This window comes from Cajanus cajan, chromosome 2 (assembly GCF_000230855.2).
Source record: "Cajanus cajan strain Asha chromosome 2, NIPB_CcT2T_4, whole genome shotgun sequence".
In the NCBI taxonomy this organism is placed as follows: Eukaryota; Viridiplantae; Streptophyta; class Magnoliopsida; order Fabales; family Fabaceae; genus Cajanus; species Cajanus cajan.
In genome coordinates, this window is record NC_138518.1 from 3,486,892 (window position 1) to 3,558,980 (window position 72,089).

The following is a 72,089-nucleotide window of genomic DNA, read 5'->3' on the forward strand; positions in this document are numbered from 1 at the left end:
GCACAACAACTCATCACAAATTGTTTAACCACACATTTTAACAACACAACATCGATCTCATTTCAACTTTAAACAACACAATAAACTCAACAACTTATTAGCTCAACTCATAATTTACAACTCAATCATCATATAATAATATATTTTCAACACATGGCACAACATACAACTTTATAGCAACATACAACTCTATACTCAACATGCATCTCTTCATTTCACTTTCTACTCATCATACATCTCAATGTAATTATACCACTTCTTATTCAATTATACATCTATGCAACTTTAATAATTTTAACAACATGCAAACAACTAGATTAAACAACTATAGTCATTACAATATCAACTTAATGCAACTTAAAAACTTTATAAACAACTTCAACAATATACAACATATTTAAAATTCATCCATCACTACAAAAAAATAGGTAATTACTGGCGGTTTTTTTTACGGTTTCTAAAAACCGCCAAAAAATGTTACATTTGTGGTAAGGATGGTAAGCGCTACAAATTATTGACACTTTCTGGCAGTTTTAAACCGCAAGAATGATAATGTTACAAGTGTTGGCAGTTTCTAGCGGTTTTAAACCGCCAGAACGTTAAATAATTTTTTTTATTAAAATTAAACTTAAAAAAAACATTTTTAAAACGAAGTCCGAAAATCTAACGATAAGTACGCATGGGTATTTTGGGAAAAGATGAAAATGGAGGCAAATTGCTTAAATAGTTAATTTTTTGGCGATTTCAAACCGCCACAATATTTAAGCACCTCATTTTTAACGTTGCCAACTTTTTGACATGTGACCAGCTCAATTAAAATATTTTTTTTAAAGAATAAAATAAAAAAAATTTACAATTTTAGTTCAAAATAATCAACCTAAACGACTGCAATATTACTGTTCAAGCTCCTTTTGTTTGCTCTTTCATCTCTATCATTACTGTTCGTGAGGAACTTATCTTTTCTACTCAATTAATCCATTCATGGTGAGTTTTTGATCATCCAAGTGCATTAAAATCTGTTCTTTTTTCTTCGACTCATACTCACAATTTGCCATTCTCTAATGAGAATCAAAACCTAGGTTACGAAACCTGCACGCGGGAAATGTATGCATTCAATTGATCTTAGGGTAGGATTTCATATACAATTTGTTTCTGTCTAAGTCAATTTGTTTCTGTCTAAGCTATCATTTCCTATTCTCCTAAATTTTGCAGATGGTTGTGTTGTCCTTGTAGCTTTGAATCGGACAGCAAAATTTGCTAGGAGAGTTTCAATTTCAAATCCTGTCGGGGATTCATTTGGTATTGCACTCACGTTTCTCTTTCTCTATTTTCGTCGTAAATTATGGTTTTACATTTCTAGAGGGGTGGTTTTTATGCATAAGTCAATTATGGGTTCCTAACTGATAAATAGAAGAAATGAATTGAATAGATAGATATTGTTGTGGGGGGGTGATTTACTTTGCATGCCTAGAAAAAAAAATGCGAGATTCACTGATGTCTAGGTGGATTTTATCTTGACTTAGTCAGCAAATTAGGCTGTTGTAGACTTGAGACTGTAGTGAGTCATCTTTTAGCCCACATAATGTTTCTACGATTGTGTGTTCATCTTGTGTTTCCCCTCTTGCTTTGTAACTAGTAAAATGCAAAAGTTTTTAAGTTTTTCAAAATCTTGGATCCTGATTTGCAATCTGGATGGTATTTACAGATTAAAATACATAGGAGCTGTTCAGTGGCTGTCGGTCAGATCGGTTGAACGGTGATTATATTCAAGCCCAGTCTCTCCAAATTGAAGGTAGAAGAAAAGAAGAAACAAGCTCGTAACCTTATTCTGAAAAAACAACTAAAACCAAGACTTATCAGAAAATAAAAATCTGAGAAAGGAAGAATGCACCAACGTTGAGGAAAAAGGATATTTCTTTCTCACTGCAATATTACAGAAAAGGTGTCCTATATATACAAGACTTGCCTAACTGAATTCGTTAAAGGAATACAGCTGTACAAGGGAATCTCAGTAAAGGAAGATTACAAAAGATAGCAAAATCAAATAACAGAAAAGGTAGAAAATGTTGCAACGGATTGATGATTAGGATTCTAACAACATCATCATTTTTCTTTCATACCCCCCCGCAAGCTGGGAGGCAAATATTTTTTAGACCCAGCTTGTGACAAATAGATTGAAAAGAATGTGGACTCAAGGCTTTCGTGTATATGTCTGCTAATTGTTCAGATGATGAAATTGGAAGCAAGTGAATCAAGCCTTTCTTAAGTTTCTCTCTGACAATGTGACAGTCCATTTCTATGTGTTTTGTACGTTCATGGAAGACTGGGTTGGCTGCAATATGTCGGGCAGAATTATTATCGCAATACAGAAGAGCTGGTTGCTCAAATTGGACCTTGAAATCTTGTAAGAGATAAGTTAACCACTGAACCTCACAAGTGACACTGGCCATAGCTCTATATTCAGCTTCACAAGAACTTCTAGATATAGTATTTTGTTTTTTTGATTTCCAGGAAATGAGAGAGTTGCCAAGGTAAACACTAAAACCAGTCACTGATTGTCTTGATTCTTCACATGTTCCCTAGTCACTATCACAGTAAGCCTTGAGTTGAGGAATTGAATTGCTTGGGAAGAACAAACCAAGGCTTGGTGCCCCTTTTATATATCTTAAAATTCTGATTGCAGCATTGTAATGAGTCACTGATGGCTTGGAAAGGAATTGGGACAATTGCTGTACAAAAAATGCTATGTCTGGCCAAGTGTTAACGAGATACATCAATCTCCCTATCAATCTCCTATATGCAAGAACATCTGAAAAATCTTCATTTTTCATGGATGAGAGTTTTTTGACATTGTCAATTGGTGTCGTTACTGGTTTGCATGCTAAAAGTCCTGCTTCTGACAATAATTCTATAGCATACTTCCTTTGATTTACCAATATCCCTTGCTTGTTTCTGTCCACTTCTAATCCGAGAAAGTATCTCAAGTTTCCCAAATCTTTAATTTTAAAAACACTGTCTAGAGCATGCTTGATACAATTAATCTCTTCTCTGTCATTCCCAGCGACAATAATGTCATCTACATAGACCAAAATGGCTGTCAAAGAGCCTTCAGAGCAATTAATGAATAACGAGTAATCATTTTGAGACTGAGTGTAACTAGTAGAGAGAAGGAAAGAAGACAAACGAGCAAACCATTCCCTTCCAGCTTGCTTGAGTCCATATAGAGCCCTTTTTAATTTGCATACTTGTCCAGGCTAATAGAGTGTAATCCCGGAGGAGCAACCATATAAACATTTTCCTTTAACTCCCCATGTAAAAACGCATTATTAATGTCCAGTTGTTGTAGCTCCCAACTGAAGATAGAAGCTAGAGACAACAATAATCTTATTGTGGTCATCTTTGCTACTGGAGAAAAAGTATCCAGATAATCTATCCCCTCTATTTGAGTATATCCTTTTGCCACCAGCCTTGCTTTATACCTCTCAATAGTCCCATCAGCTTTGTATTTTATTTTGAACACCCATTTGCATCCTATAGAAACTTTGTCCTTAGGCAGATATGTAGTACTCCAAGTTTGATTTGCTTCCAAAGCAGTTATCTCGGACTGTATAGCCTTCTTCCAGCAGTCATGCTTTATTGCCTCTAAGTAGGAACTCGGTTCAATTTGTGAGGATAATGACATGACAAAAGAAGAGTAGTTAGTGGACAGATTATTATAACACATGACAGAAGAAAGAGGATATTTAATATGAGGAGAATTATTAGCAAAACTAAGATTACAATGATAATCCTTTAGATAACTAGGGGGCACTTTATTCTGTTACTTCTACGGTTGGATTGGATGTCAATTTGGTCTATGTGATCATGGATTTCTTGTGAAGTTTCTGTATCAACAGAGTGGTTGTTGTCTTGTGTGGAAGGTGGTGGTGTATCCAAATGAGAAGGACCAGGTGTGGTTAAAAGGTCAAGATCATAATTGAAGGTGTTTTCCTCATGAGTGTTAGAACTGTCAGTTTTGTTCCTATTGTCTTGATCCTTTTCTTGATAAGGGAAAATATGTTCATGAAATATGACATCTCTAGAAATAAAGAGTTCTCTAGTCTGAATGTTTAATAGAATATAACCCTTTGTTCCAACTTTAAAACCAAGAAAAACACATTTGGATCAAGTTTCTTTCTATTTATCGAAGAGGTGCTGGCAAAACACAATGATCCAAAAACTCTTAATTGTGAAAAATTTGGTTGAGCTTTGAAAAGGATTTGATGTGGAGATGAGTAGTTTAGTACTGGTGTGGGAAGCATGTTTATGATGTGTGCAGCATGTAACACAGCATATGACCAATAAATCTTTGGTAAACTAGATTGTAACATGAGAGCTCTTGTTACATTCAACAAGTGGCCATGTTTCCTTTCTACTATGTTATTTTGTTGAGGGGTATTAACACAAGAAGTTTGGTGCAATATCCCTTTGTTGGCATAAAATTCAGTCATAAAAAACTCAGTCCCATTATCACTCTTAATGATTTTTATGTTGGTTTCAAACTGTGTTTTTATCAAATTAACAAAATTCTGGATTATTTTTGTTGTTTCTGATTTTTGTTTTAAGGGAAAAACCCAAGTGTACCTAGAATGATCATCTACAATGGTTAAGAAGTACTTATGACCATGAATGGATGATATGGAGTATGGCCCCCAAAGATCAACGTGTATAAGATGAAAACATTTGACAGATTTGGAAATACTAATAGGGAAAGCAAGCCTTTTTTGTTTTGCATAATGACAAATATCACTAACATAGGATTTGTCATACTTAACAAAGGGAAAATTTGTTTTGATTACATCAACACATTTATTTGAAGTATGTCCTAAACGGAAGTGCCAAAGAGTCTCAAGATCAGTAGAAACAAAATTAACAGCTTTCACAACATGAGTAGATGGCTTGATGTATTGAGAGTTTTGGTAAGAGGGCACCCTAAATATATAAAGGCTATCATGCATCTTAGCTGAACCAATCATCTTCAATGAAATCTTGTCCTGAATATGACAATGAGTAGAATCAAAGGTGAGGATGCAAGACAAATAATCAATTAATTTTGCTACTGACAAGAGATTAAAAGAGAAGGAAGGAATGTAGAGAACATTGTGTATGACATGATTCTTGCTCAGGAAAACACTACCAGAATAATTGTCTATCACTTTATTTCCATTTGGTAGCCTAACATGTATAGGTTTGATTTTGTGAAATGAAGTAAAATTAGAAAGAGATGAGCATATATGATCTGTAGCTCCACTATCAAGTATCCATGAACTAAAAGATGGAGACGGATTATTACCACTACATGAAGACTCATTGTGATCAGTGGATGTTGAAGGAATAACAGAAACCTGATTTGAAACACTATTCCTGACTTGCGACTGCTGTAAGAGGGTTAATAGTCCTTGATACTACTCTGCTGTGAAACCAAACTGTTGTGACTGCATATCTGCCTTTGGTCCTGCAACATCCTGTTCATCATCATCAGGATTATCAACTTGGGATACAACATTAGCAAGACTCAGATCATGGTTCTGGTTCTTGAACTTGAAATGTGGTGGAAATCCATGTTTTCTATAGCATGTGTCAATTGTATGCCCGACTTTGCCACAATGACTACAAACTTTCGTGTTATTCCCTCGACCATAACTGCCTTTGTTTTGAGTTATGTTACCCTTTCCAGAAGCACCAAAAGCAACCACTACAAGAAAAATGCTAAATAGCGACCGAAATTAGCGACCGAAATTTTTCGGTCGCTATTTTGCGACCGAATTAGCGACCGAAATTTTTTGGTCGCTATTTTGCGACCGAATTAGCGACTGATTAAAATAGCGACCGATTTAGCGACCGAAAATTTTCGGTCGCTATTTTGCGACTGAATTAGCGACGGATTTGGGTGGTAGCGAGAAAATCGGTTGCTAAATCGGTCGCTATTTAATTGTGTTTTATGAAAGCATGATCTGCGACGGAATTAGCGATCGATTTTGAATAAATATCAAAAAAAATTGCGACCGATTTTATTTCGGTCGCTAATCCTAAACTTTTGAATATTTTAGCGACTGAATTAAAATCAGTAGCTAAAACTTTTTTTTTTTTTTTTATCATTCAAATGTCAATTGATGTGGCAATTTTTATTAAAATGTCAAAGCTAGGATTCGAACTATGGACATGGAGATTATGGGCCACGCATGGTACCGCTGTGCCACTTTAATTTCTTTGTAAAATATTAAAAGTAATATATATACATAATATAATATCTTTTCTAAACTTTGAAAAATCCTCAACATTATATTAGATATCTTTTAATTTAATATTAAATATCTTTTAATTATAAAATATAATAAATGAAATCTAAAATCTGTAATAATTTATTTGATACAAATATTTAATATGAAATTATTTATTATAAATTTAGTTATGATTTTTATAATCTTTTAATTTAATACTGGATTTCTTTTGATTATAATATTTTAATATATTTTATTTGAAATATCAATTAAAATATTTTATTACCTTTTCATTTTAATTTATTGTAAAAGAATAAGAATATTTAATTTAGCAGTAATAAAATATAACTATTATAAGATTTAATTTGTTTAATTTTATTATTTATTATAATATTTTTAGTCGCTATATTGATAAAAAAAATATTTTTAATTAAAATATATTTTAAAATTTTAATTAATTTATTTCATTCACTCTCTTTATTAAAAAGTGATAAAATATAATTTATATTCAATTAATTTAATAAAATAAAAAATTAAAAATATGTATTTAAAATCTATAACAATTTCTTAAATACAAATATTTAAAATTTTAAAATAAATGTTTATTTATTTATTTATTTTAAATAAATTAAGCACAAATTAAATGTTGTGATTTTTTTTAGAGTATTCATCCTTAAAGTTGCAAGCTCAGTTACTTGCTGTAGAGAAGGAGAAACATAAATATTAAATAATTCATCTTTTGAGAACCATGAAGGATCTCAGATCAAAGTTAGAGCAAGTGAGTATAGCTGATTTGTTTTTAAATTTTTATTGAAATAAATGATCAAAATATATTGCCTCTTTTAATGTGTTGCTTCAAGTCAAAATTAGCCAATCTGATTACAAAATAAATTAAAGGCAAAAAAATCACGTAACAATTCATATCATAATCAAATTTGATTATAAAAGAAAAATGAAAGATCATATCTGGTTCCGTGAAACATCAGTGTTTTAGCGACCGAAATAGCGACCGATTTTATTCGTAGCTACATCAGTGTTTTAGGAGTATTTTTTTTTTCAACAGGGAAAAATTTATAAGAAATCTTTTAACTTCCTATTTAATTTGATTTCTACTTGTCATAATTATTTATGAACTAGATTTTAATATTTTAAAATAAATTATCATCAAATGAAAATAATTTTATACCAACTTGATTTCTTTGGGAAAGTAATATATATATATATATATATATATATATATATATATAAAATACAGAAGCTTATAATTTTTATTATCTTATAATTTAATATTGGATTTCTTTTGATTATAAAACATAGTAAATAAAATCTAAAATCTGTATTAGTTTCTTTGATAAAAATATTTAATTAATTTTAATATATAATAAATTTAATATCAAAATATTTATCTGGATTTGAATTATAATTATTATAATCTATTTGATTTAATATTAGATATCTTTTGATTATAAAATATAATAAATAAAATCTAAAATCTGTAGCAATATCTTTATACAAATATTTAATATCAAAATATTTATTATAATTTTAATTATGATTTTTATAATCTTTGGATTTAATACTGGATTTCTTTTGATTATAATATTTTAATGTGTTTTATTTGAAATACCAGTTAAAATATTTTATTATCTTTTTATTTTAATTTATTATAAAATAATTAGAATATTTAATTTAGTATTATTAAAAAATAATCATTATAAGATTTAATTTATTTAATTTCATTATTTATTATAATACTTTTAGTCATTGTATTGATAAAATTTTTTTTAATTAAAATATATTTAAAAATTTATTTAATTTATTATCATTCACTTACTTTATTAAAAAGTGATAAAATATAATTTATTTTCAATTAATTTAATAAAATAAAAACTTTAAAATATATATTTAAAATCTGTAACAATTTCTTAAATATAGATATTGAATTAATTTTAATATATACTAAATTTAATATTAGAAAATTTATTATGATTTTAGTTATATTTTTTTATTATCTTTTAATTTAATATTGAATTTTTTTATATTATAAAATATAGTAAATAAAATATAAAATCTGTATCAGTTTCTTGGATAAAAATATTTAATTAATTTTAATATATAATAAATTTAATATCAAATTATTTATTATGATTTGAGTTATAATTATTATAATCTTTTGAATTAATATTAGATATCTTTTGATTATAAAACATAATAAATAAAATTTAAAATCTGTAATAATTTCTTTAATACAAATATTTAATATCAGAATATTTATTATAATTTTAGTTATGATTTTTATACTCTTTTGATTTAATACTATATTTCTTTTAATTATAATATTTTAATGTATTTAATACTTTTGATTTCTTTTGATTTGAATTATAATTTTTATAATATTTTAATTTATTATAATTAATTAATTTCCATTTTCTTATTTTTTAGGTTAGTAGTAAGTAGTTTTGCCAGGAGAAAAGCAAAAAAGAAGGGGGAAAGAGTGAGTGAGTGAGCTAGTATTCCTTTTCCCTCCAATTCTAGGGTTTTTCTCACCGCTAGGGTTCCCAATTCTCTGGTCCCCCCTCCCCCATCCATGGCCACCGAAATCCTAGAAGACTCCAAGCCTCCGCTCCACGAAGCCAAATCGCCACCGGCCTCCAAGATTCCGGAGAAGGATGCTTCCGCGGAGGCCGCTAAATCCGAGGACAATCAAGCGCCCTGTTCCGCCGTCGCCCTGTTTCGCCGTCGCCCCCATCAAGCGCCGCTCCCCCTCTTCCTCCGCCCAGCCCAGCGCCAAGAAGCTCTTCTGCGACCAAGAGGACCTCTCCCTCCACGGCTTCTCCGCCGTCCACGTCCCCCTCAACCTCCACTCCCTCCTCACCAAGGGCCGTTCCTCCCCCGTCCTCCGCCGCTGCGTCTCCGACCCCTGCTGCCCGCCCAGACCCTCCGCCCTCCCGCCCCTCCCGCCCACCTTCCGGAGGAGCGTGTCCGACCTCTCTCCCTTGCCTCTGCCTTGTATCAACTGCGAAGAAAATACTGCACCCGACTCCCTGGTATGGACGGTTCTTGAAAAAGTTTTGATCTTTCTTGGATTTGGAATCGTGGGTTTTGTTTCTTTTTTGATGGGTGTGTGTGTGCAGAGGCTGAGAAGGATGAAAGATTTGCTTATTGGTCAAAGGTTTGCTTATTATGAAAAGTGGTTCACTACTTCTACAGGGATACTGCTAAAGATCCTACTTATTGGTCAAAGGTTTGCTTGTATAATATGGCCAAATTGGCAAAGGAAGCTTCAACTGTGTGGCGTGTCCTTGAACCACTTTTCATAATTTTGATATTGATAACCACTGGTCTTCTGAAAAGGGAGTTGCTTCTTGTGTTTTGATTTATTTGCAATCCCTTCTAGCAGAATCAGGTAGCCTTGTAAAAAATTCACTATTATAAATTTTCTTTAAGTATGCAGTTTTATCTAATTTTCTATATAATTAATTGATTATCACTTTTTGAACACCAGGAGATAACTCCCATCTTCTACTATCCATTTTGGTCAAGCACTTGGATCACAAGAATGTTGCCAAGCAGCCTATCCGTCAGATTGATATTATTAACACCACCACGCAGCTTGCACAAAATGTGAAGCAGCATACTTCAGTTGCAATCGTTGGTGCAATATCTGACCTCATTAAGCATTTAAGGAGATGCCTCCAAAATTTAACTGAAGCATCCAGCATTGGAAATGATGCAGATAGGTTGAATTCTGAACTTCAGTCTGCCTTAGAAATATGTATATTACAACTTTAAAGCAAGGTATTTGTGCTAACATCATGTCTCACTTTTTTGTTTGGCTTTCAAACTTTATATTATGCGACACTTGATATCATTCTGAGGCCTCAGGTTTGATTTTTGAATAAAGTTTCTTAGATTCATCATAATTTATAGATCCAATTTGTTATCTATTATGTTTTTTTACCAGATGTTAGCTAGTGTTTATAATAATACTCAGGAAACCAATACACAACCATAGAGCATAACTACCAAAACAGAGGAAGGCAATGCAGAAAAAATGCTTAAGGTACTTTTGCTTCAATTTTGATGAAAAATATGTACTTTTAAATTTGGTTCCTTTGACTGATCATATACTTTTTACTATACATCGGCAAATGTTGATAATAAAGTTCTGGAAACCAATATAAAACCGCAGTCCGTGGCTACTGTAAAGGAAGATGAAGCTGACAAAATGCAGAAGGTACTTTTGCTTCAATTTTGATTATAAATATGCACTTTTATGAATTTGGTTACTTTGACTGATTATTATATATTATTTTACTAGGTGTCAGCAATTGTTGATGATAAAGTTTTGGAAACCAATATAAAACCAATATAAAGTTTTGCACTTAAAACCTTTTGTTTTAAATATAAATCGGATTTTCTTTTTATAGCTGAATCGTTAATTTCAATTTCTAAAATTAATGAGCTTGAAAAGGTAATCCACAAAACACACATTTGTCCTTTTTTATTCTTTTTTACCTTAGTTGTGAGCCTTTTTTTTGCCAATAATTAGTATAGTATAGTATAACACTATAGCTTTTGTTTACTGGTTGTTTTGGTTTAAGTACTCCACAAGTAAAAACTTGTAAAAATGGTTAATTTTATTTTATATAATTAATTATTAATATAAACCTTTCCTTGCAGGTGGTAGCCATCAGTTTGTAACCATTAAAAACTTTCCACGGAAAGAAAATAACTTACAAGAAAAGGTGAAATAACTTTTGTTTTCATTTTATTGTTAAGTCACCTTTATCCAACTCTTTTGTTTTTTAAAAAATTTCAGAAACACCTAAACCATACTATACAGCCATATCAATGAAATTATTTTTGACTACCTTTCTTCATTTTTCATTTAGTTAATAATCCATTAATAATAAATTAAAAATTTTGTTTAGCAATGTTTTTGTTGATGTGAACAGGTGGGTATAAATAAATTCCTTTTACTATTTATTTACCCTTGCACTGCCATCATGAACAGGTACAGAGCAACTTGTAAGAATGTCACATGAGTTCTCAAGTTAAGCAAAAAAACCAGCAGAGCATAGAATATGTGCCCTCTTGCATCTTGAATTTCACCCTTAATTTCATTGTTATGCTTTCTTGAGGATATAAATTGAAGAATATAATTCAATTCCTTGATTTCTTAGTTATAAGTGAGATTTATTTTTGTTGTTGTTTTTGTTAAATTCTTGGTCTAATTTTATGGACAAACATTGGTATGTGTTAAGAGTTGTGTGATTGATACCTTTACTACTATGTTTTTGGGTTACAGATAACACTTTATATGGAGGTGCATATTATGGCTCTCACGTGATGCAGTACGGTGATGTAGGGTTCCACAATGATATTCTTTTCCTATATATGGCTACATCTTATTTTGTATTGTTATTGAAACTTGAGAGGTTGCTAGTAAACCTTTTTTCCCCTTGAATGTTTGGCCCTGAATGTTAAAACTATAAGAAAATAAAGCTTGTAATTTGATGGCGCATTTTATTTTGATTGACAATATTTGTCCATTATATATACAAAAAAAAAAAAAATCCAAAAACAAGCATATTTTTTTTATAAAAAAAATGCAATCTACATCGGTTTTCCAGAACCGATGTAAAAATATATACACTTTTTACGTCGCTCTATTCTACATCAGTTTTAGAACCAACGTAAATGACTTTAAAGAACCGATGTAAAATATGCTTCTTGTAGTAGTGTCATATTCGTTAACAGGTATAAATTTATAATTAAAAAAGAATTTAAAAATACTGGTATATTTTAGTGACTGAATTAGCGATCGAAATTATTTGTAGCTAATTCAAGTTATTAGCGACTGAAATAGTGACCAAAATAATTGGTTTTCAAATTTTTAGCGACCGAAATAGCGACCGATTTTATCCGAATCTATTTTAGATTTTTAGCGACCGAAATAGCGACCGATTTTATTCGTATCTATTTCAGTTTTTTTAGTGACCGAAATAGCGACCGATTTTATCCGTATCTATTTTAGTTTTTTAGCGACCGATTTAGCGACTGATTTATAAAATATTTTTATTAAATAAATATAAAAATTAGCGACGGAAATTGTTACCAAAAAATTCGGTCGCAAAATTGGTCTCAGAAGTTAGGAGACCAAAATTTTAGCGACGGATTTTTATTGGCTAGCGACTGATTTTTCGGTCGCTAAATTGCGACGGAAAAAATTTCGGTCGCTATTTCAAATAGCGACCAGGGTTTTAGCGACGGATTTTTTCGGTCGCTATTTCGGTCGCTGAATGAAATAGCGACTGAATTTACCTAAATAGCGACCGATTTTGGTGGTCGCTAAAACTTGATTTTTTTGTAGTGAACACCTTGACCATTGTTGTTTCTGAAATTTCCTCCTCTCCCAGCAACAACCAAGGCCTTTGATTCACCAAAAACTTGTCTCTCTTCCTGAACAATAAGAGAAAAAACACGATTGAGAGGTGGAAGAGGGTCCATGAGAGGAATCTGAGTCTTCACAGTAGAATAATTGTCACTTAATCCCCTAAGGAACTTAATGACTTGATCCTGAGATTTGTATTTTCCAATGCTAATTGAAGCAGCACAAGTGCATTTAATGGCACATGTGCAAGGTGACAAAGGGCGAAAAACATCCAGCTCATCCCAGAGAATTTTTAGTTCAGTGAAATAATCAGTCACAGCTAATTCTCCTTGCTTGAAAGTGGAAATCAAGTCTTGCAAATCTGCAATCCTGAGCATATCTCCTTGAGAGAACCTCTCTTTGAGATCATTCCATATTGCAAAGGCAGTATCCATCCATATGACACTCTGATACACTACAAGGAAAATGATAAATTGCGATAGACAAATTGCGATGGTTATCTAGAAACTGTCGTCGCTTTGATATTGTGACCCTTCATACGACAGTTTTTCAAAACCGTCGCAAAATTGTTCAACATTGCGACGGTTTATCGTAAACCGTCGCAAAATTTGTAGAACATTGCGACGGTTTATATAAACCGTCGCAAAATTTGTTTAACATTGTGACGATTTATCAAAAGTCGTCGCAAAATTATTCAACATTGCGACGGTTTATCGTAAACCGTCGCAAAATTTGTTGAACATTGCGACAGTTTATCATAAACCATCGCAAAATTTGTTGAAGATTGCAACAGTTAATCATAAACTGTCACAAATTTTTTTTAACATTGCGACAGTTAGTTATAAACCGTCGCAAAATTTTCAGCATTGCGACGGTTTACGATAAACCGTCGCAATCTACAAGACAATTTTTTTTATTAAAATTAAATTTTTTTTAAGTATTATGTATATTATCTTAATAAACTTATATTTTATTAACAATTTTATATATACTTCCTTTAACATGAGGTACACGATTTTTTTTTCTTTATATAATTTCAAAATCATGACTAGAATATAAATTTATCTTTCAACAAACTTATGAATTTATCTTGTATGTAAGATGTGTTAGAGTATATAAATAAATATAATTATCATTTTATAACTTAATTTTTGAGTTATCAGATCACATATTATTGAATAATTTACAATGTTAAATTTTATAAATTTTATTTTAAATTCCATCTTTATAACACTATTAAAAATATAAAAATAAATATGTTAAATTTTATAAAAATCCAGTTTAATTTATTTATGATATAAATATGTTTTTAATATCTAATATATATTTTTAGATGATAATTTATTTTAAAATATATCTTATAATAACAATTCTCAATGGAACATAAATCTTCAGATTTTTCTTATTTTGATTTTTTAATTAATATATACAATTTTACTATTTTGATTTTTTCAATCAACGTATACAATAAATAAAAAACACAAAAGATAAACATGCATGGACAAATTTTATTTTATCAAAAAATTATTTATTTTAATATATTACATTATATATGTGAATATTAAGACATATATATATATATATATATATATATATATATATATCAATATATATATTATAATTAAACTTTTTTAAAAATTAATTCATTATTAAGAAAAAAATTTTATCACCTGAGAATTAATTTCTTTCAAAAATTTGACAGATATCAAATAAATAAATATTTTTTTCAGAATCTATATTTTATTTTATTAAATATAATTTTTATTTTTTAAAATATATTATTTTTTAGATAAAAAATTATGTATATGTCAAATAGTAGTGGGGCAAGTGCCCCACTATTCAAACGTGCATCCGACCCTGTATATATATATATATATATATATATATATATATATATATATATATATATATATATATATATATATATATATATATAATATAGGGGGTTATAATTATACCGGTGTAACTTTCACTAAGTATTATGACGCTCAATAACTTTATATTAAATGTGAATTTTGTAAATCCAATCGTTAAATTGAAAGTTCATATCACTTTATAAGTGTATATCAAATTTTGTTAAAATTGAACAACTAGAAGGTAATCAAAGTGTTTATATTTTAGTGTATTTTGAAATGAATATATTACATCAATTTTGTTTTATAAAAATAAAGTATCAAATCATCTTGGATTAATATAAAGTTTTGTATATATAATCTATGAGAGATATGAACTTTCAATCTAACAGTTGGATATACCAAATTTACATTTAATATAAAGTTATTGAGCGGTGTAATACTTAGTAAAATTTACACCGATGTAATTATAAACCCTCATATATATATATATATATATATATATATATATATATATATATATATATATATATATATATATAGAGGAGGGTTCAAACGACACCGGTGTAACTTTTGCTAAGTGTTACACTGCTCAATAACTTTATATTAAATGTGAATTTTGAAAATCCAACCGTTAGATTGAAAGTTTATGTCTCTTAGATCATATATGTCAAATTTTGTTAAAATTGAACAACAACTTGAAGGTAATCAAAGTGTTCATATTTTAGTATATTTTAAAATGTATATATTACGTCAATTTTATTTTATGAGAATGAAGTATCAAATCATCTTAGATTAATATAAAATTTGATATATATGATCTAAGAGATATGAACTTTCAATCTAACGGTTGGATTTTCAAAATTCACATTTAATATAAAGTTATTGAGCGGTGCAACACTTAGTAAAAGTTACACCGGTGTCGTTTGAACCCTCCTCATATATATATATATATATATATATATATATATATATATATATGAGGGGGGTTATAATTACATCGGTGTAAATTTTACTAAGTGTTACACCGCTCAATAACTTTATATTAAATGTGAATTTTGTAAATTCAACCGTTAAATTGAAAATCTTTTACTCTTAAATCATATATACAAAATGTTATATTAATCGAAGATGATTTCTTATAAAATTAAATCCAATCTGTCGAAAAATTTATATTTTCGATGAGAAATTTTTTGTAGGAAAAACTATATTATTGATGGAATATTTCAGAAAAATTTATATTTGTCGAAAATGTAAGAATTGGTTTTAAATTTGATATGAAAATAATTATGATATAATTAGATAAGATTTTAAGTTAATATTTTATTAATGGTTGATAATTAAAAAATAAAACAAGGATAAATACATTTTTTGAATATTATATGTTTGATTTAAGATAACTTACAAAATAACTCTTGGTAAAGTTATTCCGCTCAATAAATCATGGTGTGTGTTGAATTTCATCGATCCAATTAATTGTTAATTTAAAAGTTATTAAATTTTACTAATAATTAATATAAAAAATTTAATTAGTTTTGGAATAAATTATTTGCTAAATAACAATATAATTGAAACATTAATTATTTTAAATTATTTAACTAAAATCTTATTGACAATTTACTATATGATCTTAATATTTTTGTATAACTAATATCTACTTTTAAATTTGATATGAGAATATTATATATAATTAGATAAGATTTTAAGTTAGTATTTTATTAATAGTTGATAATTAGAAAATAAAACAAGGATAAATACATTTTTTTGAATTTTATATGTTTGATTTAAGGTAAATAAATATATTAAATTAATTAATAATTATTTAAAATATTAAAATTTAATTTATAAGTATGTAATAAATAAATATTTATAATTTTATAAATTATATTATCATTATAAATTATAAAATTAAATAATTTAAGTTATAATTTTAAATAGAAATAAGTAGATGTTAATTATAAAAGTAAGTACATATAAATAAAGAATAACTAAATATATTATTATTATTATTATTACTATTATTATTATTATTATTATTCATTATATAAAATTATTATATATTATTATTATAGTAAAAATATGTGATTGTATATTTGAGGTTAACTTAAATGAATTAATTTGTATAAGTTATACTGACAACATACATATACATTTCGGTAGCCTACTCATCATAACTTCACAGTTAAGCGTGCTTGACCTGGAGTAGTACAGGGATGGGTGACCTTCTGGGAAGTTTTCCAGAAATTGCACAAGTAAGGATAAAACACGCTAAATATTGAAATATTGTGAAATAGAACCCTTGAGAGGCCAAATATGAGGATTGTTACATTAATAAATTTATTAAAATTAAAAAAAAATTATAATTTTCGATAAGTAAAAAAAGATTCGTAATATTAATTTAGAGACAGTTGGTGCGACAGTTGATGAAAGGGTCGCAATATTAATATAGAGGCAATTAGTGCAACAGTTGATGAAAGGGTCGCAATGTTAATATAGAGGCAGTTGGTGCGACAGTTGATGAAAGGGTCGCAATTCCAAGTTTGCGACGGTTTGTGCAACGGTTCTGATAATCGTCGCAAAATTGCCTGGTGACGGACAATTCTGCGACGGTTTGATGTTGTCTTTGCGGCAGTTCTAACCGTCGCAATGTAGGCCATATAACCGTCGCAAAATCGTCATTTTCTTGTAGTGATAGATGGTGGGTGAAAGAGATTTGTGAAGCCAGGAAACAACCATCATGTTATTCCTTTCCCAAGCTGAGTAGAGAGCATTTGTACGGGCTGGAGCTTGAATACTTCCATCGATAAAACCAATTTTGTTCTTAGATATAAGGCTCATTCGAACCGAACGGGACCATTGGTGATAGTTTTGCCCTTCAAGGATATTGGGGGTAATGGTGAGACTTGGGGTTTCTGAGGGATGTAGGTAGTATGGAGAAGATGCATCTTGAGCAGGGTCAGTCATTGCTCAATGTAGCAACCAGAGCTCTGAATTTCAGAGCTCTGATACCATATCAGAAAATAAAAATCTGAGAAAGGAAGAATGCACCAACCTTGAGGAAAAATGATATTTCTTTCTCACTGCAATATTACAGAAAAGGTGTCCTTATATATACAAGACTTGCCTAACTGAATTTGTTAAAGGAATACAACTGTACAAGGGAATCTCAGAAAAGGAAGATTACAAAAGATAGCAAAATCAAATAACAGAAAAGGTAAAAAATGCTGCAACGGATTGATGATTAGGATTCTAACAGCATCATCATTTTTCTTTCATAAGACTGGTAAACAAGGTAAAGGTTGTGCATTTATGTTGTGCATAAGCTATCCTGCTCTATTGCTACTTTTCCCTAATGCTCTCGTGAAACTGCAGAGTAAGGAACAAGTACCCAAATTATCGCGGCCTGGTTCATCATGGAAAGGAAGAAATCGTAGGTCATAAACTTCTTGTAATAGTGTCGAGTTTTGTCCTGGTGCTTGGTCTGAGCGAGCTTGAGGCTTTCCTTGTATAAAAGAAAGTTCAGTTAAATTAAAGCTCATTTTGGATCAAAGAACGCTTGCATACGGTGATAGGATGTGTTTGTGACCACAGCCGGAGAATGCTACAGATCATTAACCAAGTTTGGTTAGGATTGTGGAAAGACAAAATCAGTAGATTCTATTATGATAAACATATTGTATTGGCAAATATTATAATCCCTTGATTAATGAACCACATTTGCTTGCAAAATTATTCTTTTGGTCGAAACAACAGAATTAACATCTCTCTCGGGGTACTAGAGACTTCTCCTTCTTGATTAGCATGCTAAAATAATTTAATTGCATTCTTGTTCAGCTTACAAGCATTCTGAACAACATTAAAATACACGAGAAAAGATCGAGACTGGCTGCAACTTAGTTGCAGTGCATTGTCTTGCAATGCAAAAGTAATGTAATGTGTGTTGAATAGAAATGTATGCCTATTTTATAATTCTAATTTGCGAGCAAAAGACAATATTCTTCTATAAAGAAAACAAAACAAAGGTCACTAACTAATTTGTCCTTAGCTTTTCCTTTTGGTTGATGTTATAGATGTACCGTTTTGGATGTACTTCATTTTTCTTTGTTTTATTCATCTTCCTTTATTAAAAAAAATATTATTAAATGTTACATTAAACTTCCTTTTCAAAAGTTGAACTTATAGCTTGCTTATTTCACTTCCTATGTTATCTCTCCAGGGAGACTTCGCCTCATCAAGAGTGGAGAGAGCATTGATCAAACTTCCTTGGATGAATTGCGTAAGTTCCTTTAACTATGATTGCAAATAATGACATATTTTAGCAGTGGTTTGTTTCCACTTTCCACACGTTTCGAAGTTAATTGTGGAGCATAGCCTTACTTAAGATCGAAGTTTGTTCATGAACTAGTATTATGCCTGACAATAATAAATATGTGCTGGCAGGAGAAGGGTTGTTTTAGAAGGAATCTGACCATCTAAAGGAAGCATCTTTTTTCTGTAAGAATCTTAGACTTGATGCGAAATAGCATTTATAATGAACACTATGATGAATACTTTGGTTGTTTGATTTTATTTTTCATATGCATTTGGGGAATGGACAAACGAAGATGAATCTCATGACATAGAATAAGATTGAGTGTATTGTATATACTTCCAACATATTATAACAAGTTTTGATGAGTATTGTACCAAAATCTGTTATGATGTGAAGGACCAGATCAGAATGAGTCATGTCCATACCTGATGACTTATAGAATCCTTTCATCTATTGGAGTTGGAGCTTTTGCTGAGCATGGTCCTTTCAGACCAAGTGACAACAATGTTCTTTAGAAAAATGATTATAGTTGGAACAAAGGTGAACCTTAAACCCAAGACTTCATAACTCCAATGGTTTATTTTTGTTGGAGATCAAAATATCAAATATGGTCTTAAGATAAATTGCTTACTTATTTCATCCTTACCACAGAGGCAAATGTACTATACTTGGAGTCACCAGCTGGTGTTGGATTCTCTTTCTCGAGCAATAAATCATTTTATGCCTTAGTTACAGATGAAATTATAGGTTCTTTTTCACTTCATTTTTTCCAGTGGCCTTTAAATAGTAACAGAAGAATCACAGTCTAATAAATGCTTATGATTTTATCCACCTCTTGTCTTCATGGTCTTATCCTTGTACAGCTAGGGATAATCTTGTTTTCCTAGAGCGCTGGTTCGTTAAATTCCCTGAGTACTCAAATAACGAATTCTTCATTACAGGGGAGAGCTATAGAGGTAAGAATCTAATAATATTGTTGGAATTCAAAAAGAATTAGAAGGCTTAAACTCATATATTTTATTCATACTTGTAACCTTTTAAATACATAATTGAAAGTTGATACAAATTCTGCTTATAAACATAAAATTAAATGACAAATATAAATACTCATAAAAGTGTAACAATACCTATAATTCCTATAATTAAAAAATCATAACCGTAGGAATTCTAATAATGCTCCATTAATATAAAATAAACTCAAATAATAGATGCTGATTCAGATTCTCAACACTCTTCCTTGAATCAGTAGCTATTAACTCGAAGTTTCCCTCTCAAGTTCTCAAACTTTCCTTTTGGAAGTGCCTTTGTGAAGATGTCTGCCAATTGATCTTCTGTTATTCAATCTAACTCTTCCTGTATTTGAATACCATTTATTGGAATTTGTCATATCAAATACATCTTGCTTAAAAGTGTGACCAAATCTTTCATGCCAAACATTACTCTTATCAATTTTAGCAATAAAATCATGATCTTCAATCAAATCAAATTTCAAATAAAAACCGTTTTTGGTCATCTCAATCTTTGCAATCTCTAAACCATGTTCATCCATGATAAAATAATAATTCTCTTTAAAAGAGACTCCATAACCATTCCTTAGCATTTGTGGAACACTAAGAACATTTTGATCCAATTTTGGAATGTAGAGAACATCTTTAACAATTATCATACCTTTCTTGGTTGCAATAGAAATTGTACCTTTTCCATTGGCTTGTACAATTTCACCATTTCCCATCTTGACTTTTGGCTTAATTGATTTGTCAATGGAGGTAAAAAATGATAAATATTTAGTCATGTGACTAGTGCAACCACTGTCAAGGAGCCAAGTATTCAATTCATGTGAATTGAATTCTTGAGATGCCATAAATAAATACTCATCTTCATCATCATTTTTTTCTTCAACCACATTTGCCTGTTTTTCTAGTTGTTGTTCAGACTGATTCTTCTTTAATCTGCAATACTTTTCACTATGACCATTTTTATTGCAAAAATTACAGTGAAAAAGTGGTTTATCTTTAAACCAACAATCTTCTTTAGAATGGTTGGTTCTTTGACAATGAAAACAAGGCAAAAAATTTCCTTTTCTCGAAGAACCTTCATCTTTTCCTTTGTTCTTATTGAAAGTTCGTGACTTTCCAAAATTCCTTCCATTGTGCTTTGCTCGAAAGGCACCTTCAACAGCTTCATCACTTCTAATGGAGACTCTTTGCTCTTGTGCGTGAAGTTTGCTGGTCAATTCAGTAATTGTGAGAGTTTGCAAATCACAAGACTCTTCAATTGCAGAAATCTTGGCTTCAAATCTTTCAGGCACCGAAACCATGATTTTCTCGACAACCTTTTGATATATAAATGATGTTTCACCAAGAAGTCGCATTTGGTTCACAATATCCATTAATCTGCCAGAATAATCTTTGACAGATTCATTATCCTTCATCTTCATCAATTCAAATTCTCTCTTCAATGTGAGAAGTCTAACAGATTTGACTCTGCTACTGCCTTCAAATTCATCTTGAATCTTGTCCCATACCTGTTTAGGTGTTTCCAAATCCATGATTTTAGTAAAAATATGATCTGCAAGTCCTGCATGTAGACAAGTGATGGCTTTATCTTTCTTCAGCTTCTCCTCCTCATAAGCTTTGATTTGTGCAATGGTTGGATTTTCTCTCAATGGTGGTGGATCAGCTTCAGAAATTACAACATTCCATAAGCCTTGAGATCTTAAAACAAATTTCATCTTGACAGCCCAAATATGATAATTTTCACCATTAAACATTGGAATTGCAGGTGAATTGGTGGAAGTAGACATCTTTGCACCAAAAATTGTTTAAACAATAAATCACTTAATTTTGTGTTTGCACTCAACCTCAATGTGTTTAGCGCTTAATAAACTTTTCCTCACAGCCCGTAAGAAGCAAGCTCTGATACCACTTGTTGGAATTCAAAAAGAATTAGAAGGCTTAAACTCATATATTTTATTCATACTTGTAACCTTTTAAATATATAATTGAAAGTTGATACAAATTCTGCTCATAAACATAAAATTAAATGACAAATATAAATACTCATAAAAGTGTAACAGCACCTATAATTCCTATAATTAAAAAATCATAACCGTAGGAATTCTAATAATGCTCCATTAATATGAAATAAACTCAAATAATAGATGCTGATTCAGATTCTCAACAAATATATTCACTTTGAAACTGCAGTAAGTTAATGCACATTTATAACTTGTTTGCAGGTCACTATGTTCCACAACTTGCACAACTTATTGTTGAAACCAAGACCAAGTTCAATTTCAAGGGCATAGCAGTGAGTAGAGAAGGGAAAATCTGAATAATTTAAATATAAGAAACCATTTGATTTGTTTGAAAAACATAACTGGTTGATATTTGCAGATAGGGAATCCTCTTCTGGAGTTTAATATTGATTTCAACTCCAGATCTGAGTTTTTTTGGTCTCATGGACTGATATCAGATTCAACATACGAACTCTTAACTACAGTCTGCAACTATTCCTCAATTAGGAGACTAATTCAAAATGGGAATCTTAGTGGCATTTGTGCAAGAGTGAATAAGCTATTGTATAATGAGGTTAGCAATTATATAGATGAATATGATGTCACTCTCGATGTGTGTTTGTCATCAGTAAATCAACAGGCTTATGTGCTGAATCAACTGGTGAGCTTCTTCTACTGTCTGCTTAAGAACCATCTTAATTCTTTTAATATTTGTTTTGCTTAATTGCTTCATCTCTGATTCAGCAAGAGACACAGAAGATAGATGTGTGTGTTGGTGATAAAGTGACCACATACTTAAACAGGAAAGAGGTCCAAGAAGCACTGCATGCTAGTCTTGTTGGAGTAGCCAAATGGTCAACTTGCAGCGGGTGAGATTTATTAATTCAGAGATGTCAGATATTATTTTTGTAACGTAAGCGCCTTTCCATAACATTTATTTTCTTTAATTTTCCTAAATATGGTAAATAATTTACATGAGCATTGAGCAACACAATAAAGTTAATTTAAACCTAAGATATTAAGCTTATTTTAGGGTCCTTTGCCCAGAATTGCTCAATCTAATTTCCCTGTTCAAGCACAATTGCTTACCTTTTTTTTCTGAGACTTACATCTTCTGCTAACAATTTTTTTTTTTTTATGTAACAGAGTTTTGCATTATGACTGTCAGAATTTAGAAATACCAACAATACCTATTCTAGGGTCGCTTGTTAAATCTGGCATCAGGGTTCTAGTATACAGGTAACTGAATTGTTTAATCACAGACATATAGCCGTGAGAGAATAGCATTTTGAAGCAATCAAAGTCTTTTTTCTATGCAGCGGAGATCAAGATTCAGTAATTCCATTGATAGGTTCGCGATCTCCAGTGAATGGATTAGCCAAGGAAATTGGACTGAATACAACAGTGGCTTATAGAGCCTGGTTTGAGGAAAAACAGGTTAATACTTGGAATGCAATATTTCCTTGAAAATTTCAAGACATCTAAGCACTCCCATTTAACTCTTCCTTGGTTTTTTGGTATATGTATTTCAGGTAGCAGGATGGACACAAGTATATGGGGACATCTTATCGTATGCCACTATAAGAGGAGCATCTCATGAAGCTCCCAATTATATTACAGTGAAGATTTTTAACACTTGGAATTAATTATATTAGTTGTAGTTTAGTGTATTAGTTGCAGTTTTTTGGTTTGTAAGAGCAGTGAAAACGTCTTCTTCAAGTTAGTTTGTCCTGCTTCAAGTTTCTTTTGGCCTCAATCCTCAAACCACTTGAAGGAAGGACATATTCCTAATGAGTTAGAGGTTAATTTTTGGTAGTGGTAATAATAATGTAGCGGTAAGTGTTTTATATTTTGCACTAAATTAAATTATATTAATACTTAATTGAAGTTTAATATTTTATATATATTTTATTAATAAGGATAACATTAAACAATTTGTATTTTATAGGATGAAGGGAGTGGACATGACATGCCAACACCACAAGGAGGATCTTCATTAGATAGTAATGTTCATGGAGTTTGACATTATTATTGTTTTTTTTAGACATGATGAACTCGTGAATTTGAACCTATGTTTTTATATTTGAAGCAAGATTAATTTTGGGACAATTTACATATTTTACTTTTGAGCATTGATCATGAATTTGATTTTGAGTTACTTAATATGTTTGATATGTTTTAAAATTGATGGATGTTAATGTCTTAATAATAAAAAATATGTCATGCTAGACCTATGGCTAGATGTTGTCTTGATTTTTTTTTATAATGTTAAAAGTTGTTAATTTAATGTATCTTTATGTAATTATATTTGAACAAGAAACATACAAAATACATAAATATTATTATAATTATAGGTATAATTTATTAAAATAAGTGATCCTACAATTTGACAAGTAAAATTTTTATTTATAAGTTACTTGAATTAAATAACAATATAATATAGTCATTATTAATTTTTAATGATTAATATAGTTAGTGATAATTTTAAATAATAATTTGATAAATGTCTAAAATATACAGAATATTATTTGTCAATTTATAATAAAAATGCGCTTTTAAAATAATTCCAAATATATTTTAAAAATAAAAAATTACCGTAAAATAAAGTGTATTTTTGATGGTTTAAAATTGTTAGAAAATGCGAGAAATGGCAATCTAAAACCACCAGAAAATCTAAACAACCAAAAATAATAATAATTTTGTGGAGGTTTAAAAATCCTCAGAAATCTTGAATTGGGTAGAATTAAAATGAATTTTGTGGCGGTTTAAAACTGCCAGAAAATGATGAACAAGTCAAACATAGCTGCAATTTTGTGGCGGTTTTGGACTGCCAGAAAATGTCAAACAAGTCAAACCAAAATGCATTTTGTGGCGGTTTCAAACCGCCAGAAAGAGATTGAATTTTCTGGCGTACAAAACCAGCGTTTACAAAATATCCGCCACAAACAGTTTTTGGCGACCGTAGATCCGGCAGTTATTAATGACGCTGGTAATTCAATTTGTGGCGGTTTTTAACCGCCAGAAACTACCAAAATTACCGCCACAAATCACACATTTTTTTTGTAGTGCATCATGTCAACTTACACAATATAAACAACATAAAGCTTCCCTAACCCTCCTGAAATTAAACAACCTATATTCTAGCTTCCCTCACCTGAAGATTGGCTCAAAATAGCCAATAACTGAGAAGAAGTAGAATTTCCTTCCGAAGCTCAACCCGGAACTTCAATCATTCCAAAGCAAGCTTCCTAAACTAAATTTCAAAAAAAGACAGAAGGCATTAGTGATCTAGAGGAGAAAAGGAATCATACAGAGAAATTTGAGAGAGAAAGGAGCTCACAGACCTAGAGTTCTTCTCTCTAAAACTTCTCTCTAAAAACCTCATTTCCTCCTCAACCACACAACCCCTATTTATAGAAGTTCAGGAGTGGCTAGAATGGCCTGTTCCGAATCCGGAATGACCCGTTCTGCACCCCTTCACCAGGTGCAAAAATCACATGCAGAATGGCCCGTTCTGAAACCAGAATGGCCCATTCTGGGATTCATCCAGAACGGCCCGTTCTCCATCCAAAACGGCCCGTACTCCCTCTAGAACACCCTGTACTCCATCCAAAACGGCCCGTACTCCATCCAGAACGGTCCGTTCTCAACTATATTTTATAGGTCAATTCAGTGATTTGGAACGGTCCGTTCTGGGCTACTGAATCACTCATACTGGGCTTTTGGGCCTTCTAAAACAACTTGCTACGTTACAATACCTCCAACAAATAGGAATTTTCGTCCCCGAAAAAAGACTTACTTGGAAATAAATAAGGATACTGCTCTCTGCACAGTTGCTCAATCTCCCAAGTAGTCTCACCAGTAATTGCATCCCACAAGATCTTCACCAATCCAGTGGACTTGCCCCTCAACTCCTTCAACTTATAATCAATCACAACTACCGGTCTCTTCTCATAAGTCAAGTTCTCCTTGACCTAAATCTCACCCATCTCAACTACATGACTCAGGTCATGGACATACTTCCTCAATTGTGAAACGTGAAACACATGTTCCCCCAAAACAACTCCAAAGGCTTTCGCCTTTTATCAGCATATGACTTCTGTCTACTCTAGGCAATCTTCATACTTTCTTGAATCAACTTTACTTTCTCAGTAGTCTGTAGGACTAACTTCGGCCCCACAACTGCTGATTCACTATCTTGGTACCAACATAGAGGAGTCCTACACCTCTTACCATATAGGGCTTCAAACGGTGCAATCTCAATACTAGCATGTAGGGATGACAAATATACCCGTACCCGCAGGTAATACCCGAACCCGTCCCGACTTTGACGGGAAATACCCGGTTTGACCGGGTATGGGTACGGGTATGGGTAAAACCCGATATATTAAATCGGGTACGGGTATAGGTACGGATATGTACTTACCCGCCCGTACCCGTACCCGTACCCGTCCCCGTTCCCATTTTTAATTTAATACCCACTTTCAATTTAATTATATTAAAGAATTTTAATATTTTTTTATGTGAGATTATTTATTATAATATGAGATAGAGAAATAACCTAATTATAATTATAATATAATTAAAAAAATAATTTAAAAATATTATATTTAAAAATAAAAATAAAAAATAAAAATTTTGACGGGTACGGGTATACCCGATACCCGACGGAAACGGGGATGGGGATGAAAATCACATACCCGACGGGTACGGGTACGGGGACGGGGATGAGTTTGGCTCGCGGGGACGGGGACGGGTATCATGAAACCCGTACCCGCCCCGCCCCGTTGCCATCCCTACTAGCATGAAAGTTATTGTTATACATGAACTCTACTAGTAATAAGACTTCCTCCCAACTCTCTAAGTGGTCTAACACACAAGCTCTCAGCAAAACCTCCAAGGACTGAATTGTCCTCTTTGATTGACCATCCGTCTGTGGATGATAAGCAGAACTCAACCTTAACCTCGTGCCTAAGGCTTGGTGTAGACACTGCCAAAAATATGGAAGTGAACCTCGAATCGCTATCTGAAATAATACTGGAAGTCACCTCGTGCAACCGTACCATTTCCTTCAAATACAACTATGTCAACTTCTTCGAGGATCACTTGATATTGACAGACAATAAATGTGCACACTTGGTCAATCTGTCAACCACAACTCAAATAGAATCACTATTCCTAGTCGACTTAGGCAATCCATCAATGAAATCCATAGTGATACTATCCAACTTCCATTACAGGATCTCCATCATCTACAATTAAACCACCAGACTTCTGGTGCCCAACCTTAGCCTTCTGATAGGTCAGACAGGCCGCCATATATTCAACAATGTCTCTCTACACTCAGAATCTTGAGGTAGGCAAATTTACCCTTAAACCTCAAATCCCATCTTCACTCATCTCAAAGCCAACTGCTTTCTCTATATCCAACAAATTAAGAACCTTCACAACTTCCGAATCTTACAACTACTTCATACCAACTTGCTAGAAGAACTCACTAGCAATGGTAATATGCCACAGCTAATGTGGTCTTGAGCCAACTTCACATACAGATTCAAATATCTGAATTTCTCAACTAGTTCCAACTCTTTTACCATCAGACTAGACATGTGGATAGACTTCCTACTCAAAGCGTCTGCCACTACATTGGCCTTCCTAGGGTGATACATCAGCTGGAATTCATAGTCTTTTAAAATATTCCATCCACCGTCTCTGTCTCATGTTCAACTCCTTTTGATCAAGCAAATACTTCAGACTCTTGCAATCACCAAAGACGTTGAACCCTGCACTATAAAATAGTGCATCCATACCTTTAAGGCAAAACAACTACTGCCAACTCTAAGTCATAAGTAGGGTAATTCCTATCATAATTCTTCAATTGCCTTAAAACATATGCAACTACTCTCCTATTCTACATCAACACACACCCCAACCCTAGGTGAGAAACATCACAACACACCTCAAATAGCTCATTAGGATTAGGCAATACCAACATAGGAGAAGTAGTCAATCTTTCTCTTCAACTCTTCCACCTGACATTTTAATTCAACCAACTCTGTTGGGGCCATCCTATAGGGAGCAACCAACACTGGCCCTACACTAGGGACCATATCAATGTTATCTCAATCTCCCTAGTAGGAGGTAACCCAGACACCTCATCCAAAAACACCTTTAGAAAGTCCCTCACAACTCCTACCTATTGATCACCTTCTCAGTTTCCACACTCACAACAGCAAATAGAATACAACACTTTGTTTCATCTCTCAACATCACTTCAGCTTGGCTGGCTGAAATCAACAATTCATCCTCCCCCTAAGGGAAAAACCAGCTCCATATTAGCACAATCTATAAGAATGTGATTGGCAGATAACCAATTCATTCCTAAGATTATGTTAATATCCACTAAAGGCAAACAGATCAAGTTCACCTTATACATCCTATCACACATCTCCAAGGGACAACCAACACACGTCTTAGAGGAAATAATAGAAACAGAAGCGTGCGTAGACACAAGCAATCTCAACCCCAAATTACGTACAGGCAAACCCAACTTTTCATCACATACATATAAAATAAATGAATGGGAGGCCCTATGTCAAATAACATCATCACATCCTTACTAGTAGCTTTACCCTTCCCCTTCACTAGATCAGATGAAGTGGAAGCTTCGACTCCGGTCAAGGCAAACACCCTCCCAGCTACAGTAGATCTATCACCCCTCGGGGCACTCCTAGTCTGTCTGGTAACATCTGAGAGTAGCAGCTCCACTCTAACCCCACTCCTAGCTATGTCAATAGGTTTCCTTGTAACAGGACCCCTTTGTTGTGATTGGGGCTTATCATAAGGCTTCCTCTGAGAACCATCACCACTCTTGGACCCAGCTGGCCCACCAACAATCTTCGTCAGCTTGCTGACGCTCTCTAGCAGCTCTACAACCTTCGTCTTCTCTACCAAGGTTGGAAACTCCGTGATGGCCATAGGCACCACCACTCTCCTCAAATCATACTTCAAGCCTTCATCAAACTTCCTACACTTCCAAGCCTCAGAGGTGGCTTGGGTGTAGAAGTGTGCCAAGTGATCGAATCTCATGGCGTACTCGGTCACCGACATTCCCCCCCCATTGTAATCTCATAAACTCTGCCTCCCGAGCATGCCTAACACTCTCTGGGAAGTACTTCTCAAGGAAGGACCCCTTGAAGCACACTCAGTCCACAACCACTCCACGGTCAATTTAGTATCTAACTAGTACCTCTCCAACAATACTCTACCTCCCCTATCAACATATACACTGCCTAGTTGAGCTTTCGCTCCTCTGAACAACCTAGAACTAAAAATATCATCTCCAACTCGCAAATCTAGTGGTCAGCCACCTCCAGATCTGCATCACCTCTGAACTAAGGAGGACTACACTTCTTGAACTCAGCCAAAACTCGGCTCTCCTGTGGCCCAACTAGTCTTGCGACACTAGTCGCAGCTCTCTCAACATCCATCCTAACAAAGTAGGCATTCTGCTATTACATAGCCATAGCCATCATCTCCATGGCATGGGCTATCTGCTCATGCTCTAAGCATCTTCTACAAAATGAACAACTCATTCAACACACTACATCTCAACTACTCAACACAAATCAGCACAACATCCAACACAACACAGAGTTCAACATAACAAAAGCCTAAAAGGACCACCCCCACAGAGTGTCCACTAGACTTGAACTGCTCTGATACCATAAAAGTGTAACGACCCGTCATGGCCGTCACACTACGAACAACAATACATACTACTGAAATATATATACTAAAATAGTATAATAAAATATTTACAACACATGGAACAACATACAACTTTATAGCAATATACAACTCTATACTCAACATGCATCTCTTCATTTCACTTTCTACTCATCATACATCTCAATGTAATTATACCACTTCTTATTCAATTATACATCTATGCAACTTTAATAATTTTAACAACATGCAAACAACTTAATTAAACAACTATAGTCATTACAATATCAACTTAATGCAACTTAACAACTTTATAAACAACTTCAGCAATATACAACATATTTAAAATTCATCCATCATGTCAACTTACACAATATAAATAGTATAAAGCTTCCCTAACCCTCCTGAAATTAAACAACCTATATTCTAGCTTCCCTCACCTGAAGATTGACTCAAAATAGTCAATAACTGAGAAGAAGTAGAATTTCCTTTCGAAGCTCAACCCGAAACTTCAATCCTTCCAAAGCAAGCTTCCTAAACTGAATTTCAAGAAAAAATAGAAGGCATTAGTGATCTAGAGGAGAAAAGGAATCATACAGAGAAATTTGATAGAGAAAGGAGCTCACAGACCGAGAGTCCTTCTCTCTAAAACTTCTCTCTAAAAACCTCATTTTCTCCTCAACCACACAACTCCTATTTATAGAAGTTCATGAGTGGCTAGAACGGCTTGTTCCGAATCCGGAACGGGCCGTTCTGGGATTCATCCAAAACGGCCCGTTCTCCATCCAGAACGGCCCGTACTCCCTCTAGAATGCCCCGTACTCCATCCAGAACGACCCGTACTCCATCCAGAACGACCTGTTCTCAACTACATTTTATAGGTCAATTCAGTGGTTTGGAACGGCCCATTCCAGTTTGGGAACGACTCATTCTAAGCTACTGAATCACCCATACTAGGCTTTTGAGCCTTCTAAAATAACTTGCTACGTTACAAGTATGAGTGCATCAAAATATTATTTATAAAATGCAACAAAGTAATAGTAATTCAACGTACATATCAAAAATATATACAACACAAATCTTAAAAAAAAAAAAAGTTGCATTAATTAAAAAATTCATGTCCAAGAATTAAATTTTAATAAAAAAATATTCAAAGTAAAATCTAGCTTTAGTGCTTCCTTCCCTTCATAAAAATCTCGGAGGTGGCTGTACGAAGCATAGGAAGCAACCACCAATAGCAGCTCTCCACACACAGAGGCACGTGCACGTCGTAATCCGAGCGACACCTCACAGCTCATCACGCGATCAAGAGGCGGACACGTGTCACGGCCACGACGGCACTGTCGGTTGCAAGCCGTTGAAGCATGAGTTTATGAACACAACAACAACCTCGTTCCGTTCCTCACAACGCAACCGTCCCTCGTTGAGTTGTCCCTCCCTTTTGCCGAGGAACCAACAACCTCACCCTCTTCACAGTTAGTAGTTCCCATTTCTTATCTAATTCTTTCTTCTTTATTAAATGCCGCCACTCTCATTCATTCTCAATTCACATTCTTTCTATTCGTTTAAAAGGGTTTCAGAAATCACACTTTTTTTCTTTCAATTATAGCGTTTCCGCGGCGAAAGATGGAGGAGATGAACATTTCTCGGCGAGTGGAGTGGTGGCAGAGCATGATGTACCCCGTTCGAAGGGCTTGGCTCGGCGTCGCCACGCGCCTTGGAGTTCGCAAAAATGGTAAGCTAAACTATAGTCCTCTCGTTATCTCCAATTATTTTATGGGAAGTGTTGTTAGGGTTTTTGAATGTGTTTATGCAACTTGCAGCAACCAGAATCTCTCTGACCCTGTTGATTAATAATTGAGTAAAATGTGTTTTGGCTGTGTCTTTGGAGGTCAAAATTGGTGGATTTTATACTTTAAGCTTCGTAAAGATGAACGAAATTTACTAATTTTTTTATATTAATTTACCCAAGTGTACTTCCTCTTAGATAAAATTCAATGATGAAAATAATTGTTTTTTAAAGTTTAAATATTAGGACCAATTTTAACTCGTAGCTAAGACACATTTTATCCTTAATAATCTTGGTGGTGTTTCAATAATCGAGATTGTTTATGCCGAAGATTTTGATTAAGCATTTTTATATGGTTTAGTTTTAAGATTGGGGAAACAGGGTTGGAGTGAAATTAATTAGCAACTTTTTAGAAAATGGTTCACTACTGCAATTTAGGCCACAATGTTAAGCATTTTGGGGGTCTTCACGGTTACATAGGCCGGATTGATTGAGTTTCCCCAATGTAAAAAGATTGGGATAAAATTGTGACTGCAATATAAAATCTTGTTGATTAGAGTTCACAAACTATTACACGTACAATTGAGGAGTGATAGCAATACCCTGACACACTCCTTTTAATACATTTTTTCTAGATTAAAATTTATTAAAACCTACAAAATCATTAAAAAAATTCCTTGAATAAGGCATGAAATTAAAAAAAGAATGTTATTTCTAATAAATTTCAAGCAATGGTAGGAAAAAAATTTTGGTGGTTGTTTAACTTAACTTTTGCTGTAATAGAGTGGCTCAGTATGTGGTTAAAAAGAGTGAGTTAGAGTTCCGAGCAGTTTTCTTAGAAAGTTACTTAAACCAGTGTTTGGGAAATTTGCAGGGTTACTGGATCTACGACAAGACGTGAGGGCATGCGAATATGAGGACATTCAAGTGATGTGGGAGATGCTAAATAGAAGCGAATCAGAGTTTGGTCATTCTTCTGTAAAAGGCAACAAGAAGAGGCATTGCCGGAAGTTGCTGAGGTGGGCAAGGTGTGCTCCATACATGTACGGTGACTGAGCATGCTGTTGTGACATGTGAGTGTTTCTCTTCGCAGAAAATTCCAACCTATGACGTGTTGCTGTGGCTTATGCTTCAATATGGAATAAAGGGTTCTGAGGGGTTAGTGTAGAACACGGTTCTCCTCTCCTCTTAATCAACCAACTCAACCATCTGTAGATATATATATATAAATATCAACCGCATCATCCACCAAGTCGATGTAATGTCAACATTGTATGTGTAGTTTGTGTTGTGTTTCATCATCATCTTGGTATGTTCGGACGTTCATGTATTGCTTTTAGAGATCCATGAATCGTGTCTCAAGCTTTCAGGCTTCAGCTTAGTTTTGTATCAGAAACTATCTGCATTCAGCAGAAGGTATATATATAAATGTGTAACTATTATAAATATTCGGAATCTCAGGCCTAAATATACTTCAATATGCATATTATATGTTTCATTTTTTTTTAATTAAAGGTTTAGGTGAGATGGGTTTAAGATACTCCATTAATCCAAAAGTGTTAATTCAAGTGTTTCGACACATGTCCTCCTTAATAAAAAAATCAGAATTTGATTATTGACTTGAGTATAAAATCGTGACAGAGGATATCACTTTACTTCTATAGCAGTCAATTCATTATGTAGAAGATATACTTTATAAACCAAACCAAAAATACTCCACAAAATCTACATGAAGAGTGAGATTTGAACTCAAGTTCAAAATACGAATGAGATGTGGGTCATGTCTTTAATTAGCAACTGGACCTACTTTGATGATATATACTGATTGGGAAAATCCTCTGTTTAAAAAAAAAGAAGAAAAGAAATAATAAAAATTATATATTAATAAGTAGTTAAATAAAGAAAAGAGGACAGTTTGTAAAGTAATTTAAGTAGTAGTTAGAAGGGTGAAGATGTGTACATGAAGAAAGCTATAAAGAAAGCTATAATTTAGACTCGTATATTAAAATAATATTTTATTTTTATTACACTTTTTTTTTTTACTGTTTTATTTTTAAATTTTGAAGTACTTTTTTTTTGTAGACAGATTTATTATCGTAACTTTGAATTATATCACTTTTATTTAAATTTGACTACGATTATGTTTTTCAATGAATTTTGTAAGAGATTAAATACAAGTTATAATTTGATAATAATGACAAGATAATATAAATGTCAATTATATTAAGAAAAATAAAATAACAAAATGGATAAATATGATTATATTTTACGTGATATAAAATGTCTTAATCAAATCTTAATTTTCTAAAACATGTCATATTCACAAATCATATCACACTGAATGTTCGTGTCTATGTCCGCGCGACGTAATCTGGAATGCTTTTAGGTGTTTTTTTCCCCCCAAATCTTTCTGTCCAGTTTAACTTTGCTAATTGTTTCATACCGTGAACAATTAATTGCTGAAGAGGTAGTAATATTGGTTCATCTCATTTTGCAGTAAACTGGGTTGAAAATAGAGGAGTGAGATAAAAAAAATTAATAAAAGTGACATTGATGCAATGAAAATAAACTAACATAAGATAAAAAAAAAGTGCATATATAATGAATATATTTTCGAGTTACATTACATTCAAATCTCTTCTTCGATAATACTTTATAAAGAGGGGGAATTATCACTATTTAAATTAGCGTAAAAAAATACTTTATACTTTTATGTATTTCCTTAAAAAATAAAATACATGATAAGGTAAGAAATTATAAGAAGTTAGAAAAATAAACTTACAATGTGTAAAAGAGAAAGAGTGTTTTAAAACTTATATGGACAAAATAATCCAAAAAAGTATACATATAAAAAAAAAAAAGACAAATCTTCTTTATTAATAATATAGATATAGATATGCTCTATGACAAATTGCAGTTTTAGGACGATATATAGAATATTAAATATTTAGATCATTTTTAATACCAAAAGGAGATTATATGGAAAGTCTTCGGTTGGCTCGATCACCATGATAATTGAACAAAGCCACATAAGAAATACCCATTAACTATATCTTTAGTCACTTTGGTATCTTAGATATTCAGGACCTATTCATTACCTAATAGATCCTAAGCTTACCTCGTAGTTCCTGTATAGCTGAATGCCAACTTAGCCTAATCAAGGTGATCTTAGCACACTTGGTTGTCGAAATAGCTAGGATAGTCGAAATAGTGATTTTCATATGCTAAATACCTATTTGGCCTAGTTGCGAAGGACTTGACACCCTCAAGAGTCGAAGTAGTCGAAAGGGCCAAGGTAGATATATCTTTGAATCATCATAGTGTGGATTAAATAACTAGTGAAGACAATAAACAAGGTTAGAAAATTAATCTATCATTAGTAAATGTAACCTATTCGTAATTAGGAATCAAGACTCATCAAATTCAAACTCATTATGACTAGTATGAATAGTTACATAAATCAATATAAAATTATATATTGTTCATTTATTGTTAATCTAGATATTTCTATCGTACATTGACTTGAGCATCATAGTGTTTATTGTAGATATCTCATCCTTGAATTGATCGACAATATCCAAGCAACAAACACCATAATTCAAGATGATTACTACAAGAAGGAACATAGTTGTTGAAGATTTCCTTGCCGATGACGGTCATGTAGAAGTGGTCAACAAGACAAATCTATTGGAGGTTATCTGCCAATTGAGAGAGGAAATGACAATCATACACCAACAATTCCAAAAAGATGTCAAGTAGTTATTAATAGCGTTGTCGAGTCATCATTATTAAAAGTAAACTAGATTTTTTCTAAAAATTTGCAATACAAAAAACAACTTAGGTCATTCTTCATGAAGACACAAGCACATTAAATTTGTATTTTATCATGCAATTAGGAAGTAAATTTTTAATATTTGAACAATATTCAATCAACAAACAAAGAATTAGGAATTAAAAATTCAATCAGAGAAGTATCAATTCAAGGTTTTAATATGTACAATAAAATTTTCATAGTTCGACATTAAATCCAAATTCTCAATCAGCCTAATTCAACATGAACTTAGTAAAAAAAATGTAGATCTAAATTTAGATTTATATATGAATTTCATAAAAACATGAAACGCAATCGCGATCTCGCAATGTTAATAAAGTTCAAGAACGATGAACGGTTGAATTAGACTATTTAAGTTATTTTAGGTCTAAATCTAAATCTAAATTTAGATATATAATTAATCTTCAATCTCTATTTTAGATCCAAAGAGAAATTCAAAATCATGAAATATGAAAGAAAAACCTATAACAGAAAATAAGAGAAACAAAGAATTAATTTGTTCAATAAAAAGATCAACAATTCAAATTTTATCGTAATTCATGAAACCTTAAATTGAATGAATGAATTAGCAACACATCTTCATTAAGATGTTGTAGTTCCTTCATGCAGAAAAATGTAAAGAGAAAATTTTAAGAGAGAAAAAGAAAAGAGAGTGAAGAGAGGATTAAGAGAAACTTGTAGAAGAAACAACCTAAAATTTGAAAAATGGGTGTAAAGTGCCAAGTGTACATGTGTTACACTTATTTATAAACTACACTAATAGGCCTAATTTGAGTAATTAAAGGTCCATCCCACTAAATTAACTAATTACATTATTATACAAATCTTAACATTAAAATTGAAAAGGAAAAAGAAAATACTGTGCAGGCCACAACTTTGAAACACATTTTTAGGTCACTTAACATTTGAACTGGCCTTTTCTCCAATAGAGAAGTTGTAGAACTGTCTCTTATCTTTCTAGGGACAAAGAACACCCAAATCTAATGTCGAAAGCTCTAGATATGGCCAACACAAAAAATAATGTCAAAATAGGAAAAATTATGAAAAATAACTAGTACTTACAACTAAGACCAAAATGAACCACTAAAACAAATCAAAGTTAATATATCACAATATGGTACTAATAAAAGTCAAATAAACCAAAAATAATGCATAGAAAGATATACAAAAATTGGCCTATCAGTTGTCAACATTACGACAAGAGAACGATCACCCCAGGAGCCAACACCCATCTTGGAGGTCATCCCATTAGACGCAAATACAACGCGAGGTGTCATCTCTCCCTTATTAGGGAAATTATGATTCTTTGACCTACCTCTCCTCGACCACACTAATTCGCATTGATCTTGACCAAAGCAATACATTCCAACAAGACCTCATTGACACCCTTTTGTTCTCAACATTATGTAAACACGGCTTCATGACAATTGGAAATCCATCCCCCTTGATAGATACGACATCTCAAACCGTAACAATCACATAGATGTTTTCCTTACCAAAGTCACTCTATGTATGACCAATAATGCAACATTGTGTCACATTTTCCTTACCTCTCTAAAAGGAAGGACATTAAGTTGGTTTGCTCATCTTCCACCCAATTTGGTCAAATCTTTCAACACCTTTGCCTCTCATTTAATGATCCAATTCACTACCAACACACCTATCAATTAACCTTGTTAGCATTAGTCAATACTCGACAAGATAAAAGAGAATTTCTACAAGGTTTCATGCATGGACAAATTCGGCAAAGTTTCCTTGAATTTAAAGATCTCAACGTAGTTATTGCTTTACACCATCTGACACTACTGAGATATGAACCCTTTGTTAATAATCTTGTTAGAAGTTTGGATTTTTCTAGATACTTTAAGAAAATATTAAATATTTATGTCTGTTTTATTTCTATCTTAGTTGCTACTGAGGTGGTTAGGTGTGGATAAGTGTTAATCCTTATTTCAAGGGATTTTTTTGTTGCTTGGTCAAATGTTTAGGTAAATAGGAGTGTTTGTCCTTATTTTGTGGAGATTTACTACAGCGTATGTATTGCATATCAGAAGCCCCCTTGACATATATTGGTGTAATGTAACTTTACGAAAGTAGAGTGAAAAGAGTAATGAAATGTTGTGACCACTTTTCTTCCTTTCTTTGAAACACCAAAAAAACAGAAACTTTACTTCTCTGTTCCAGTTTTTCTATTCTGGTTTTTTAACATGGTATCAAGAGCTCCATTGATCTTTTAGGGTCTGTGAGGGAGAAAGAAAAAAATCTGAAAAACAGAGGGCCTGTGAGTGAGAGAAAACCAGCAAGAAGACCTGTATCAGAAAACCCACCAAAACCAGAATGGCTTCCAGTAGCAGCTCTTTACCTCCACCTCCAGTTTTTGCTGGAGAAAATTATGATTTGTGGGCTGCAAAGATGAGAACTTATCTTAGAGCTCAAAGTTTGTGGGAAGTGGTGGAAAATGGAAGCAACCCAGCTCCTTTACCAGACAACCCAACAATGGCTCAGGTAAGATTTCACAGTGATGAAGTGGCTAAAGAAGGCAGAGCGCTTGCCATCATACAAGTGGCTGTTCATGACGATGTTTTTATCAAGATTTTGAATCTTGATACAGCAAAAGAGGCTTGGGACAAACTCAAGGAGGAGTTCCAAGGCAGTGAAAGAACAAGGAGGATGAAGGTGCTGAATCTGAGAAGAGAATTTGAAGCAATCAAAATGAAGGAGTCTGAAACAGTGAAGGAGTTTTCTGATAGGCTCTCTAAGGTGGTTACACAAATCAGATTGCTAGGTGAAGAACTTAGTGATCAAAGAGTTGTGGAGAAAGTCTTGGTTTGTCTTCCTGAGAGGTTTGAATCAAAAATCTCCTCTCTTGAAGAAAACAAGGATTTTTCTCAAATATCACTTGCAGAGCTTGTGAATTCTTTGCAAGCTACTGAACAGAGAAGGTCTTTAAGAATGGAAGAAAATGTTAAAGGTGCTTTTGTGGCTAACACCAAAGGCAAAGCTCAAGGCAGCAATAGCTTTGGTAAAAAGCCATTTGATGGAAAGAAAGGCAAAGGGAAAAAGGAAGAAGAAAGAAACAAAGGAGGAGCTTGGAAGGAAAAGTATCCACCTTGCTCTTATTGTAAGAAGAAAAATCATACAGAAAATTTTTGTTGGTTCAGACCTGGAGTCAAATGTAGGGCTTGCAACCAACTTGACCATGTGGAGAAGGTTTGCAAAAACAAAGCAAAGCTCCAAGGACAGCAAGCTCAAGTTGTTGAGCATCAAGAACAAATTGAGGAGCAGTTATTTGTTGCTTCTTGTTATTCTGCAAGCAATAACAAAGAAGCTTGGCTCATAGACAGTGGATGCACAAATCATATGACTCATGATGCTAGCATTTTCAAGGAACTTGATCAGTCCTACCTTTCCAAAGTCACCATTGGCAATGGAGAATGTGTTGATGTCAAAGGCATAGGAGTTGTTACTGTTGAAACTCCCTCAGGTACTAAGTATATTTCTGATGTTTTGTTTGTACCAGAGATAAATCTAAACCTTTTAAGTGTGGGGCAAATGCTTGAAAAGAATTATGCTTTGCATTTTGAAGATATGAAGTGCACAATAATTGATCCTTCTGGATGTGAATTAATGACTATTAGAATGAGAGATAAAAGTTTTCCAATAGAATGGAAACAAACAGCCATGCATGCTTTTCCAAGTGCAGTAGATGATTCTTTCTTATGGCATAAAAGACTTGGACATTTTAGCTACTCTACTTTAAAGCGTATGAGTTCAAATGACTTAGTTAAAAATCTGCCTGCAATCCAAGATAATGCTAATTTGTGTGATGTATGCCAATATGGAAAGCAAAGGAAACTACCATTTCCAAAAGAAGCTAGCTGGAGAGCCACTGAAAAATTACAACTTGTTCATACTGATGTGTGTGGTCCAATGAGCACAACATCTTTAAATGGCAGCAAGTATTTTCTATTGTTTATAGATGACTTTACAAGAATGAGTTGGGTGTTTTTCTTAAAGAGAAAGTCAGATGTATTTGTCAATTTTCAGAAGTTCAAGTTTATGGTTGAAAATGAGACTGGATTTCAAGTTAAAAGACTAAGATCCGATAATGGAACTGAATACACAGCAGGAGAGTTCAAAAAATACTGTGAGCAGGCTGGTATTCAGCATCAATTAACTGTTCCTTACACTCCTCAACAAAATGGAGTGAGTGAAAGGAAGAACAGAACAGTTATGGAAATGGCAAGGTGTTTGCTCTTTGAAAAGGGCATTCCTAAAACCTTTTGGGCTGAGGCTGTTAATACTTCAGTATACTTACTGAATTTGTTGCCCACTAAAGCCTTGAAGGGTAAAACACCATTTGAGGCATGGCATGGAAGAACGCCTTCAATAGAGAATCTTAAAGTTTTTGGTTGTGTGTGTTATGCTCTTGTTCCAGAAGTGAAAAGAGATAAATTAGATCAGAAATCTGAAGTTGGTGTTTTCTTGGGGTACAGCAGTAACTCTAAAGGTTATAGAATCTATAATCCAGCAACTAAGAAGATTCTTGTCAGCAAAAATGTCAAGTTTGATGAGCTATCTAGATGGAATTGGGAGAAATCCAAAGCAGAAGCCTCAAGCAAAAGGCAACTTGAAGTTGACAATCTCCAAGAACAAAATTCAGAAAGTGAAGAAGAAAATTTGAATGATGATGCTGATTTTCCAGTTAGAGGCACAAGAGATCTAGCTGAAATTTACGAAAGGTGTAATGTTGCAGCACTGGAACCAAAAGAATATGTTGAAGCTGCTGAACTTGAAGGTTGGAGAGTTGCAATGCAGGAGGAGATGAATATGATAGAGAAAAATAATACCTGGCAGCTTGTGGACAGGCCAATTAATCAAAAGGTAATTGGTCTTAAGTGGGTTTATAGAACCAAACTTAATTATGATGGTTCTGTAAACAAACTTAAGGCTAGATTGGTTGTTAAAGGCTATCATCAACAATATGGAGTTGATTTTTTAGATACATTTGCTCCTGTGGCAAGACATGATACAATCAGAATGCTAGTGGCATTGGCAGCAAAATTTGGTTGGAAGATCTATCATTTTGATGTGAAGTCAGCCTTTTTAAATGGTTTTCTTGAAGAAGACATCTATGTTGATCAACCTGAAGGTTTTCAAGTTAAGGGAAGTGAAAATAAAGTCTACAAACTCCATAAAGCTCTTTATGGGTTGAAACAGGCACCAAGGGCTTGGTATACCAGAATTGATAATTACCTTTTGCAAAAAGGCTTTGAAAGAAGTGAAAATGAAGCTACTCTGTACATAAAAAGGTCCAAGAATGAAGTGCAGCTCATTATATCATTATATGTTGATGATATGCTGGTCATAGGGAGTGATTTTGATTCCCTTAGACAATTCAAGCATGATATGGAGAATGAATTTGAAATGTCAGATTTGGGATAAATGAATTATTTTCTTGGAATGGAGATATACCAATGTGATGCAGGAATCTTCATTTCCCAAAGAAAATATGTCTTGGAGATATTGAAAAAGTTTCATATGGAGAAATGTAAACTAGTGGACACTCCCCTTGTTGTAAATGAGAAGCTATCACTTAATGATGCTAATGCTAAAGTTGATGCTTCTTTATATAGAAGCTTAATTGGAAGTTTGTTGTATCTCTCAGCCACCAGACCTGATATAATGTTTGCTGCTAGTTTGCTGTCCAGGTTTATGCATTCCCCTAGTCAAGGTCATTATGGTGCAGCAAAACGAGTTTTGAGGTATTTAAGGGGTACAACTGATTATGGTTTGTGGTTTCTACAAAATGAGAGTGGAGAGCTTCAAGGGTATGTTGATAGTGACTGGGCAGGTAGTATAGATGATTCCAAGAGCACCTCAGGCTATGTTTTCTCATTCGGGAGTGGTGTCTTCACATGGAATTCAAAGAAACAAGAAGTAGTGGCCCAATCCTCTGCTGAAGCTGAGTATATTTCAGCTGCAGTAGCTGCAAATCATGCTATTTGGCTTAGAAAAATTTTGTATGATGTGAAGCAACATCAAAATGAAGCTACTATCATATGGGTCGATAATAAATCAGCCATTGCAATTGCAAAAAATCCTGTCCAGTATGGTAGAACCAAACACATCAAAGTGAAATATCATGCCATCAGAGAAGCAGAGAAATCAAAGGAAGTCAGCTTGAAGCATTGCAGCTCTGAGAATCAGATTGCAGACATCATGACCAAAGCTCTCTCTAAGAGCAAATTTGAAATGCTGAGATCTAAGCTTGGAGTATCCAAGAAAAATCTCAAGGAGGAGTGTTAGAAGTTTGGATTTTTCTAGATACTTTAAGAAAATATTAAATATTTATGTCTGTTTTATTTCTATCTTAGTTGCTACTGAGGTGGTTAGGTGTAGATAAGTGTTAATCCTTATTTCAAGGGATTTTTTTGTTGCTTGGTCAAATGTTTAGGTAAATATGAGTGTTTGTCCTTATTTTGTGGAGATTTACTGCAGCGTATGTACTGCATATCAGAAGCCCCCTTGACATATATTGGTGTAATGTAACTTTACGAAAGTAGAGTGAAAAGAGTAATGAAATGTTGTGACAACTTTTCTTCCTTTCTTTGAAACACCAAAAAAACAGAAACTTTACTTCTCTGTTCCAGTTTTTCTGTTCTGGTTTTTTAACAAATCTCTAGAAGAAGTCGTCTCTCAACATTGATGACATTCATCAACTCTTAAACAAATACATGCAAATGGAGTTGTCAAATTTTTGTAATCAAGCATGGGCTAAAACGTCTATGAATAAGAACGAAAAAAATGTAGATAACCCCTTTAAAAATCAGGGTAAAAAGTTAGTGTTGCATGAACGACCCACGAGAGGTCTGAGATACTCATAGTATACATTACTCAACGCGAGTAGAGCCAAAGTACTCGAGCAAGTTCTTTCAATAAAAATACTTTTTAGTGCCCAAGTGCACTAACACCCCAAGGCCAATCCATCAAAATCTTGTCAGTATCAATGAAACAAGGGACACTCAACTGAAAAATGCACAACCTTGAAGGATAAGATTGGAGATTTGATTAAGCAAAGGCAATTGTGAGACTTCGTCAACTGACCTTCATCAACTTGAGATAATCATTGGCCTCGAATTTGAGATTGAGACAACAAAAGGAAGGCATATAATAGAGTTCCAAGACACAGAAGCTGGTTGAGAGAGAGAAAGGTTGACAAACTTATAGAACAACCTCAAAGGATACCCAACACAATAGATGGAGGCTTTATAGGAGAAGGTTCAACTTCCTTGGCCCGAAAGAGCCATTTGAGGGTCGTTTAGACAATACTTGCTGTTGAGAATCACATTGCTTGAAGAATGTCAATGATAACATTCATTAAAGCTGATTTCAAGGGAATTGACCTTGTACAAGATGATCTCATCAGTTGGGAATATTGAAGAAGGAATTGATGTGTTATAGTGAACCCTTGTCTATTTCTCCGATGAAAGAGTGAACGCATATAAATGTATTACCTTATTCACTTGTTTCTATTGGTGAAAAAGAATATAGAGATGTACAAGTCAAATACATAGTGGTACATGAGAACACGTCCTACAACATACTCCTTGGCTAACCATCCCTTAACACTCTCGATCCAATAGTGTCAATGTTGCATCTGGCAATGATGTTTCCTTCCGAGTTTGGTAGGATCCTCATATATCATGCCGACCAAAAAGTAGCTAAAGATTGTTACTTTGTGAGCTTGCACGTAATACCTTTGAGGGAGGAAATGTCGAAGGGAATCAATATGAAAACTCCTTCCGATCCCGACCTTCCAGTGATATTAGAGTTTGACCCATGTTTGGAGCAAGATGACTAGGTCGTACCTATTAAAGAAATTTGATCATTTTAGATCGGGAAGAATGAAGGACAAGTCACTTATCTTGAAACATCCCTCTCTAACCCAAATTGCCTAAATTTAGAGGCAATTATCAACAAGAATAAATATTTGTTTGAAAAGGTATTGTCTGGTATGTTAGACATTGAGCGTTATACTAACTTTTACAAATATCATATCCCTCGAATTCATCAACAATAGTGAAGGGTGGAGATCATAGATGTCAAAAACCTAGTAGTGTATCACCATATCAATACAATTTTATTTGCTTTTATTTTTATCAGTAATGAAAAATATTACAAAATCAAAATTTGAACAAAAGATTTTGTATATATTGTTTCAACCTTTCCATCATTTGACCAATCCTAATAGTTTAGATAATTTTATCCATAAGCACCTTTAAGAAATAAATAAAAAGAAATTATAAGTTAATATTAGCTTAAGTTAACAAAGGTTATTTTATATGTTATTTTTCTCCTATAATTTTGTTCACAAAATACTTATCTAAAGAAAATTATAAGGCTTAAATATATTTTTTAGTTATTCAAATTTAGGATAAATTTGTTTTTCCTCCCTCAAATTTAAAATCATTGTTTTAAGTCTATATAATTTTTAAGAATCTTGTTTTAATCTCTCAGGTCACCGATAACATGTCTAAAAGTGACAAATTCAGATAGTAACACATCATTAGTTAGGTTTAATGTGATATTTTCACTAACTGTAATACTAGTAAGTAAATTTTATATGACAATATTTGATATATTTCCTAATAAAATTTGAATATAAAAATTAAAATAAGTTTTGTTTAAATTACAGAAACTAAAAAAACTAATTTTAAATTTAAAAAACTAAAGATAAATTTATTTTAAATTTAAAAAACTAAAAACATATTTAATTCAAAACATAATTTGTAAAACAATCAAGTTTGACTTCATTTGGAGAAGATACATTATGTTTGAATGTTGAACAATTGAGATTTAAATTTCTTGTTGCCGGGACTAAAGTAGCTTTAGTGTTGGCAAGGTTGGCTCTCGCTATTAATTATTTTTAACTTTTCTTTTTGTCAAAGAGATTTTTCTTTTGATCCCTTTGAAATTACTTTTTCTAATTGTTTTGTACACACTTGCCATCAGGCTCGTGACACGAATATGTATATGACTTTTCTTTGGTACGGACACAATTATGTTACATTACTTTAGCCAACCGCATAAAATAATTTGAATGCTTAGGATGCGAAAATTTGAGAGGGAATCAAATTATCACCATAATGAATACAAACTTATTGAGGGAATAAAACTCATCCTAAAAGGATAAATTTCTACACACATACAAAAATATATTAACTAATGTAATAAAGCGATGACATGGTTGGAATTTTTGACATTTTTTTTACATTGTTCAAAAGAATTCAATGTAAAATATATTTTCATTTACACTTGTTATAGGTTTAAGTTAACTAGCATAAAAAAACAGAGACACGTTTACATCGATTTAATATGTATTTTTTAACTTATTCTAAACTTTATTTGATTTTAGTGCGCTCTCATTTCTTTTTCCTCACTGACTGTGAAAAATAAATTGTTATAGTAGATGCATATCCTACGTGTTTCAACCTCAAGCTTGTGGTTCAGCGGTAAGGGTTGATCCACGCTTAAGCAAGGTCAGGGGTTCGAATCCTGCCTTGTGTATGCAGCCGCGTTAAATCCAGGAACGAACAAAAAAAAAACTATCCTACGTGTTTCAAATGTGTAAATAAGATACACCACTTTTCTTACAATTGATAGTTGAAAGAAAAGGGTAACATTTATTAATGGTGAAAATTTGTTTCAAGAATTGAAAAGTATTTTTTATACTCAAAAGAATGACTCTCTGGTGACTCTCGCTAACATAAAATTTTTATTATGGAACTTAAAATCAAAATAAATTGTGATTTATTTTTTTTACCAAACTAACAATATTGCATTTTCAACTTTAGGATACAAGATAAGTTAATGGGATAAACATGCATTTTAGTCCATAAAAGTATAAAGCATTGTGATTTTAATCTTTGAAATTGAGAAAATTAAAGAAAAATCTCTAGATGTGCAATTCATCAAACACGTTAAACAAAGACTCGAGAAAAAAAAAAAACTTAAGCAAGGTTATCAACAACAAATAATGTCCTATGGCAGTGAACCGAAAATCCACAAAAAAAAAAAAAGACACACAGATGACATGGTCGCTTACAAAAGAAACCATGGCAAAAGAGAGAGAAGAAAAATGTGTATTACAAAAACTAGAAAAAAGAATGACAACAAAAATAATTTTAAAACAACATAATCATAGACAAAAATCTCAAGAAAAATGTCATCAAAGTGTCATGATCTCATCACATAAAGCCATAACAATAACAATTCATAAAAAAACTAATAAAAAATATGAAAGACAATCAATAAATTAAAGTAAAGTTTCAAGATAACTGTTAAATTATCAAAACAATGAAACAGTAAACACTCCACATGACATGGGTAAAATTGGGTTTTTACATGAATCACTGAATATGCCAACTCAGCAGGTGCAACCAACCGTATCATCTCTTCATTTTGCAGAATCTTCTCCCACCTCCAATTCTAACAAACTCAACAGATCAGAGGCGGATAATGGCACAATGGAGCATCACCTAGACTAATTTTTCTGCACCTTTTTTTTTCTGTTATAAGTATAGAAAGTTTTAATCATTGTAATCAGCTTTTTTATACATCAATGAAATTATCTCTTCTCTTCTTCCTTTTTCTAGTGTTTTATAATTCTTAAGATGGTATCACAGAGCGTCTAAGCTCTCTGCCTGTGCAACTCTGATGGCCCGAGGTGGTGGTTCTGGTTCCAATACTGGTGGTGGTCAAATAGATCCATCACAAGATCCTTCTAGTCCGTATTATATTCATCCAGGAGATGGTCCTTCTTCTGTAGTTGTCACTCCCATGCTGAATGGTTCAAATTACCATGCGTGGGCTCGATCCATGAGACGTGCTTTGGGTGCCAAAAATAAGTTTGAGTTTGTTGATGGGAGTATACCAATTCCCAGTACCTTTGATCCAAGTTATAAAAGTTAGAATCGTTGTAACATGATTATCCATTCATGGATTGTAAATTCAGTGGTTGAGTCCATTGGCCAGAGCATCATATTTTTGGAAAATGCTGTTGATGTGTGGAATGATTTGAAGGAAAGATTTTCCCAGGGAGACCTCATCAGAATATCTGAGCTTCAACAAGAAATCTATGGTCTAAAACAAGGTTCTCTCTCTGTCACAGAATTCTATTCTGAGTTAAAAATACTTTGGGAAGAACTTGAAACTTATATGCCTATTCCCAGTTGTGCTTGCCCAGTTAAATGCACTTGTGCTGCTATGAGAAATGCTAGACAGTTCCATACTCTTAATCATGTTATACGATTTTTGACTGGTTTGAATGAGAATTTTTCAGTAGTAAAGTCACAGATTCTATTGATGGACCCACTTCCTAGCATGAACCGAATTTTTTCTATGGTGATTCAACATGAAAGACAAGGAAATTTCATCTTCAATGATGAGTCAAAGGCTCTTATAAATGCTGTTGATTATAAAAGGTCACAAGGAAGAGGGAAAGGCTTTGCACAAAATTCTGGACCAAAGAAAATATGTACCTACTGTGGGAAGACAGGGCACACAGTGGAGACTTGCTATAGGAAACATGGATTTACTCCTCACTTTCAGAAAGGAAATTCCTCAGTGATGAACAATGCTTGCAGTGAGACTACAGATTTAAAGGAAGATCTGTCAACAAATGGAGATATTTCCATTACATCACCTACATTCACTCATGAGCAATATGAGAAGTTACTCAGTTTAATTCAAGCTTCTGGTATTAACCAACATTCTGCTTCCTTAGCTAACCAGGTTAGCACATTTCAGCCTGGTCATTCACCAGGTGAAACTCAAAAATAAGGTACAATTAATATTTCTTCTTCCTTCAACAGTTTCTCTCTTGGTTCTTGGATCATTGATTCAGGAGCTAGTGATCATATCTGTGCATCTTTAAAAACCTTTCAGACCTTCAATGAAATTAAACCAATAAGCATAAGGTTACCTAATGGCCAATTCTCAATTACAAAACATGCTGGTACTGTTGTATTCTCTCCTGATTTCTTCATCACAGATGTTTTGTATGTACCAAATTTTTCGTTTAACTTGATCTCAGTATCAAAATTAATTTCCACCTTGAATTGTGTTGTTTCTTTTAATGACTCTCTTTGTGTTATTCAGGACCAGCAATCCCAGAGGATGATTGGTTCTGCTGAAAGGTTTGAAGGGCTATACCACTTAGTTGCTAATGACAAGTAAGTCTCTTGTTCAAATATCCATGCAGCTGATACTCAAACTTTACCTGAAGATGCCTTATGGCATTTTAGATTAGGACACCTGTCAATTTCAAAGATGATTTCTATGAATTCAGAATTTCCTTTTATTGTTGTTGATCCAAAGGCAGTTTGTGATGTATGTCATTATGCAAGACACAATAAATTACTATATAAAACTAGTTTAAACAAAGTTGTTTTACCTTATGAGTTACTTCATTTTGACATTTGGGGACCTTTATCCATACATTCTATACATGGTCATTCTTATTTCTTGACTGCTGTTGATGATTTTAGCCGTTTTACATGGATTATTTTGTTGAAATCCAAAGGAGAAGTAAGAAATCATGTACAGAATTTCATCAAATTGATTGAAAAACAATATAATGCAAAAATAAAGATTATTAGGAGTGATAATGGTCCTGAATTTGCTATGCCTCAATTTTATGCTTCAAAAGGAATACTACATCAAACTACTTATGTGGAATCCCGCAACAAAATGGTAGGGTTGAAAGGAAGCATCAACATGTTCTCAATGTAGGAAGAGCACTTCTTTTTCAATCAAAATTACCAAAACAGTTTTGGTCCTATGTTATTCTCTATGTTACATACATAATAAATAGAGTGCCTAGTACTCTTCTTAAAAACAAGTCACCCTACTTCTTATTGCACAAGAACACACCTAACCTACATGATTTAAAGGTCTTTGGCTCCTTGTGCTATGCATCCACACTTCAGGCACATAGAACAAAACTTGCACCTAGAGCTACGAAATGCATCTTTCTTGGTTTTAAACATGGTGTCAAGGGGGCTGTCCTATTGGATCTCAGCAATAGGGAAATTTTTATTTCTAGAAATGTAACCCATCATGAACATATACTGCCATATAAGTCTTCTTCACCTTTGTCTACTTGGTCTTATCATTCATCACCATCCTACCACCAACAAATTGATGCTCCACAATTCATGCCTCAGTCTGAACCTACTAACATTCCTGTAACAGATTCTGCAACACCTGTTGACACTCATACAGAGCCTGCAAAACATGTCCCAGTCCCAAATTCTTCTATCAGATCAGACATAACTGCCGAAACTCCAAGAAAATCAAATAGGCAAAAGCCTTCAACAAAGCATCTCAGTGAATATGTGTGTAGCCTTTCAAGCACTTCAAAGGAAACAATTACCTTAGGTACTTCCTACCCCATTTCATCTTTCCATTCCTTCTTAAATTTGTCATCTTCGCATCATGCTTATTCATTCTCCATCACACACTCTCATGAGCCACACACATATCTAGAGGCTAGTAAGTATGAATGTTGGAATAATGCCATGAAGTCAGAATTAGATGCTCTTGAGAGGAATGGTACATGGATAATAGTTGATCGTCCAGAAAATGTGAATCCAATTGGAAGCAAATGGGTCTACAAAGTGAAATACAAAGCAAATGGATCTATAGAGAGATATAAGGCTAGTTGGTGGCCAAGGGTTATAATCAAGTGGAAGGTCTTGATTTTTTTGACACCTTCTCACTAGTGGCTGTAGACCCCTAAAATTGTCCGGGTCGGAAATAAGACTCGAAGACTCTCAAAGATCGAAGGGAAGTCAGCCAGAAGGACTCCTAGAAGACCATAGGATGACTATCTGTAGGTTTAGAGGTCTTAGAGTAGCTAAAAATAAGGAAGTGGGAAAATTGGAGCTCAATACGGCCTCCTTGGAGTTCAGTACGGCCGTACTGCACATTTTGAACTACAATACGGCCGTACTGAAACCAATACGGCCATATTGAAGTTTTTGAACTTCAATACGGCCGTACTGAATTCAATACGGCCGTATTGAAGTTCAAAAACTCAATACGGGCCGTATTGACTCCAGAGGCCGTACTACGCCTCATCCCTATATATAGGACGTCATTTGGACGTCATTCCACACTTTTTTTGACACTTCCCACAGTGTTTTGACTCTCTCCTTGAGTGTTCTGGGGTTTTTGAGCAGTGTTCTGCCCTAGAAATCGCTCTAAGAGTCAATCCGACAAAGTTCTTGAGTCACGAGCCATTTGCTTGAGTCTCGAACCGAGTCGAAGGGAAATCCTTTGGATTTCCATAGTCAAAAATTATTTTTAGGAAGGAGCGAGCGAGCTTGTAGAGGGAGGGAGCGCCAAAAAGCCTCCTAAACTTCATTGAAATATATAAAAGCACGCTTCAAAGGTTTCTTTCTTAAAATCCCTTCTTTTACTGCTTTCTGATTGTTGCATATTTAAAATTGTCATCATGTAGATATTTAATTTATAATCGCTTATAATAAATAGGGGTAATTTAGTAATTTTACACTGTTATTTATAAAATAATCCGTCATAGGGAACCCTAATGGGGCGTTGTGGGGTGCTAACACCTTCCCCGCACGTAACCGACTCCCTTACCCAACTCTGGTTGTAATGGCCAAGGTTGATTTATAAAAATCAATTGCCTTAAATCTTTTTCCAATGTTTTGAGTAAAACATTGGTGGCGACTCCAAGAACCCTACCTTTTGCGAAAACCACTAATCCATGGAGGGTCCCGCTTGGGGTTAACATGGATTGGTGAACCATTTTAATAAAATTGTTAGTTCGACAAGGTCTCAGTTTGAGAATAAGTCGTTCTAACAATCCACCACTTTTCGAACTATTAAAAAGAGTCCAACCATCGTCGCGAATGCCAAGGTCCGTTTCGGCGGGTGGCGACAGATGGCGACTTCACTGGGGAAGCCTCGAGAGTCAGTCCCATTTAGTGATGGATTCTTTTCAAAATAATAGTTTAAAATTACTTCATTACCCCTTACTTGTATGACAACATGCTTTATCTATTTGGCTTTAATAACTGTTGTATGTTGAAATTCTCGCAATTGTTTGAAATACAAACTGCACACGAACCTTTGCACACAACAGTTCCCTCTATACCCGGGGGCATGAGTGGCAAGCCATAGGGAGTGGATGTTAGTACGGCCGGTTGTTGAATGGGTCTATAGGTGCCCGTAGACCGTTGTCGGAAAACATCACTCAAGGTGATAACCATGAACTCAAGTCCGACAGTGCGTTGGAACTTTCCATCGGCTTACGACGAGAGGAATTGGGTCCCTATAATGGGGGCACCTTGGGGGCCTCAGACCGGTGAGAACAGTTAGAACCTCCTTGAATATGCACTTTTCTGCAGGATACCCCTACCTCGTGATTCACTCGTGACTGATCGTGGATGAGTGAATTGTTTGTGTATAGGTTTATGTGATATTGTTTGTGCATCAATAATAAACCTCATGATAAGGTCTAAGAATAATCCCCATGCATGAAAAATGTCATGACATGAGAGGAAAGACCATGTGTGAAAATATAATAAAAGAGAGGAGCATGTGCATCATTACCAATAAGACATCACGCATCCTCATAACCATGCATTTTAGGTTCACCAATACCCCTTGACATGAGTAAAAAAGACCCATAATTATTGAGATTCTCCGTTGGGGAGAGATCATAAGTCAATGAGGGTGGTAAAACTCCGTTTTAAAAAGGCAGCGCCTTAAAAATGGAGGGTTATCAAGCTCATGTCAAGAGTGTATTCATTTCATAAATAAACTAATTAAGCATTCATTTTAGAAAGTGGCTGGTCATCTCTCTGTCCTCACACGCGCGCAGAAAATCAAGAAGATGGAAGCGCTGGAGGAACAAAATAAGAAGCTTACAGCCGAGCTCTCGCAGCTCAAAGAACAAATGGCGCAAATGATGGAACTCATGCGTCACCACAATGTGCATGGATCTCATCACAGTGACCATGGGTCCCATCATGAGGAGGAGGAGGAGCATGAGGAAGAACCTCCACGAGCTGTACCCCTTGGGGCGGGGATCATGATTAAAGAGCCCGAAATTTCAAAGGAGCAATTCCATGCTCTCGAAGATCGGCTGAGAGCTATGGAGGGGCATGATTTCGATATCAAAGATGCCGCTGACATGTGCTTGGTGAGGGACATCCAACTCCCTCCCAAATTTAAAGTGCCAGATTTCCCAAAATATGTGGGATCGACTTGCCCCAAAAGTCATCTCACTATGTATTGTCGAAAGATGGCTGCATATGCCAATAATGAAAAGCTCTTAATCCATTGCTTCCAAGAAATCTTGGTTGACACAGCACTCAATTGGTATATGCAGCTGGACGGGAATCAAGTGTGTACATGGAGGCAGTTGGCCGACGCCTTTCTCAAGCGCTATAAGTATAACATCGACCTAACACCCGATAGGTCCGATCTTCAAGCCTTGAGCAAGACAAATGATGAATCTTTCAAGGCGTACGCCCAACGGTGGAGGGAGTTGGCGGCACAAATAGAGCCCTCGCTGTCGGATAAAGAGACGGTGTCCTTGTTCATAAACTCGTTGACCGGTCCCTATTATGACAAAATGATAGGGAACACGACAACACTCTTCTCGGATATCATCACCATTGGAGAAAGGGTGGAACAAGGACTGAAAAGTGGGAAGCTAGCTAAGCCTTCCCAATCATTCGAAGCTAAGAAGACCTTCGGGAAGAAGAAGGAGGGAGGAGTCAACGCCATAACCATTTCCTCATCTTCTTCCACTTCGAAGTCAGGAAAGTCGCAAAACAACCCTGTGAAGAAGTTTGATAAACTTCCGACCACATACAGCGACCTCCTGCCGAAGCTAGTAGAAGCTCATCTTCTAGCTTATATTCCACCAAGGAAGATGGATCCACCTTACCCCGAGTGGTACAAACCACAAGATAAATGTCTATACCACTCGGGGGCACCAGGGCATTCAACGGAGAACTGTAAAGCTCTCAAATATAAGGTCCAGGACCTTATTGATGCTGGGTGGGTCACCTTCGATTCGACAGCGCCCGACGTGAACAAGAATCCTCTGCCAAAGCAGGAGTAGAGAGAAGGGCAAGCCACGATAGGGCCCCTCCATATTTTTCTTTTCTTTTAGGGACTCATGATCAGTACCCGAGATCATGAGAACCTATTCATGTAAATAAGGGTCTTTGTACAATTTTTAATACATATCAATAAAGAGGCATTTTTTTTCACATTATTCTCTCATTTGTTCTTTTCTCTCTTTCTCTCATTAATATTAATAATTCTAAACCATAAACAGAACCAATAAAACAATTATGTCTGTGATTGTTCGCTCCGACCGGGATCCGAAAGTTGAGGATGAATGGGTTGAGTTGGACAGTGATGAGGAGACCATCTCTCCGGACCTGCAAAGACTGCTAGATCAAGAAACTCGTCTACTCCAACCGCATCAAGAGAAATTGGAGACCGTGAATTTGGGGCAAGGCCAAGAGAAAAAAGAGATCAACATTGGGACCCATATCAGTGATGAAATAAGGGCGCAATTGATCCAATTGTTAAGGGAATACAAGGATGTATTTGCATGGTCGTACCATGATATGCCCGGTTTGGACTCTAATATCGTCGAGCACAAATTACCACTGAAAGAAGGGTTTCGACCCGTCAAACAAAAGCTCCGACGAGTCAAGCCCGAATGGTCTTTAAAGATCAAAGAGGAGGTAGAAAAGCAATTAGACGCGGGATTCTTGGTTGTATCTCAATATCCCGAATGGCTGGCTAACATTGTGCCAGTCATTAAAAAGAATGGAAAGGTTAGAGTCTGTGTTGACTACAGGGATCTGAATCGTGCCAGTCCAAAGGACGATTTTCCCTTACCACATATCGATACATTGGTGGATCATACAGCCACAAACACACTCTATTCCTTCATGGATGGGTACTCTGGGTACAACCAAATCAAAATGAATGTGGAAGACCGCGAGAAAACTTCCTTCATTACACCCTGGGGCACTTTCTGTTACAGGGTGATGCCTTTTGGACTCAAAAATGCGGGTGCCACCTACCAACGAGCGATGGTGACATTATTCCACGATATGATCCACAAAGAAATTGAAGTATACGTGGACGACATGATCGCAAAGTCGAAAAACGAGATGGACCATATCCAATATTTGAGAAAATTATTCAACCGGCTTCGCAAGTATCAGCTTAAGCTAAATCCGGCTAAGTGTACTTTCGGAGTTCGGTCGGGTAAGCTTCTCGGGTTCATCGTCAGTGAAAAAGGCATAGAGGTGGACCCCGATAAAGTAAAGGCAATAATGGAGATGCCTCCTCCTAAAACTGAGAAAGAAATAAGAGGATTCCTCGGCAGGGTGAACTACGTCGCAAGGTTCATCGCACAGTTGACTGACACGTGCAAACCAATATTCAGGCTGTTGCGCAAAAATCATTCCGAATCATGGGATGAGAGTTGTCAACGAGCTTTTGATAAGGTCAAACAGTGCCTGGCCAATCCACCAGTATTGGTGCCACCTGTCGAGGGAAGGCCATTAATCCTCTATCTAACCGTGCTTGATGAGTCCATGGGAGTTGTGCTAGGGCAACAGGATGAAACTGGAAAGAAAGAACGAGCCATCTACTACTTGAGCAAGAAATTTCTCGATTATGAAACCTGCTACACGCCATTAGAAAAGACGTGCTGTGCGTTAGCGTGGGCAACACAACGACTCAGGCAGTATATGATAAGGCACACTACTTGGTTGGTTTCCAAAATGGATCCAATTAAGTACGTGTTCGACAAACCAATAATCACTGGGAAGATTGCCCGATGGCAAGTACAGTTATCAGAATTTGACATCATACATGTCACACAAAAGGCCATCAAAGGCAGTACCCTAGCTGATTACCTAGCACATGGGCCGACCAACGACTACCAATCCCTTCAGGATGATTTCCCCGATGAGCATATAATGCATCTACAACATGAAAAGCCTAAAGATGATGCATGGACCATGTATTTTGATGGAGCCTCCAACATGCTTGGACAAGGGATCGGCATAGTGCTAACCTCTCCACAAGGAAAACACATTCCCATAACAGCAAGACTCAACTTCGATTGTACAAACAATATGGCTGAATACGAAGCTTGCGCGTTGGGAATCCAAGCAGCCATCAACAATGGTATCCTAAAACTCAGAGTGTTTGGTGATTCGGCCCTAGTCATCTACCAACTACGAGGTGATTGGGAAGTCCGAAATCCTAAACTGATACCATATGTTGAGCACATCAAAGATCTGACACAACTCTTCCAAAGTGTCGTCTTTGAATACATTCCAAGGGAGGAAAATCAGTTTGCTGACGCTCTTGCTACGCTCTCGTCAATGTTCGCTTTGGATAGTGAGCATGAAATGCCCATCATCAATATCCGGCGGCATGATAAGCAAGCGTTTTGCCTTCTGATAGATGAAGCTGTTGATGATCATCCATGGTTCCATGACATCAAACAATATTTGACAAAAGGGGAATATCCTAATACAGCCAATGATAATGACAAGAAGCATATCCGTAGAAGGGCCATGGGATTTCTGCTAGTCGGCGAAACCCTCTACAAGAAAAATTATGACTCGGTCTTGTTGAGATGTGTGGACCAAGTCGAAGCTCAAAACATGATCAGAGAAGTACATGAGGGGGTTTTCGGTACCCATATCCCCGGGCCTGCAATGGCTAAAAAGATCCTTAGGACGGGATACTATTGGTCGACCATGGAAAAGGATTGTTACCAATACGTGCGAAAATGCCATAAATGTCAAGCATACGCCGACAACATTCATGTTCCACCAACCCCACTTAACGTATTGGCTTCGCCTTGGCCATTCTCGATGTGGGGCATGGATGTTATTGGACCCATTAAGCCAAAAGCATCCAATGGACACAGATTCATCCTTGTGGCCATTGACTATTTCACCAAATGGGTAGAAGCGGCATCGTATGCTCATGTGACCCGAAAGGCGGTAACATCCTTCATTAAGAAGAATATGATATGCAGATACGGTATTCCCGATAAAATCATCACTGATAATGGATCCAATTTGAATAACAAAATGGTGGAAGAACTGTGCCAAGAATTCAAGATCCAACACCACAACTCTTCCCCATATCGGCCAAAGATGAATGGGGCAGTCGAGGCAGCCAACAAGAACATCAAGAAAATTGTGCAAAAGATGGTTGTCTCATTTAAAGACTGGCACGAGATGTTACCCTTCGCTCTCCATGGTTATAGGACTTCCGTACGTACATCTACAGGAGCTACTCCATTCTCCCTCGTCTATGGGATGGAGGCAGTGCTACCCGTCGAAGTCGAGATACCTTCTCTAAGGGTAATCATGGAAGCAAAACTTTTCGAGGCAGAATGGATTCAAAGCCGGTATGACCAATTGAATCTCATTGAAGAAAAACGGCTGAACGCCATATGCCATGGTCAAGCCTATCAGAGGAAGATAAAAAAGGCTTTTGACAAGAAAATCCACCCTCAAGTCTACCATGAGGGAGAGCTGGTAATGAAGAAGTTGCTACCAGCTCAAAAGAACAAAATCGGAAAGTGGGCCCCAAATTACGAAGGACCATACGTAGTGAAGCGAGCCTTCTCAGGAGGAGCGTTGATCCTCACGGACATGGATGGAGAAGAACTTCGATACCCAGTCAACGCTGACGTGGTAAAGAAGTATTATGCTTGAAGACGTTGCTTGCATAAGCCCGCTAGGATGAAAACCCGAAAAGGGTGTCCTAGGCAAAAGTTAGGGCAAAAATAAAAGCCCGCTAGTACAAGGGTACTAAGCAAAATAAAGGCAAATTTATCCCCGTTAGGATACGTTCTAGGCAAAAATTAGGGGCAAAAGAATAAGACACAAAAACAAAGCAAGCAACGATCACTTGAATTGAAAACCGAAAGGCGATTCATGTGATTATCTTCTAGGAGCAAGCGTCTTGCAGTGTCTACACTCCTGGCTCAGGCATATCACCCGAAGCGATTAGGGGAACGTAAGGACAACAATTACAGATATAATTGTTAAACCTAATGTATATAGCCTACCTTGGCCAGCCATTCTTCAGAAATTCCTTTTGTATATCTTTCTGTAAAAACATTTGTGAATATCAATAAAATATCTATTCATTTCTCTTCTCTCTTGACCATGTGATTATGCCTCTAAATTGGTGTTTCTTAAAAATTGTATGAAATTCCTTTAATAATCGGTCAACAAAGAAAGTTGGAGGGGTTCCTATAAAATCCGTAATCTCCTGCGAAAAAGGCTCACAAAAAAATCTTCCCTCACGTCGACGACAGGAATTCCTCCAAGAAAAGGAGGATAGGGAGAGCCATTCATTTTTCTAAAAACATTAACAAAATAATTAAACTTGCATTTTTGTGCATCACACACACATTAGTTGCACATTCAAAGACCTTATCATGAGGCAATCGCATAAAATAGAAAAATAGAAAAATTGCTTGTGTATGACAGCAGTCAACAGAAAAAGCCAAAAAACGACAAAAAAGGCAAAAATTCAGAAAATCAACCGCATTGTACAGAATAACTGAGCCTGGAGAGGCTTGCCGAAATAATACTCTCTCATCATACAGAATAACTAAGCCTGGAGAGGCTCGCCGAAATAATACTCTCTCATCATAACCGAGCCTGGAGAGGCTTGCCGAAATAATACTCTCCAAAATAACTGAGCCTGGAGAGGCTCGCCGAAATAATACTCTCTCATCATAACCGAGCCTGGAGAGGCTTGCCGAAATAATACTCTCCAAAATAACTGAGCCTGGAGAGGCTCGCCGAAATAATACTCTCTCATCATAACCGAGCCTGGAGAGGCTTGCCGAAATAATACTCTCTCATCATACAGAATAACTGAGCCTGGAGAGGCTTGCCGAAATAATACTCCCCAAGAGACATCTCAACTTGCACTCTTGGGCTGAACAGAAAATCCCAAAATCATACAAAATAACTGAGCCTGGAGAGGCTCGCCGAAATAATACTCCCCAGAAATATCTCAGCTTCCACGCTCGGACTAAATTCCCCAGTGAAAGCTATCAAAGCAAGATCAGCAAGATTCCCCAAGGGAGGCTTGATCATCCAAACAGAATATCTAAGTCAAAGGACTTTGACTTCCTCAGTGAAAGATAGCTTTCCAACTCAAGCGATGAGTGAAGCTAAGCCTGAAGAGGCTTTCTAAATAATACTCTGGGATACATAAGATTCTTAAAACCCCAGTCGCCTACTCAGAGGCATCCCTACAAAAAGCAAAAATCCAAAAGATCAATAATCATTCCCCAAGCGGAATCCGGCTTTCAGCCAATCACTGAACATCAAGATGATACGCCTAACAGAAGAGGCTAATCAAAATCATACGACAGAATTCCCCAGCGGATGACAGCCTACGCAGAGGCAACAAAACCAAAAAAATCAAAAGAGTCACCCGAATAAGGATAACCGGGATACTCCACCAACGTCGAAAGGACGTCAGCCAATCATAAGGCATCGCTCACCTCAGGAAGAGCATCTTTGTGTCTGCATCCCCACGGAATCAGAAATTCCCCAGTGGGCACCAACTACGCAATGGAAAGTTGGGGCACAAGAACCTATGAGTAACTGCACATCCCCTAGACGGATCCCTGCGTTATCCAGCCCTCAGCGACATCAAAATCAAAAATAACCGTCGAAGCAGCATCGTGGACTGTGGAGACAAAATCATCACAATAGAATCCCCCAGCGGATAACAGCCTACGCAGAGGCAATAAAACCAGAAAATCAAAAAGAGTAACCCGAATAAGGATAACCGGGATACTCCACTACCGTCGAAAGGACGTAAGCCAATCATAAGGCATCGCTCATCTCAGAAAGAGCATCTTTGTGTCTACACCCCAAAGAATCAGAAATTCCCCAACGGGCACCAACTACGCAATGGAAAGTTGGGACACAAGAACCTATGAGTAACTGCACATCCCATAGACGGATCCCTGCGTTATCCAGCCCTCCGCGGCATCAAAATCGAAAACAAACCGTCGAAGCAGCATCGTGGACTGTGGAGACAAAACCATCACTAATCCCTGGAGAGGGCAAACTCACATTGCCAACGTCGTCAAGAACACGGAGGCAGACCCTGGGGAGGGCAAACCGTAGACCCTGGAGAGGGCAAACTCAACTGCCTAGGTTGTCAGAAACACCGAAGCAGAGCCTGGAGAGGCGGTACTCACGTTACCAAAGTGTTCAGAAACACGGAGGTATGCAACTTCCAGCTCGGGCGGCGAGCGAAGTTAAGCCTGGAGAGGCGGTACTCACGTTACCGAAGTGTTCAGAAACACGGAGGTATGCAACTTCCAGCTCGGGCGGCGAGCGAAGTTGAGCCTGGAGAGGCGGTACTCACGCTACCGAAGTGATCAGAAACACGGAGGTATGCAGCTTCCAGCTCGGGCGGCGAGCGAAGCTAAGCCTGGAGAGGCGGTACTCACGCTACCCCGAGGTTGTCAAGAACACGGAGGTATGCAACTGCCAGTGAGGTTGTCAAGAACACGCTGGTATAGCCTGGAGAGGCGGTACTCACACTACCGAAGTGTTCAGAAACACGGAGGTATGCAACTTCCAGCTCAGGCGGCGAGCGAAGTTAAGCCTGGAGAGGCGGTACTCACGCTACTGAGGTTGTCAGAAACACCAAGGTAGAGCCTAGAGAGGCGGTACTCACGCTACCGAAGTGATCAGAAACACGGAGGTATGCAGCTTCCAGCTCGGGCGGCGAGCGAAGCTAAGCCTGGAGAGGCGGTACTCACGCTACTGAGGTTGTCAGAAACACCAAGGTAGAGCCTGGAGAGGCGGTACTCACGTTACCGAAGTGTTCAGAAGCACGGAGGTATACAACTTCCAGCTCGGGCGGCGAGCGAAGTTGAGCCTGGAGAGGCGGTACTCACGCTACCGAAGTGATCAGAAACACGGAGGTATGCAGCTTCCAGCTCGGGCGTCGAGTGAAGCTAAGCCTGGAGAGGCGGTACTCAGCCACCAACGTCGTCAAAAACAACGGAGGTGTGTAACTGCTAACGTCGTCAGAAGCAACGGAAGCAGAGCCTGGAGAGGCGGTACTCAACCTGGAGAGGCTACTCAACAATTTTCCACCGGAAGACACTACAAGTCAGAAGGATGGCTTATTCCCCGGACAATTGGGTCAACTCCTTTACTTGTCAACCGGTACACTAAAAGGTCGTTTGACTAAGTAAAGGGGGGGCAGCTGTAGACCCCTAAAATTGTCCGGGTCGGAAATAAGACTCGAAGACTCTCAAAGATCGAAGGGAAGTCAGCCAGAAGGACTCCTAGAAGACCATAGGATGACTATCTGTAGGTTTAGAGGTCTTAGAGTAGCTAAAAATAAGGAAGTGGGAAAATTGGAGCTCAATACGGCCTCCTTGGAGTTCAGTACGGCCGTACTGCACATTTTGAACTACAATACGGCCGTACTGAAACCAATACGGCCGTATTGAAGTTTTTGAACTTCAATACGGCCGTACTGAATTCAATACGGCCGTATTGAAGTTCAAAAACTCAATACGGGCCGTATTGACTCCAGAGGCCGTACTGCGCCTCATCCCTATATATAGGACGTCATTTGGACGTCATTCCACACTTTTTTTGACACTTCCCACAGTGTTTTGACTCTCTCCTTGAGTGTTCTGGGGTTTTTGAGCAATGTTCTGCCCTAGAAATCGCTCTAAGAGTCAATCCGACAAAGTTCTTGAGTCACGAGCAGTCTCGAACCGAGTCGAAGGGAAATCCTTTGGATTTCCATAGTCAAAAATTATTTTTAGGAAGGAGCGAGCGAGCTTGTAGAGGGAGGGAGCGCCAAAAAGCCTCCTAAACTTCATTGAAATATATAAAAGCACGCTTCAAAGGTTTCTTTCTTAAAATCCCTTCTTTTACTGCTTTCTGATTGTTGCATATTTAAAATTGTCATCATGTAGATATTTAATTTATAATCGCTTATAATAAATAGGGGTAATTTAGTAATTTTACACTGTTATTTATAAAATAATCCGTCATAGGGAACCCTAATGGGGCGTTGTGGGGTGCTAACACCTTCCCCGCACGTAACCGACTCCCTTACCCAACTCTGGTTGTAATGGCCAAGGTTGATTTATAAAAATCAATTGCCTTAAATCTTTTTCCAATGTTTTGAGTAAAACATTGGTGGCGACTCCAAGAACCCTACCTTTTGCGAAAACCACTAATCCATGGAGGGTCCCACTTGGGGTTAACATGGATTGGTGAACCATTTTAATAAAATTGTTAGTTCGACAAGGTCTCAGTTTGAGAATAAGTCGTTCTAACAATCCACCACTTTTCGAACTATTAAAAAGAGTCCAACCATCGTCGCGAATGCCAAGGTCCGTTTCGGCGGGTGGCGACAGTGGCTAAACTCACCACAGTGAGAATTTTGTTAGCTTTGGCTTCTACTTACAACTGGCATTTACATCAATTGGATGTTAACAATGCCTTCCTACATGGGGATTTGGATGAAGATGTTTACATGACTATTCCACAAGGTGTCCAATGCTCAAAACCCAATCAAGTTTGCAAGTTACTTAAGTCCTTATATGGTCTTAAGCAAGCCAGCAGAAAATAGTATGAGAAACTCACTTCATTGCTGCTCAGCCAAGGATACCAGCAATCTAATGCATATCATTCATTGTTCACATTCAAAAATGGAAAAACCTTCACAGCTCTTCTCATTTATGTGGATGATGTAGTCCTTGCAGGCAACTGTCTTGCTGAATTCACCAGAATAAAGGGTATTCTTGACTCCAACTTCAAAATCAAAGACTTAGGCCCATTGAAATACTTCCTTGGATTAGAGGTAGCACATTCCAAGCTGGGAATATCAATCTGTCAGAGGAAATATTGTTTAGATCTTCTTCATGAATCTGATCTACTTGGATCAAAGCCTGCCAAAACTCCACTTGATCATTCAATCAAGCTATATCAAGATGCAGGGAAGCCATATGAAGATGTAGCAACTTATAGAAGATTGATTGGGAAGCTCCTTTACTTAAACACCACAAGACCAGACATCACATTTGCCACTCAGCAACTTAGCCAATTTCTAAATAAGCCAACATTGACACACTACCAAGCTGCTTGCAGAATAGTGAGATATCTTAAAAATAGCCCAGGTAGAGGTTTATTCTTTCCAAGAAATTCAGAAATTCAACTGCTGGGATTCTCTGATGCAGATTGGGCTGGCTGTCTTGACTCTAGAAAATCCATTTCAGGATATTGCTTCTTTTTGGGTTCATCTTTAATTTCTTGGAAAGCAAAGAAACAACAAACAGTTTCAAGGTCTTCCTCTGAAGCTGAGTACAGGGCACTTTCTACTGCTGCCTGTGAATTACAGTGGTTGCTATTTCTTTTACATGACTTACACATCACTTGTTCACTACAAGAAATGTGATTTTTTGTGACTAACAATAGTGATGAAAGTAAAACTTGTCACTAATAATATATTATTAGTGACTAAATTTTATTTTGTCACTAGTGTTATTTACAATAGTGACAAAAAAAATAAGTTGTCACTATAATATTATTAATAGTGACTTAAATATTTTTGTCACAAAAATTTGACACTAATATCTATAAATTTTGTTTTCTTAACTTAAAATCGTCACTAATACAAATTTTATTATATATATAAATGTTTTTGTCACAAAAAGTTAACTTTGTCACAAATATTTTAATTCATGAGTGATTATTATAAAAATTATGACTTATTTTTAATTACAAGTGACAAATTATTCATCATAAAAAATATGAAGTGTTTCTATGAATATTTATTGTTATTGTATTAGCAAGTTATAAAAATCAAATTAAAGTAGTTAGTTGTATAATATACTCATTTAGTGGCCAATTAACCTTCTAGCCCTCAAAAATTAACTCAACTAATACGTTCTAGAGCACCAGTCCTCTATTGTGATAATCAAAGTGCCTTACACATAGCTGCCAACCCAGTTTTTCATGAAAGGACAAAGCACTTAGAGATTGATTGTCATTTTGTTCAAACCAAGCTTCAAGAAGGAGTCATGTGTTTACTACCAATTTCTTCCAAAGAACAATTAGCTGATTTTTTTACAAAAGCATTACCTCCTCCGATTTTCACTCCATTCATTTCCAAGCTAGGCATGATTGACATTTACCATGCTCCAGCTTGTGGGGGGATGTTAAATTATTAAAACAATGAAACAGTAAACACTCCACATGACATGGGTAAAATTGGGTTTTCACATGAGTCACTGAATATGCCAACTCAGCAGGTGCAACCAACTGTATCATCTCTTCATTTTGCAGAATCTTCTCCCACCTCCAATTCTAACAAACTCAACAGATCAGAGGCGGATAATGGCACAATGGAGCATCACCTAGACTAATTTTTCTGCACCTTTTTTTTTTATGTTATAAGTATAGAAAGTTTTAATCATTGTAATCAGCTTTTTCATACATCAATGAAATTATCTCTTCTCTTCTTCCTTTTCTAGTGTTTTATAATTCTTAAGAATAACAAGATAAAATAACACTTGTTATTAATCTAACCATCCTACTAATCCCCATTCCCTTCTTCTTCTCCAATATTATTTTTCTTCTCGTCATACAAAATAATATATCTCATTTTGAATTGTTGAAATTAATAACAAACATTCGGCGATTTGTTCATGGATCCTTTTTCCTTTGTTCCTATTTTGCTCAAAGAGTTGAAGGGAGATAATCATCAAGATATTCGCAAGAGTCAACTTGATCCTTCTCAATAGGGTACAAATATCTAAATTTCATATTTTTAAATACTTTTTCATACATATTGCCACGCTCGAACGAAACTCATTCTTACCCCAAGCTTTTAATAATACGGTCGTGATCTGTCATGTGATTCTTTCCAATATAGAAAGAAAAAGAAACGAACAAGTAAAAATACACAAATACTAATATATATCTATTATATATATATATATATATATATATATATATATATAAATACTAGGAAAAAGACTTTCTACATATACATATATCGTCGAAAACAACAATTTTTATTAGTTATAACAAAAAAAGAAACTTCGTAGAAGTTAAACAAAATATGACTCTAAATATTTGTCATGAATGTCTTACAAATATTAATTATTCAATTTCAACTTTTTCTTTCCTTGTTGGAAAAGCTCATCCTTTGCCTCTTTTAGAAGCTTTTTGGGATGATGTGCCTTTCTCAATTTGTAGATTGCTGCCTTTTGTTATGCCTAACATGTATTTTTAGCTCTCCAACCTTTGAAGTCCTATAAACATTTTCTCAAGTGGATCACCCCCCCTCAAAAACTCTTTTATCTTAAGCTTCATCATCATCTCCATTCATCTCTCCAACTAGTCGCTCATTACAATCATCAATATTATTGAGGCTATAGTTATTTGGATCTGTTGTGCCCAAAGTGTGTGGGTATCCTCCAAAGTCCCACATCATGAAGTTTGAAGAAGGGAGTGGTAGACTACTACTATAAATAAGAGGTGATAGTTAGTGTCTACTCACCACAACAACATAGGTTCCAATGGGTGTATTGGGGACTTGGGTAGTTGTGTGTCATGAGAGGGTTTCCAAGTTTTGCCAGAAAACTTGTGTATGAAGGTTTCCAAGTTTTTCCAGAAAATTTGTGATGAGAGGGTTTGCAATTTTGTCCTTGTAAAAATTGTAAGTGGAGAGAAATAAAATGAGTTTGTTTTTGTTTCTCTATTTTTGTGTGTATGCTTCCGCTGTCCCTGTTTGAAGGCTTCTTTTCCCAACGCACAGTGGTATCAGAGCCGATGGTTTGATCGGGTGACTGGCTCGATGGTGGAGCAGTGTACCAGGGAGGAAGAGAAGCAGTGTACCGAGGAGGTCATATGAAGAGAGGGTTTCCAAGTTTCGCCAGAAAACTTGTGGGAAGGGGTTTTCAAGTTTCACCCATAAAACTTGTGAAGAGATGGGTTTCCAAGTTTCGCCAGAAAACTAAACTTGTGGGAAGGGGTTTTCAAGTTTCACCCATAAAACTTGTGAAGGGAGGGTTTCTAAGTTTCGTCAGAAAACTTGTGGGAAAGGGTTTTCAAGTTTTGCCAGAAAAACTTGTGAAGAGAGGGTTTCCAAGTTTTGCCAGAAAAACTTGTGAGAATGGGTTTCCAAGTTTCGCCAGAAAACTTGTGGGAAGGGGTTTTCAAGTTTCACCCAGAAAACTTGTGAAGAGAAGAGGTTTTCAAGTTTCCCCAGAAAAACTTGTGGGAAAGGGTTTTCAATTTTCGCCAGGAAAACTTGTGAAGGAGGGTTTCCAAGCTTTGCCAGAAAACTTGTGAATGATGATGGGTTAATGTGAGACTTTGGATGAAGGGAGGAATGTTGTGCCCAAAGTGTGTGGGTATCCTCCAAAGTCCCACATTGGGTAGTTTTGAAGGGAGGAATGTTGTGCCCAAAGTGTGTGGGTATCCTCCAAAGTCCCACATCATGAAGTTTGAAGAAGGGAGTGGTAGACTACTACTATAAATAAGAGGTGATAGTTAGTGTCTACTCACCACAACAACATAGGTTCCAATGGGTGTATTGGGGACTTGGGTAGTTGTGTGTCATGAGAGGATTTCCAATGTGGGACTAATTTGGCCACATCAAAAAAAACTTATTCGATGTGGGACTAAATTTGCCACACCATATTCAACAAATCTCCACCTTGGAAAATTTCATATTTTCAAATCTCTCATCTTTGATAGTGTCTACCAATGCAGTCTTCAAATTTTGATATGGCCAAATTAGTCCCACATTGGATAGGTTTGGGAATGTGTAGTGCCTTAGGTTCTATATATAGAAACCCTTCCCTTCACTTTGAGATCATCCCAACTACAAGTTCATTTGTAACTTCTAAGGCTTGTAGTTTTCTCTTCTCTCTCTATTGTAATATTTCTTAGTGAAATATATTTGGTAGTGTCCGAGGAAGTAGGCATAATTGACTGAACCTCGTTAAATTCTTGGTGTTCTTTCTTTCTTGTTTTGCTTTTGGTTTAAAATTTGCTAGACGTTTCCGCAACAGGATCAACATATCCTTAAGGTTGTATCTTAACTTGAGTGCTTGATTAAACTTGACATAAATCAAGTAATGCAATTTTTTAATCTCAATTCCCTCTCTTTGTATGAATTTGTAACATTAAGAAAACTAATTAAGGAATAATTATAAGAAGAATTTGAAATTGATTATTTATACTTAAAAGTAAAATGATTACTTGTTTACAGATGCATCAATTATGTTCACAACTAAATGCACTATGAGTCAAGATTAAGATCTTTATAGCTAGTTTTTTCAATTTGGAGTTGATGAACTATATACGGGCCAAATTGAGCTAAAAAGTCAAAGAAAATGTGTTAAACCCTTAAGTAAATAATTAATTTAAAAAATAGGTGTTTAAAAGTTGTATAAGCATTGTTTCTCACCTGGTGAAATCATTTTTCTTATTAATACAACAATATATCAGTACCAAACTTTCCACCCATTAGTCCATTCGAAAATCATTCGAGTCATACAAGCTTACACTAGCGGTTAGTGACACATTTGATCTAATAAAATGCTCGAATCGGCTATCCATCCAATTTCTTGTTGGACCAGTTGAACTGGTCAGTTCTATTCAATTTTTAAAACTATGCTCTTGATAATGGAGTTTGAGGATGCATAACTTTGATTTTGGGTGTTTGACATTGTCTTATAAATGAAAAAACAATTGGAAATAACATTATGTATTTAATAAAGAAAAAAAAAAAAAAAAAAAAGAACACTGAGCTCATGAATTAACTGGTACGGGATTTTTTTAACTTAACCAATAATTCTAATAAGTTTGATCATATGTATTAAAAATAGATAATATATATATGACAAAATATCTATTTTTTTACTTTTTATATCACATCATATCTGTGTTTTTCTTGTCTTTTACTTCATTTTCTTGAAATTTCAAAATTTCATTAGGCTGATATCATGCATGTTAATTTATCTGATAATTACTCTTTTGAGATATTCTTATGAACAAAAACTTGAATCATTTTTGTTTTCAAATATGATGAGAAATTATTTTTTTTATTAACATATTTGAACATCTCAATCCATCATCTGTGTTTTATTAGTTTGTGAAAGGCTTCTTTAGAATGAAAGTAATTTTTTTACTTCATTTAACCACCAAGTTAATTTTATGCTCAGGTACCAAAGATTTTTAAAATTTAAATAAAAAATAAAAAATTAAATTAAAAACATTGGTTTACATTTATATTATTAATGATTAATATTTTATTATTTTAAATATAAATAAATTAAATGTGAAACTTTTAAAATTAATTAAGAAATTATAAACATGAATTATTTAAATTGAGGTACTTATTATTTATTATAATGACTCAGTTTCAATTTTAAAAAATTATGATCGATTAATTTACGATAATCTTAAAAAACAATTTATTTTAAAACTAAAATACCAATAATTTAATATAGTATAATAAGATTTAGAATTCAAATTTAATTAATAATATTTGAAAGGAATAAAAATTAGAATTAAAATGTAAAACTAAGTGCCCAGCGTAAAAGAAGACACGTGACTTATAGAGAAATAAAATATACTTCTTAAATGCATTCTTGTTTGAGATTGAAAATTCAAATTTATAATATTATAGAAGAGCATTTGAAATGATTCTAATATATAAAACATCAAAACTATTGACTAATACATATTTCTTTATTTATTTTAGAGAGAAGAGATCACTCTATTTATTTTTTCCTTTCGAAACAAAGAGTCAGTTCCCCACCTTTGCGCGTGATCAGTTTACTTTCTTCTTTGAAGATAATGTTCAGATCATGTCTGAAACACTTCAAATATTTCTTCATGTGCACTTGTTTGAGTTGTTGACACCTCTTTCAAACATGTCCCGTTACTGCTTCATGTGCACATGGTTGAGTTGTTGTAAACCGATATTTATTAAACAATATCGTCCTTCGCTAATCTTAACAGCAGTCATTTGTCTGTCCGTACAAAAGGTTTTAGCTTGAACCTTGTGGAATCATAAGTAGTTAAATAAATTGTAGTTTGATCTGAATATGTCTGGATATTATTTTCCTTATATGCTGACGATACAAATAAATCTGAACCTTTGAAACGCGTTATATATTATTCTAAAAGATTTTTCTATATAATAATTGATCGGTTAGATTAGATTGAATTAAATTTTTAACATTAAAATTCATAATCCAACCCAAATTAATTAATGTTAAACATGTTGCATAATAACATATTAATTTACGACTATTTTATCGTGTTTAATGTTAAGTTTTTCACATAAGTTCATTTTTTTTATTAAGTGTGCAATAAACAAGGAAAATATTTGAATAGACATGCACTTAAGGAATAAAATGGAGCAATTCTAAACTTTAAAGTATGTCATGCACAGTCGTACTTATTTATGCCCAGTCATGCTTCAATTGGAAGCACACTCAAACGCACGTCCATGTTACGAAGCACAATCATGCTTGCCAACATGCACAACTGTGTTCCTGTTAGCACAAAATGAGGTAATTTGGGAATGCTCGAAATCTCAAGGCTCTCAAAATTGCAGGCGATCAGAAAAGGCTTCACAACCTCGCAGCCTCTCGAAGTACAGGAAGAATCAGGAGACACTCGAGTATATCTTTCATGAATCACTCGAAATCCCAAGGACCTGGACATTCATGAGTATACTTCATAACCTCTTCAAATGAAGAACTTAGGGCAGACACGATTAAGAGAGGTCGAAGTAAATCGAAGGGATTAGTATCAGACTGCAAAGCGATTTGGGGGTTATAAGCGGTTCCAGAAGTTATTAAAAGACGTTCATGAAGTGACCCACGATTTGGAGGTTTAGAACGATTACGCATTCAAGGCATGTTAGAGATAGTTAATATGATCCCTTAAATGTCTATAAATTGACGAGCCATGCTCGTAAAAGGGGGTCAGAAATCGCATTAGTCACAAAACCTCACAAGCACTCCTCGCCTGCGCATATGGCTCACTTGTACGAGACGGCTGAGTAGGATTTCTTGACCACCCTTTCTTTTTCCTTTTTAGCGTAGCGTAGCATAGTTTAGTGTAGTGTAGTCTTCTGAATACTCATTATTATCCTTATGCATTGTAATTCTGTTATCATCAAATGAAGGATATGATTTCTGTAGTCAATATACATGTTTATTCGGTTCATATCAACGTTCACATGCATGAAATTGATTGTATGTTAAGCATAGATATTCTGTTATGCTAAATAAAGTTTAATTGCACCCTAATTGATTAACTCCACATGCTGTATGTATGATTCACCCATGAAAAACTGTCAAAGCTTATCATGTCACACACGCCTAAATTGAAATCGTGCTAGTTCAAATAAAAAGAACCTACAAACGAAAATCACCACAAACAGCACCCCTTAAAGCACCCCTGAACAACAAGCATGACCGTGCTATGAAGCATGGTCATGTTTGCCCACAAGCACATTCGTGCTTCCTATTTTAACGAAGCATGCCTAGACTATTGAGCCCGACCATGCTTGATGAGATGTACGACCATACTTATAAGTTCGCCTTAATTTTTTTACTGTAAAAAGGGATTTAAGACTATGTTATAATCATTCAACTTTTAGTTATATATTTTTTTTCTCTTATTATATGATTGTGATGTAATTGTTCTTCATGAACCCCTATGATGAATTCAAAAAACTCCTTTTTGATAATTGTCGTATTCTTTTAGTATTTTTAATTTGTATCCCTAGTTAATTCAAAGTGTATGATCAAACTCTTCTAATAAACAGACCTCTAAAATAATTGAATTTTGAAAATTTGCATGATCAAACTATTTTTTGAATTCAAAATTGAATTAATTTATTAATTTTCTTATGTGTTTTTATGTTTTGGTTTACGAATAAATTTCTTACGATCAATTTGGGTTTTCTTAAAACAACGATTGTTGGTTTCTTGGAACCAAAGGGTTATCAACAATTTCATAAGTAAATTGACCATAATGTTTTATAATTCATGAAATTCATCTTGGGGGATCAGGAACAATAAGTCAAAGCCCTATAATTTTTAATCCTTGAATTTCAATCCTTCTATTTTTTGTTTTAATTGTTATCTTCTTATCTTCTTTGAAATCAATTTTCTACCCCTTTAAACTGTTAAAAACCACAATTATATATGTTGATAATTGTTTGATCATAGCCCTCTTGGTTTGATATTTGGACTAAGTCCATCATTACAATTATAGTATGGTACGCTTATCTTTAAGTGCATTTTAGATGTAACAATTAGATTCACATTCTTTTTAATTAGATCTAAGCCAATGATTTGAACCAGTCCAAATATTTTGATTGGGTCAATTTAGATTTATCGATTCTTTGGATTGATCCAGATCCTTGGTTGCCCCTATTTAAAGCACATCAATCTCGTAGGTTCAAATGAAAGTTTGAATTCACATAGTTAAAATAATATAGAAAGTATAATAGATTATGTGATTTAGGGTTATTTACTTATACACACATATATATATATATATATATATATATATATATATATATATATATATGAGGATGGATCACTTACTCCAAAATCAATTTTTGGTAGACTTACTTCACTCAATAAAGACTTATGTTCTAATTTCAACGATCGAATAGTTGAATTACAAGTTCTTAATGCATATATCAAGTCTACAATATGGTAGAGGATACCACATAACAAATTCTCCAATTAAACTTTCAAAAATAACACAAAATTAAATAACTCAACATCTTGTACTAGAAGTAAATGACAATTAATAAATAGATAAATCATAAAACTATGTCGTGAAGTCACATATTATATCATACACACAAGGACTTAGCCTCATCACTACTAGCATCAATATCTTAATGAGTCTCACCTGCATAACATACATGAAAACAAGGGGATTAAGAAACATCTCACTCTCACTCAAGGCAAAAAATAAGCTCGGATAGCCAAACACACAAAACATAACAAATACATCATTATAATGCATACACATACAATGAAATCTTCTTAGTAAGGTATTAATAAATCATTCACAACTAAATTTTGTTCATCCTAAACATTCAATAAACAATGCATTAACACACGATATGCAAATGACTTACATCACTAGTGCAAAAGAGGTATTTTACGTATGTTATTTTGAGGTTTTTACGTCAGAAAAAAGTCTGACGTGAATGCGGGAGACGTAAATTTACGTCGGGTTTAAAAGCCAACGTAATATTACGTCAGAGATTTTTAAACACCGACGTAAAAAAGTTGTAATAGCAAGAACAAAGTGTCGCCCCCGACTTCGTCACCTTGCTCTTCAGAAACTCCTCCACGGCCTCCACCACCACCCTTGACGGGTCCACCGCCTCCGCCTTCGCCACCGCTATCTCCACTCGTAGCGATGCCGACTCCTTTCGCTTCGAGACCACAAATTGCAGTAGCGCTGCCGCGTCCATCTTCTGCGAGAGGGACTTGAGAGAGGCTGAGAGGTCGAGGTCTGGCGGCGCGATGGAGCGGAGCTCGGCGAGCGCGGCCTCTTTTTGGTCCTCGATATGGGCGGCGGCTGCGGACTCGCACTTCTAGATGGAGGCTTCGCGATGGTGGAGGGATTCTAGGGTTTCCTTGGAGCGGGATTCGAGGGCTTGGAGCTTGGAATCGAGGAATTAGGATTTCACGGTGAGAGAGTTTTGGTGGGAGGAGAAGTGCTTGGAAAGGGTGGTGAAGAGATTGGTGCATTTGGAAAGGATGGTTTTCTTTGCTTCTAGTTCGTCGAAGAATTGGTGGACCCTGTCGGAGGGTGCCGCCATTGGAGGGTGTTTTCACTATCTTCTCAAACTAAAACCCTAATTAACCATTCAGACTCAGAGGAAGAACAACATTTCGCTATCTTCTTGTATAAACGCTTTGTTCGTGTGTATTTGCTTTGATTATGACTCGTGTCTCTAGAATAAGGATGATAATGATAAAACTTATTCATATAAAAAGGTTTTTACGTCAGACTACATAGGGATCCGACGTAAAATTTGAAATCTACGTCGGCTGTGTCTTTTGTCTAATGTAGATTTCAAATTTTACGTCGGACTACATAGGGTCCGATGTAAAATAGTTTGACTTATTTTCAAAAATGTCACCGCGTCTTTTTTATGTCACGTATTTGTATGTCAGACGACAAAGAGGTGACGTAAAAGACTAATTTTCCATTAGTGCGTGGACTATGATTTGCATACATGTGATGCCAACTACAAAATATATACAATGTATATATGTATCAATTTCTCGATTTGCTGATTTATGCACAAAAGACTCAATGCTATATCATATTTTTTATGTACATACTCAACAATTTTCCATTTAAAATGATTTTTCAATATCAATTTATTTGTCATACTCATTCGTCATAACATAATAATCTCGTACTTTAACATAATTGTACTATCCGTACTGCGTAACCGAGCTCCGAGCTCGGCACCATAACGCAAGCCGACCTCGGACACGCACCGCGTGACATCAGCTCGGTATTTAAGCGAATCATAACTGATCCCCGAGGATCTCGCTCCAGATGAGATCCGTTATCTAATCACATCATGTCTTATCTTAGGCTCAAGGCCCAACGTAACCCTAACTCACACTAAGGTACGTCCATTACTTATACGAGACTCATACTCATACAAACCCTAACTTTAGCATCGGAGTCTCT

At 35.0% G+C, this 72,089-nt stretch overlaps 5 protein-coding genes across 5 annotated transcripts; 4 read left to right on the forward strand and 1 right to left on the reverse strand.

Annotated features, from left to right (window-relative positions):
• The first annotated feature begins 8,656 nt into the window (after nucleotides 1–8,656).
• Nucleotides 8,657–10,018, forward strand: LOC145955225 (uncharacterized). Its single transcript, XM_083069934.1, has 2 exons — nucleotides 8,657–9,666; nucleotides 9,766–10,018. The coding sequence occupies exon 1, from the start codon at nucleotides 8,930–8,932 to the stop codon at nucleotides 9,578–9,580; it is 651 nt and encodes a 216-aa protein (XP_082926060.1). The 5' UTR covers nucleotides 8,657–8,929; the 3' UTR covers nucleotides 9,581–9,666; nucleotides 9,766–10,018.
• A 2,596-nt stretch (nucleotides 10,019–12,614) lies between these two features.
• LOC145954630 (uncharacterized) lies at nucleotides 12,615–13,091 on the reverse strand. The gene has a single exon (XM_083069318.1). The coding sequence runs from the start codon at nucleotides 13,089–13,091 to the stop codon at nucleotides 12,615–12,617; it is 477 nt and encodes a 158-aa protein (XP_082925444.1).
• An 8,595-nt stretch (nucleotides 13,092–21,686) lies between these two features.
• LOC145954631 (serine carboxypeptidase-like 45) lies at nucleotides 21,687–23,519 on the forward strand. Its single transcript, XM_083069319.1, has 7 exons — nucleotides 21,687–21,723; nucleotides 22,061–22,131; nucleotides 22,218–22,499; nucleotides 22,583–22,707; nucleotides 22,985–23,077; nucleotides 23,158–23,275; nucleotides 23,371–23,519. Exons 1-7 carry the CDS (start codon nucleotides 21,687–21,689, stop codon nucleotides 23,482–23,484), a joined length of 840 nt encoding a protein of 279 aa, XP_082925445.1. The 3' UTR covers nucleotides 23,485–23,519.
• A 7,361-nt stretch (nucleotides 23,520–30,880) lies between these two features.
• LOC109791469 (elongation factor) lies at nucleotides 30,881–32,803 on the forward strand. The gene is made up of 3 exons (XM_020350767.3): nucleotides 30,881–31,041; nucleotides 31,176–31,301; nucleotides 32,230–32,803. The coding sequence occupies exons 1-3, from the start codon at nucleotides 30,939–30,941 to the stop codon at nucleotides 32,409–32,411; spliced, it is 411 nt and encodes a 136-aa protein (XP_020206356.1). The 5' UTR covers nucleotides 30,881–30,938; the 3' UTR covers nucleotides 32,412–32,803.
• A 12,455-nt stretch (nucleotides 32,804–45,258) lies between these two features.
• LOC145954100 (uncharacterized) lies at nucleotides 45,259–48,973 on the forward strand. Its single transcript, XM_083067814.1, has 2 exons — nucleotides 45,259–47,032; nucleotides 47,350–48,973. The coding sequence occupies exon 1, from the start codon at nucleotides 46,174–46,176 to the stop codon at nucleotides 47,029–47,031; it is 858 nt and encodes a 285-aa protein (XP_082923940.1). The 5' UTR covers nucleotides 45,259–46,173; the 3' UTR covers nucleotide 47,032; nucleotides 47,350–48,973.
• The last annotated feature ends 23,116 nt before the right edge of the window (nucleotides 48,974–72,089 follow it).

What these genes read in the sequence shown, in the direction of transcription:
- LOC145955225 (XM_083069934.1), top strand. Translation starts at nt 8,930, where the DNA reads ATGCTTCCGCGGAGGCCGCTAAATCCGAGGACAATCAAGCGCCCTGTT.
- LOC145954630 (XM_083069318.1), bottom strand. Translation starts at nt 13,091, where the DNA reads ATGGATACTGCCTTTGCAATATGGAATGATCTCAAAGAGAGGTTCTCT.
- LOC145954631 (XM_083069319.1), top strand. Translation starts at nt 21,687, where the DNA reads ATGTGTTTAGCGCTTAATAAACTTTTCCTCACAGCCC. An exon ending in TCAATTTCAAGGGCATAGCA is followed by an intron (nt 22,132 to 22,217) that starts GTGAGTAGAGAA and finishes TGATATTTGCAG; the next exon opens with ATAGGGAATCCTCTTCTGGA. An exon ending in ATCAGGGTTCTAGTATACAG is followed by an intron (nt 23,078 to 23,157) that starts GTAACTGAATTG and finishes TTTTCTATGCAG; the next exon opens with CGGAGATCAAGATTCAGTAA.
- LOC109791469 (XM_020350767.3), top strand. Translation starts at nt 30,939, where the DNA reads ATGAACACAACAACAACCTCGTTCCGTTCCTCACAACGCAACCGTCCC. An exon ending in ACAACCTCACCCTCTTCACA is followed by an intron (nt 31,042 to 31,175) that starts GTTAGTAGTTCC and finishes TTTCAATTATAG; the next exon opens with CGTTTCCGCGGCGAAAGATG. An exon ending in CCTTGGAGTTCGCAAAAATG is followed by an intron (nt 31,302 to 32,229) that starts GTAAGCTAAACT and finishes GGAAATTTGCAG; the next exon opens with GGTTACTGGATCTACGACAA.
- LOC145954100 (XM_083067814.1), top strand. Translation starts at nt 46,174, where the DNA reads ATGATTATCCATTCATGGATTGTAAATTCAGTGGTTGAGTCCATTGGC.